Source organism: Ananas comosus, linkage group 14 (assembly GCF_001540865.1).
Source record: "Ananas comosus cultivar F153 linkage group 14, ASM154086v1, whole genome shotgun sequence".
Classification (NCBI taxonomy): domain Eukaryota; kingdom Viridiplantae; phylum Streptophyta; class Magnoliopsida; order Poales; family Bromeliaceae; genus Ananas; species Ananas comosus.
This window is the reverse complement of record NC_033634.1, coordinates 5,595,716-5,667,804: the sequence shown is the minus strand read 5'-3', so window position 1 is coordinate 5,667,804 and position 72,089 is coordinate 5,595,716. Positions and strand designations below refer to the sequence as shown.

The window sequence follows — 72,089 nt, the reverse complement described above, 5'->3', positions numbered from 1 at the left end:
AATTTGACCGGATATGAAAATTCAAAGATAAAAATATTAAGAATTTTTCTGAACTATAAATTATTTCAATACGATTCTTTAATCTTTTAAAATTTTATTTTTAATATTAATATTTTAATTTATTTGGTGTTAAGTAATTAATTTGATGCCTATTTGGATACAAAATTCAAGCTACTTGTTGTTCAATTATATATGTGAAACAATCGTTATCTTCTAAAAACTTAGTCAGAAGAAAATGATGTTTCTATATTTTACATTTAACAATCCATTTCAAGTCTGGACTTGAAACTTTTTTGTATACCCATGACGTGTCGAACTCAAGACCTCTTACTCCTATATCACGTTAAATTTTATATATATATATATATATATATATATATATATATATATATAAAAGTAGGGCTACAATACTTTTATAAGTATCCATCATCCATGAGTCTATTAGAAAATTTTAATGCCATCAAATTGATCTACTTTTGATTATCTTAATAGCCCTTGAATTAAACACTATTCCACCATACACCACCTACCACAACCTACTCCACCATCATCTCAATCTCACATTCTCCATCCAAGGGTTAAAAACACACAAATATCACCCCCATGATACTTTTACAAGTATTCTAGCCCTACTCTCTATATATATATATATATAGTAGCTGCTATACTTTATGAGTACGTATTAGGTCTTTCGTACCTAAAGTTGTTTTCGATGATGGAGCCTTTCGAATCGATGATCCACTCTGTTAAATATGATCTAGAGTATTGAAACTTCTAGAAAATAAATTTTGTAATTTTTCGAAAATCATAATAATGTTCATCAAGCGAGCATAAAATGACAGGTCAAATCGAACGACGCCTTAAAAAAGGATGATCGGATTTCTTCAATTTAAGATCGGAGTTATTGATCTTTATATAGGTAGTGAATAGAATTTTCTATCAAAAATTCAACCTATTTGGATTCTTTGCACCGTTAAACTAGCAAGTATTTCCATACAGCCGTTAAAATGTCAATTTTGTGAGCTTTTGATCGGTAAGAGTAAATGATGTCTAAAATTATGAATTTGATTCTAGAAGTTTTAAATGCTCTAGAAAATTTTACGGTGATGGATTATCGATTCGGAGCTCTATCATCGAAAACGACTAATGAGTACGAAGACGATCCGTGACTCATCAAGATATATATGTAGCGCGGACTCTATATATATATATATATATATTATATATATATTATATATATATATATATATATATATATTATTCTTCAAAAAATTTAATCTAATCGAGAAAGATGTTTTAATATTTGTATATATAATAATTACTTACTTTAATGAATTTATAATTATGTAAATTATATAAAATATAATAACTAAACCCCTAAATATAAATTACGTACTCAAGTTTTGAAGTTAAAGGATCACTAAGTGGCTTAAATCAAATAAATTAAAAAGTTAGATAGGAATATCAAAATTTTTAATGATTAGATTGGAAAATAATTTTTATTTTTTTGAGAGAAAAGTATATAGCATGTTACCCGCTTCATTTATTTCTTTTTAGAAATAAACTTAACTGGAAATGTGAAGCAACTAGGCTTCGAATTTAGGAACTCGGTACTAACCGTTAAGCCCTTTGCCAGTTGCCACTCTCTTAAAAAAAAAAAAAGGATGATAGTTAAGGTAAGTTTTATATATTTCTATCAAATTTAAATTCGAAACTGAATCCGACAAAAAATAATCAAAAATTCATTTCCTAAACCAAAAAGTAGAACCGGATTATCTTATGCACTAAATATTAAATTAAACTATTAATATGTATTAATTATTACAATAAATACTAAAAATTATATTTTACATATATAAAATAAACTTTTATATAGATTTGGTTTGAATTCGGATTCAGGTTCAGTTTCGAGTTTTGAGTCTTTGAAGTTCTTAAACTAAAAGTTTTAGGTCTTATTTGATGTGGTTATCTTTTTATTTATTCAAATAGAACTACTATATTAAAGAGTGAAGGGGTGAATGACAAATTGCTAGTAATTTTTGTCAGGTGTCTGTTTGGCAATGAAAAAACAACAATTTACGTTTTCATGTACATCAAAAGCTGTGTAAGAAAAAGCATAGAGAATTAAATTAAGGTTCCAGTACCTATAGTAATAGAGTAAAATCCCCCACATTTATAAAGGGTTAAAACATATTGACTCATGCGCGTACTAAATCCGATTAGTTAAGGGCTTGATGATAAGCCTAAGGTCGAAGGATTGAATCCCCAAAAGTGCTTTTCAAGAAAACATATATATAGGGGAGTTGAGTAGGTCTTGTGTGCTATTAGGAGTACAGAGGCCTCCGTGCTCTTAAGACGTTTTCGATGATAAAGCTTCCGAATCGACGATCGGCTTTTTTAGACTTGATTTAGCGTATTTGAAGTATTTAGAAAATAAATTTTGCAGTTTTTTGATATCGTTTACCTTGCGATCAAAATGGTTCAAGACCAACAGCTGAAAATAAAAATCTTACAAAAAGTGGTGATGATATGATACTAAAATTTTTTATCAGAGATATTGATTTTATAGTAAATAGTATAAAGAATTTTCTATCAAAATTTTATTTGATTTGAATACTTCTACACTGTCAAACTTACCAACGACAATCATTAAAATTGTTGATTTTGAACACTTTCAATCGCTAGATAAATGATATCGAAAAAACGTAAAATTTATTTTCTAGATATTTTAAATATGCTAGATCAAGGCTAACGGAGCTGATCGTCAATTCAAAAGTTCCAGCAACAAAAACGGCTTAGAAGTACAGAGACCTTTGTGCTCCTAATAGCACACAAGACCTACTCTAGGAGAGTTGTACCTGACTTTATCTGGTATTAGTTTTCATAGGTCATAACATAAAAGGGCCTACAGAAACTTTAAGAATATACTAGCTGTTCCTAGCGCAAGCCTTGAAGAATTTGATGATTAATATTTGAGGTTCCAAATGTGAAGCATAAATACTTTACGTTTCCAGCACAATTGATATTTTTTTTAAAAAAAAACTGCTAGCATACTACCTTTCTTTTGAAAAAATGATGACACTACGGAAAGTTTCAAAGCTTTCAAGCATAGTGCAAATTAAGAGAAATATCTTGCCTCTACAATAACTAAGTAATTATCGAAAGACATTGAAGGGGTGTTTACTTAGGTACATAGTGATGATAATGCTAATACCAAACACAATAGAGATTGATGATGTTCTTGTTGGAAAACACTCTATTCTTTTAGTAGAAATTGGCCATTTTAAAATATTTTGATTTGAAAATGTTAAAACATTATTTTTTGAAAAATCGTATGTAAGAATTAATGACAAAATATAATAGAGATAAAAAGTTCAGATGAGACTTGTGAGTCGAAAAAAAGTAGGTACTCTCCTAGAAGTAATGTTACCCCTGCACATGGGAGGCTCTGATGATCACTTATAGCGATATAATGACCACGAGTTACCCTGTCAGTATGTCTCTAAGGTAGCGCAAAGTTATTCCATCGGCACGTCTCCAAGATAGCGCAAAGTTATTCCGTCGGCACATCTCCAAGATAGCGCAAAGTGAACCAAGAAGGCTCTTAGAGATCCAACAACTAGAGTAAAGATTAGAAGAAAAGGGAAAGATCAAGGTGGCGCAAAGTTACCCCCGTTGGCACTTCGCCAAGATAACGGAAACTGAATAAGAAGGGCTCTCAGAGATCCAGCGAGTGGAGTAAAGATCAGAAGAAAAAATAAAGATCAGAGAGGTAGGTTAAAGCTCGGAGAAGCATATGTATCAGAAGAAGGTCGGGTATCCCCTCTGTACACTTCCCTACATAGATGTAGGTGCCGCCCCGAGCTGCAGCAGGTAGGGCTAATAGGAGGTTGGGACCCAACAACAATCTTGACCACTCTCAGGTTAGTTGTTTGGACCATACCCAGATAAGGTAGGTTAATGTTAAGTATAGGTTAACCGAAACAGGTACGTAGTCAAAACCCCGCGCGCGGCCTGGCCGGGCACAGCTCGTGCTCGTGCTCGTGCTCGTGCTCGTGCTCGCGTGTTTAGTCGGTTGTGCCATTCTCATTGTTATCTAAGCAAGCGACATAGAGATGATGAAATATACAAGGCATTATAAGATGTCATGAGTTTTCCATGTAGGAATAAATTCATTGTAGCAAGTGATGCACAAGCTCAGCTAACACTCATTTGATTTTGGGCCAATTGGGAGGCCCATAGGCCAAAATAAAGTTTCAAATCACAAATTTAAAATAAAGACCAACAGTTCTAGTACTCTAAATTGAGCAGAAACATATATCTCTTTTTGAGTATATCTCCACTGTTTTTACCAACACACAATAGAAAATGGTGATATTCTAGTCCAAAATTGAGCAGAAAAAAATATCTCTCGACTAAACCCTACCCTAACTTTTAAGTATTTCCTAGAGCAAGTGGCGAAGGACTTGATGGTTGGTACCTGAGACTCAAGTTCGAATCTTAGTTGATTCATATTTTCAGCTAAGTTTATTTCTAAATAAAATAAACGAACCGGATAGCGAGCTACCTATCTCTCTCTCAAAAAAAAAAAAAAAAACAATTCAATGTCACGTTTCTCAATCAGGTACACACTAAAGTAGCACTTAGAACTAAAGCACTTGATAATGAATATTTATTCCTATACATATCTAGAATTAAAAAAAAAAATTCCCAAGAAACACCACCAAGAGCTAAAGAACCAATAAGAATAAGCTGGAATGGACCCTTTTCTATTTATAGAAGCTAACAAAATCAGTACCGACGAGTACGATTAACCACTTCAGATTAAATTTAAGACCTTAGAGAGACCTAAAAGCTACACTAAACTTTTAATAAAGAAAAGAGGTCGATCGTATGCCATACCTTGGCCATTTTACTAGTGCCATAACACCACCAAGAACTAAAGAACCAATAAGAATAAGCTGATATGAGCCCTTTTCTATTCATAAGCTAACAAAATCAGTACCGACGAGTACTACTAACCACTTCAGATTATATTTAAGACTTTTTTTTTTTCTTTTTTTTTTTTTGAGAGATATGTAGTACGCTACCTGCTTCGTTTATTTCATTTAGAAATAAACTTAGCTGGAAATGTGAATCAACTAGGATTCGAACTTGGATCTCAGATACCAACTACTAAACCTTTGCCACTTGCTCTAGGGACAGTCGGTAGATTATATTTAAGACCTTAGAGAGACCTAAAAGCTACGCTAAACTTTTAATAAAGAAAGGGGTCGTGTACCAGCCATTTTTACTAGTGCCTATAAAATGCAAGTGGTGGCAAAAGGCCCTCACCCTACATAGAGAGTTCATTGCAGCTGATCAAGAGAGAGAGAGAGAGAGAGAGAGAGAGAGAGTCGATACGAGCGACGGTGATGGTAGCGGCAAGAGAAGGTAATACACGGAGGGGCCCGTGGAGTGAGCAGGAAGACCTCCAACTGGTACGATTTGTGCGCTTGTTCGGTGAACGTCGTTGGGATTACTTAGCAAAGGTTTCAGGTTTGCACGGCGGAGGGGGATCATCGAATAGCCCTTGTACTTAAAAGGGCTTAGTAACTAACTACGTGGGCTATGAGGACAAGGATTTGATCTGATTTTCGGGTTTAACCTCCTTTCATGGCTTGATGTTTGTAGGCCTCAGTAGATCAGGAAAGAGCTGTAGGCTCCGCTGGGTTAACTACCTCCACCCCAGCCTAAAGCGCGGTCCGATGACACCCCAGGAGGAAGAGCTCGTGATCGAACTCCACGACAAATGGGGAAATAGGTATGGTTTGAAGTGTTTTCTTAGCAGTATCTACAAAGCAGAAGTTGTTATTGATAGAGCAAATAATATCAGACCTACTTAACTAACTATAAGATGGCTGCCCTGCCAATATCACTAGCTAGCTTTGTCCCTACTTTTGGTTATGGTGGTTTAGATCGGGGTTTTTCTTTCTAGGTGGGCTCGAATTGCTCAAAGCCTTCCGGGGCGGACCGATAACGAGATCAAGAACTACTGGAGGACCCGGATGCGGAAGAAGGCGCAAGAGAGGAAGACGACGAGAACATCGGTGTCAAACTCGTCGCCTTCGTCGTCCTCGAGCAATGTTTCCTCCTCGAATAGCGAAGAGAATATGGACATCGGAGACAAGAAGAGTGAGACCGTCGAGCTCAAAAAGGATGAGGGCTTCACAATGGATCAGATTTGGAGCGAGATTGGCGCATTGGATCAGATGGACGATGGGGCGAGCTTCGAGGGATTGAAAGAAGGATGTTGTAGTGATTTGGGCCCATCTTCTTTGCCTTCTCCTGTATGTGAGTACTGGTCTGAAGCTCTGTGGAGGATAGATGATGAAGAGTATGAGATGCTTCTCTCTCTTCCTGTGCACAGTTGAGAGAGAGAGAGAGATCTTTAGAGAGAGAGAGGTGTGTTGTTCCTTATGTAGAATTAGTATTATGCATGCCTTGTAACAGTGCACTGTAGTTGTGTAACATGTCTAAGCAATGAAACTATTTTTCCTTGCTGACAGTAGAAGAGCTTCTTCTCCTCCTTTTCCTTCAATGCCACCCAATATTGTACTTTTAAGTTAATCACCAAATACAACCATTAAGAAATGAATAGAGGAAAAAAAGAAATGAAACAAGTAACATGCTACATTTTTCTCAAAAAAAAAAAAAAAATACAAATACAGAGGGGAAAAGGAAACTAATTTATCATAAGCAAATAATTTGATGCTAGTTATAAAATCTATTTTAGTAAACATTTAACCTAAATAAATTATGACTCCAAATATCAAACATTTTTTTTTAGATAGATCGAGGTGATTGTCAACTTAAAAACTTATTGGGTTAATAATTATGAATTATATATGTGGGAATAATAATACAATAAAAACCAGTAGCTGGTCAATAAAAATTCTAATTCCACCGAACAATTATTCTAAGAGAGAAACGATCCAACACAATATTGTCTTCTAAAGGGGGAATAGATACTTTCCTTATTACAGAAAATGAAGCTTTCTTGCTATTGAAATGATACAAAGAATTTATTTTCATCCTATATTTTTCACCTGTTAATTTGATCATTAAGGAGACAACATTTAGAAATCAGATGCTTTCTCTCTATTGTTCTAATGAAGGATGCATGATAACTAGGTCAATGGAGGAATAGTACTACACAAGGTTGCTAAAAGTAGTACAAGAAAAGGTGTTGATAAGAAAGTGATCTCCTCTCAGGGGTCTTATCCTAGCATTATTTTTGTCCAAGTTGTTCGAATTCTCATTCAGTTAATTAATAATATCTTTTAATTAAAAAAACAACTGGTGCTTCATGACTCACCAGCCTTTTGATTGTTAAATTCCCACAACTCCAAACACCCTCTCTTTCCAACCTCCCAAAGAAAAAGGAGCAAAATTAAGTAGATGATGGTACAAAAATCTGAGAACTAGTGTTACTGATGGAATTTTACTTTGATTAAAACTGCCCAATTGAAAAAAAAAAAAAAAAAACAAATATATATAACACCAACAAATTTCCACTATTATAATGGGAGCTCCATTCATATATAGAAGAGGGCCAACCAATGAGACCCACTATCGAAAAGCTTGCTTAAGAATCTTGACTACAATCATACTATTGCTAGAATGGTAAAAATTAAGAATATAATTATAATAAACATACCAAGAAGTTGTGATTCTTAAGTGCCGATTTTGGTGTTAGAGATAATGCTAATTAGATTAGGATTATATTATTTGATATTATTCATTATTATATTCGGTTATGGTTAAGATATATTCGGTTATTATTTAAATGATGGTTAAGATGAAATCTAATTAGAGTACGTAGGATTCTATATAATTAGTCATAAATAGATAGCTCGGGATTATTTGGTTAATGAAGCCGGGAGTCGCCATAATTAATTAGCGCTCGCCGAAGGTTGCATATGGTGATGAGTTATTTTCTTCAATAAAGTTATTTTGTTTTGCTTCCATGACAACGTATCGGATTCTTTGATTTGTCTTCTACCTCTCTTATTTTTTCTATTTTACTTTTTGTGGGGACCTGTATATACCATAATAAGTATATAGAACGTATTTGTTGGTGGCCCATCACCGTAACAAGTGGTATCAGAGCCTGAATTTCGAGAGGAGAAGGTGTTGATAGCGTTTAACAGCGCTAATGGAGTTGCACAAGGATTCCCGATATTCAAGGGGGACAATTATGATTTTTGGTGCGTGAAGATGCGGACGTTGCTGCGATTCTAAGATTTATGAGATTTTGTTGAAAAAGGATGCAAGGAAACAACCGGAGAGAATCTGAAAAAAGATGCAAAGGCGCTTTTTTTTATTCAGCAATCAGTTGACGATTCGATATTTTTCCACATTGCCGGCGCTACAAAATCGAAGGAAGCATGAGATATATTACAGAAGGAATACCAAGGTAACGAAAAGGTACTCAGAGTTAAGATTCAAACTTTAAAAAGAAGATTTGAAGCTTCATTTATGCAAGAAAATAAAAATATTCATACCTTTTATTCTAAAGTTATGGAATTAGTTATCTTGATGCATACATATGGTGAACAAATTACTGATCAAACAGTAGTCGAAAAAATTTTAAGAAGTCTAACGAAAAAATATGGTGATGTTGTTTCTGCTATAGAAGAGGCAAAAGATTTATTTAAATTATCTTATAGCAAACTTCTTAGTTCTCTTNGTTATGGAATTAGTTATCTTGATGCATACATATGGTGAACAAATTACTGATCAAACAGTAGTCGAAAAAATTTTAAGAAGTCTAACGAAAAAATATGGTGATGTTGTTTCTGCTATAGAAGAGGCAAAAGATTTATTTAAATTATCTTATAGCAAACTTCTTAGTTCTCTTTTAGCACATGAAGAACGAAAAGATAGAACAGAAAATTTGTCTGAGCATGCTTTTCAAAGTGAATCGAAAAGCAGTGAAAAAGATGGTGCCAATTCTTCTAATTATCAAGCTTCAGCATACGGTGGCTATGGTAGAGGTCGTGGTCGTGGCCAGGGCAGAGGCCGCGGAGGTAGATCAGGTGATTTCAACAACAGAAACGATGAAAGATCATGTAATCAAAATCAGAGAACCTACGGAGGTAACGATCAATCCCGTAATCGTAAAAATATTCAATGTTATTATTGTAAAAAATTTGGCCATATCGAGCGCTTTTGTCGATTGAAACAACAGAATGCGAATTTTGTTTGTGAAAAGAATGAAAACGATAATGTACTTTTTGCATGTCATTCATTAGAAAAAACTACTAATAATATTTGGTATGTCGATAGTGGTTGTAGCAGTCACATGACAGGAAAAGAAGAAAACTTTATTAATTTAGACAAATCGGTTAAAGGCCGCGTGACAATGGGTGACGGCTATGTCCATGACGTGCACGGAAGAGGTACAATTGCGGTAAATATTTCTGGAATGCAAAAAATAAATAATGTCTTATATGTTACAGGATTGAATTCCAATCTTTTTAGTGTGGGTCAATTTTTGAAAGAAGGCCATTCGCTTATTTTTGAAAATTCTAAGTGCACAATTTATGGAGATAAAGATAAAAAGAATTTACTTTTTGAAGTTCCGATGACAGAAAATAAAGTTTTTCCTATTCATGTTGCAATGAAAATAGTGCTAGATGATGATTGGTTATGGCACTATCGATATGGTCACTTGAGTTTTAAGAGACTTGATCTATTACATAAAAAGAATATGGTTGATGGTTTGCCTTTGGTGCATAATAATGGTTCTGTATGTGAAAGTTGTGTGCTAGGAAAGTATCACAGGGACTCTTTTTCGAGAAAGAGCAAAAGAAGAGCCAAAGAACCATTAGAATTGATACATGCAGATGTATGCGGACCGATGCAGACACCGTCGCTCAGCAACAATTACTACTTTGTAGTTTTCGTGGATGATTATAGCCGGATGACTTGGGTTTATTTTATCAAAAATAAATCCGATGCTTTTGATGTTTTTCAGAAATTTAAAAATTTGGTTGAGAACGAATCCGGTTATTATATTAGGACCTTCCGTACAGATCGAGGGGGAGAATTTATTTCTAACAAGTTTGAAAATTTTTGTAAGGCTAATGGTATCCACAGGCAGTTGACAACCAGTTACACACCTCAGCAGAATGGTGTTGCAAAGCGCAAAAATCGAAGTTTAGTCAAGATGGCAAAAAGCATGTTGAAAGCGAAAAATCTCCCGAACAAATTTTGGACAGAAGCGGTATCTACTGCAGCATACATTCTCAATAGAAGTCCAACTTTAGCGCTGGAGAATATTACACCTTATGAAGTATGGACGGGGTGGAAACCGAAGGTAAAACACTTTAAAATTTTTGGATTAGTTTCTTTTGTTCATACCCCATCACAAAATAGGCAAAAATTGGATGATAATAGTCAGAAGTGTATTTTTGTTGGATATAGCGAAAGAAGTAAAGCTTATCGATTTTATAATCCTGCTACTAACTCTTTAATTATAAATCGTGATGCCATATTTGATGAACAAAAAGCTTGGGATTGGAGCGCAAAAGTGCAGGATAATCCACTTCTGATATTCGAAAATGGAACTGCAACTGAAAATAGAAACAATGGTGAAAGTACGACAAGTACGGAAACAACACCATAAGCTTCACCGCGAATTTCACTATAAACTTCTCCAGAGACGATGCTAAGAAAAGTAAGATCACTTAGTGAAATATACGAACAATGCATGTATTCACAATGTGGAGAATCACAAAACTGCGAAAAGGTAGCAAAATCTAATGATTGGTATAAGGCGACGAACAAAGAAAATGCAGCGTTAAGGAAAAATAATATCTACGAGTTTGATGAATCGCCTATAGATAAAGAAGTTATTGGATTTAAGTGGATATATAAGGCGAAAAGGATATTGAGAGATTTGAAAGGAACAAGAGACCACCGGTTGTGGTATACTAATCCTAACGATTTTTATTTTGATTGTTTTAATAGTGGTTGGGCAGATTCAGTTGATGATCGAAAAAGTACGAGAAGGATTCGAGTTGATACAGTACGCAACCGAGGAGCAGATGACCGATATTTTCACAAAGCCACTACCATTGGAGAAATTCATATTTTGCCGAGAGAAGATCGGTGTGAAGGACATTAGCATTATTGGGAGAGTGTTAGAGATAATGATAATTAGATTAGGATTAGATTATTTGATATTATCCATTATTATATTCGGTTATGGTTAAGATATATTCGGTTATTATTTAAATGATGGTTAAGATGAAATCTAATTAGAGTAGGATTCTATATAATTAGTTATAAATTGATAGGTCGGGATTATTTGGTTAATGAAGCCGGGAGTCGCCATAATTAATTAGCGCTCGCCGAAGGTTGCATATGGTGATGAGTTATTTTCTTCAATAAAGTTATTTTGTTTTGCTTCCATTACAACGTACCAGATTCTTTGATTTGTCTTCTTCCTCTCTCGTTTTTTCTATTTTACTTTTTGTGGAAACCTCTATATACCATAATAAGTATATAGAATGTATTTGTTGGTGGCCCATCACCGTAACATTTGGCACCCTGAATTGAAACGGATAAGATCGATAAGTTGGAAGAAGATGTTAAGAGACAAGGAGTTGTTCAACTTGGAAATACGGCGGGTGAAAATAGATCGAATAATACCTTATCATATCCGTGCTTGTATTCCATTTTTATCCCTATCCGAATAGGAAATATCTTTATCTGGTCGGATACAGATGCAGGTCTCAAAAACTGCAAAAGATGCCCGAAAACATCTAATCTGGATATTGGAAAATTAATATATGTTAGTAATTATAGCCTGTAAAAGAATAAATGACAATGAGGTAATGTAGTAGAGGGCTTGCTTAATTAGCATGCAAAATGCAACTATGATGCTTTTAAAAGCATAAAGCACCTAGTGCTTGTAAATATAAATTTAAATATATCTATATATGGAATCTGGCTATGATGCTTTTAAAAGTGTAAAGCACTTAGTGCTTGTAAGTTTTCTACCGTTAGATCTACCTCTTTGACCATTTTCATCAATTAGATTTTACTATTTAACCAACCAACCATTAACCTTAAGATATTACTATTATCCTAACCGNTATATATATATATATATATATATTTAAATTTAGATTTAATTATAATGTCAAATTTGAATTTAAAGTATGAACTAAAATATAAATTTAAATTTTTAAATTTTTAAATTTTAATATAAGATTGATGTTTGAATTTTGACAAAGTTGTAATCTTGACTTTGAACTTGAATTTGAATCGTGAATTTTTATTTAAATTTATATTTTAGGTTCAAAGTATCAGTTCAAATTTGGATTCAAATTTTCATTATGAATTTAATTTTAACTAAAATTAAATTTTTTGAAATTCAAATATAAACATGATTTAATTGTGAATTCAATATATATATTATTTTGAAACCAAATTTAAACTAAAATTTCAAAAAATATATATAAATTGTGAATTGTAACTTACATAGGAGATATGAATAGAAACTATGAATTCAAATTCAAATTTTAAACTTTAGATTTGAATTTTATATTTTGTTTTGTTACTTCTATTTTTAACACTTTTTAGAGGCAATTAAATTTCACTTAACTAAACAATAAAAATGGGTTGATTTTGAGTCTGATTTCTATTATTATTATTATTATTTTTTTTGAAAAGAAACGCCATAAGGCATTTATTCAATAGGATAAATAATTACAGACTTCTCAAACTCTTAGAAGCTACCTGGGAACCAAGGCCCTATTTAGCTAGTTTATCAACACATTATGAAAATGAGCTATATCTAGAAGACCACCTATAAGAATATTATTATTGGAGTCCAAAAGGCGTTGAAGTGAAGCAATACGCTCTAATTCTTGTAGTGAAAACGGGAAATGCTGGTCCTTAAACAAACAGGAACGAACGATAGTGGTCCAATCTGTGTAAATTGAGCACTTGATATTAGGCCGATTATTTAGAAGCCACTTAACCGCCTCAGTACATGCTCGTATCTTTGCAGCAAGTGTTGGGAATTCGATACTCGCCCCGGTACCGGATCTCGTGAATCCACAACCCGCTCCGATACCGATTGCTGTGGATCCGGTATTGATTGTTGGGATTCCGCAACGGAAACGTCGAATCGGGTTTTTACCATAAACCCGTCTCCTCAGCAAAAGCTGATACAATCATAAAAGAGAGAAATACCAAAAAAAAGAAAATATACGAGTAAAATAAGATTCATTAAATAAGAGAAGATTACACCTGACTCCTCTTCTGCACAGAGTAGCTACAACTCGAGCCCTCTTTCTGAATCTTTTCTACCCTTCTCTCGTCTTCTATAAATCCATAAAGAAGACAATCCTTCACATGCACCCGTGCACTAGGTGCACTCAAAGCATAATTAAATAACTCTCTCTCTCTCTCTCTCTCTTTTTCTCTCTCTGGTACGGCAACCCAAGAGACTCTCTCTCTCTCTCCCGTACTTCACCTCAAAAGCAAACTCTCTCTCTCTTTTTCTCTCTCTGGTACGGCAACCCAAGAGACTCTCTCTCTCTCTCCCGTACTTCACCTCAAAAGCAAACTCACAAAGAGCTATTTATAAGGCTCCACTAAAATGTACCCCAATCCTAATATAGTTAGGATTTCTATTCCAATTAATATCTAAATCTATCTTAATTAATCTCTAATAGATTTAAATATTAATCCTAATCTAGTTAGGTTTATCCTCTAATTAATATTTAAATCTTAATTTATCTCAAACAGATTTAAATATTAATTCTTATCCAAATAGGATTTAACTACAAATCTAACCAAATTCTAACATTTTCCACCTTGGTTTGATTTGTAATTTTCAACCGCTACGTCGAGCTCACCATGCAAGCTCCACCTTGAGCTTGTCTCCTCCGCTCGATGTCGCCGCATCCGTCGCTCCGTCTCGAGCAACTGCACATCCGCGAACTTTTGGAACCCAAACCGTCTTCGCTCCCGTTCTGGCTGTGCTCCCGTTCAGAATGTATAAGTTCCCACGCTTGTTCGCCTCGCATACGATCCGATCTCGTTTTCGGACACTCATAGCTCCACCTGAAGCCGAAATATCACAACCTTTCGAGTCCAACGCGCCTAACGAGATCAAATTTCGTCTCAATCCAGGAATGTGTTGCACACCTGTCAGCGTCCTCACGACTCCATCGTGCATTCGGATCTTCACCGTGCCGACTCCCAAAACTTTGCACGTCGTCCCGTTCCCCATTAGAGCTTTTCCACCTTTGATCGTCTTATAGGTTGCAAAAGACTCCTTCTCCGGGCATACGTGAAAAGAACACGCCGAATCGAGCACCCACGCGTCATCCGAAATTTTCGCACCTCCGGTCGCTGCATATAGCACATCAGAATCGATCATCTCCGATTCTGCTGTCTGCGCCGTCGCTGATACCGTCTCATCCTGGTTCACGACAGTTTGCTCCGTCTGTCGCTTTAACTCCTTCAGATTATCCTGAAGTTTTCGACAATTGCGCTTGATATGCCCCTTCCTGTGACAGTAAAAGCATTCTACCTCAGATAGCGGTTTCTTCTGTCGATATCCGGTCGCTGATGTTGTCGCCTCCTTCTTCGCTCTCACCACCAAAGCTATATCCCTGCTCTGTGTGCCGGACTCCTGAGTCATCTTCCGCATCTCGTTCGAGAGAAGCGCCGCCGTGACCGCCTCCACGCTTATGGACTCCTCGCCATAAAGCAACGTGGTCACCAGATGCTCATATGTCGTCGGTAGCGAAGATAGTAGGATCAACGCCTTGTCTTCATCATCCAGATTGACTCCGATGCTGGTCAACTGGGCCACCACCTTGTTGAACTCGTTCAGATGATCATGTAGGCTTGCCGCTTCATGCATCCGCAGCGTAAACAATCGCTGCATCAGATATAACCTGTTCGTCAAGGATTTGGTCATATACAGATCTTCTAGTTTCTTCCACAACTTCGCTGGTGTCGTCTCACTGGCTACGTTGTAAAGAACCTCATCTGCTAATGAGAGATGAAGCGTACTCAGTGCCTTCCGCTCCATCTTCGTCCATGTCGCATCCGTGACCTCCGCCGGCTTCGCCTCCTTCCCGTTCAATGTCTCGTCCAATTCTTGCTGTACGAGGATTGCTCGTACTTTAATTTGCCATAATCCGAAATTGTTCTTGCCGTCGAACTTCTCGATTTCGAATTTCGTGGCCATCTTTGTCGATTTCTCCCGCAGATCGGTAACCTTCGGCTCTGATACCACTTGTTGGGAATCCGGTACTCGCCCCGGTACCGGATCTCGTGAATCCACAACCCGCTCCGATACCGATTGCTGTGGATTCGGTATTGATTGTTGGGATTCCGCAACGGAAATGTCGAATCGGATTTTTACCATAAACCCGTCTCCTCAGCAAAAGCTGATACAATCATAAAAGAGAGAAATACCAAAAAATAGAAAATATACGAGTAAAATAAGATTCATTAAATAAGAGAAGATTACACCTGACTCCTCTACTGCACAGAGTAGCTACAACCCGAGCCCTCTTTCTGAATCTTTTCTACCATTCTCTCGTCTTCTATAAATCCATAAAGAAGACAATCCTTCACATGCACCCGTGCACTAGGTGCACTCAAAGCATAATTAAATAACTCTCTTTCTCTCTCTCTTTTTCTCTCTCTGGTACGGCAACCCAAGAGACTCTCTCTCTCTCTCTCCCGTACTTCACCTCAAAAACAAACCAACAAAGAGCTATTTATAAAGCTCCACTAAAACGTACCCCAATCCTAATATATTTAGGATTTCTATTCCAATTAATATCTAAATCTATCTTAATTAATCTCTAATAGATTTAAATATTAATCCTAATCTAGTTAGATTTATCCTCTAATTAATATTTAAATCTTAATTTATCTCAAACAGATTTAAATATTAATTCTTATCCAAATAGGATTTAACTACAAATCTAACCAAATTCTAACAGCAAGGGCAGTTTCTGAATCGAAGGAAGGTGCTGCGCAACAATAAATGACGACATCCTCTTCTACGACTAAATATCCAATTCCACCCGAGCGATTTTCCTTCCAAGCACCATCCACCCAACAGATGGTATTTGGTCGTGAAAAAGAATTGATAGTCGACGGATCAGGAATATGGAGAGGCTGAAGGTGAGCTTTGCTATAGAGCTTCGTCCATATTCTCGCATTCCTCAAAACTTCCGAGCACAAAAATTTCTTGTGCTGAAAACTATAATCATTTCGTGCCTTCCAAATGGACCACAACACATGCATGCAGTATGCCCGAATCTCGTAAAATCGTTCATTGTTAATGAGTGCATCCAACCACTCTATGAAAGTTAGTGATGACTATGCAGTGCGCAAACCAACCTGCGAGGCAAACCACACTTGCTGACTTAATGGACAATGAAAGAACATATGATCCCTCATCTCAGACTGCTCCTAGCACAGTGGGCAAGAGTCTCCAAAATGAGGTATACGCTCCGCAAGCTTGATGCCCACTGGAAGAGCATCCACAAAAGCACGCCAGATGAATATATAGTTTAACACGTGGCATAACTTCCTTGAGCTTCCAAATTTTAAAATAGATACCTTGTGTTCTTGCACTAATCCCATGATTCAAACTTGAAGATTGCTATCGGTTCTATTATTAACCAAAAGAAATTAGGAGATTTCAGCCTTTCATTTTCCATTCTGATCTATTCAGATTTTCATTCTAATTTTGATTTTTATTTTGAACCAAACATGCCTTCAGATCTTACCCAACAAACCGTAGGAATACAAAGTTTGAACATGAGAATAAAACTTAAATTGCATTGTATCTTTTTCGTGCAAATTCTAGTTCATATACATATATGCATTTTAGTATATTTTATTATCTGAAAAATATCCGAATCAAATCTGATCCATCTCAGAACTCGATAAAAAATTCGATTGTGTCTGAATCCATTTTTAGCGAATATGGTACGAAAGTTTAGCATTTGACACATATCCAAATCCAAATTCATATCCAAATTAAAAAAAGAATATGAGTGCGGAGATAATTTCGTCAAATATCTAATCACTTCTTATCCATTTCCCCCTTTTAAAGACATTAGATTTCACAAGAGGTTGAGATTATCGAATCCAGTCAGCCAGATGGGACTACCCATTTCGACCGCAAAGGCTAGGATTAAACTAGATATTATTCAAAAAACCTTATTATTATCCTACAGGGCTGACCCCTACTGTTATGATCTCTGACATATACAAACCACTAAACCCTCTCTCGCCCCCAACTTCGCTTTGTCATCTTCTTCAATCCTATATATCCACTCCAATCCCAAGTGCCAAACGGGCCTCAAAGGATAATGCACTGAATTATATATTCTTAAGTACTTTGTTGTACTTCGTCTAATATGTCCTAACTATTGATTTGTATTCTTGAACCCGTTTTCTACTAAATCGATCTTTTAGATAACATGTTTCAGAGCCTATTTTAAAACCCCTTCATTCTGTGACGTTGTGGATTTAATCCTCATCTTTGACATTTAACAGTTTAAGTTCCCTCACTATATAATGGGTTAAGTCCCGATTTCCAACCTCGCCTATCAATCCTATCTGTCATTCATATTTATTATGCATGTGAGTGGGAATGTTAGTACATCCATTATGCACGGGCGTAAGAGTGTTAATATATATTCTTGGGGCCCCTTTCCTACTAAATTGATATTTTGGATAACACTAAAAAATATAATAAAATCTTATCATTAAGAGTTCCGTTAACAAGGACTAATTTTCTATCAACAAAATTTTAGTTGGCCGGGCACTATATGTTTAACATGTGTGTTACTCTCAGAACTAACAAAGGACAAATTAATTGGTGGCATTAGGAAAGAAGGGTATCAAGTTTACCTGCTTGACATATATAATTAAACCAGAAAGAACAAACAGATATAGCAAATTAAGAGATGTAATAAAATTAAACTATATCTACCGATAACTATCCTGTTGATTACTTGTAATCTCAAAGATGCGGATAATGTAAACGTAGTAAGATACAAAACCTTTTTATAAACCATTCAGAGATGAACATGGTGGTCCTTGTACTTACTTGTTCAGGCTATACAACACTCCAAGAGAAAGTGGGGGGTTCAAGGCTTATTGATGTACCTAATAGCTAATAGAGATATAATCACATTATTTAAGCTTAATTACTCAACACTATGTTCCAAATGCATCGATTAGCAAGCCAAGATCACTCTACGAATATAAAACCCTACGTTGATGCCACAGATTCAGTGAACTATAGGATTAGGTGAAGGGAAACCTAACTATATCCATGGTATCTTAATATTTTATCAAGTGAACAGTACAAGTTAGACTTTACTTTGACAGGTCAGAGATGAATATTGTGGTCCTGTTACTGCACCTTTTTTTTTCACACCCTAATAAGAAAATGGTGGTGGTCCAAATGAAACAGTTCATGCCATAAAATAAGAGAAAATGGAAAACAAGAAATAAAAAACCAACAGAAGTATAATCTAACAAATTAGCCAAAAAGCAAGGTAAGATGTTTATTCAACATAATCTGGGCCTAGCTAATCTTAAGTCTTAAATATAATCGCATAGATTTACCAACTGGTATTACCAAGCATTCATTATGGTATTAAGCTTGTACCTTAGGCACCAAATTGACCGTCCTGTATAGGTTGAATTTATCTTTTTGCTATGTGCAACAATCAATATAGAAAAAAAATCAAGCTAGTACTGTATAAAGCGTGTGAAATGAACTGCTTTAATTTGAAATTTTTTTTTTTTCCCCTTTTGTTTCCCCAAAATGTTGTATTTTGAAGCAACAGGTTCTCCTATCAACATTTGCAACAAAATCTTACTTGACAAAAAGAATTCTATATTGAAAGATTAGACAAAAAATATATATATCGTACTTGGTGTAAAACAATATCTAGGCCTCCCATACTTCTTCGGCAGTTCCTTCTTTCTTTGTTTCTTCCTTTTTTGGTGGGGAGGGGGGATCATAGATGTCCTGTTCTCAAGCTTAGAGTCATCAATTAAAAAGAATTGATCCCATATATTAATTATACGATGTTGTCAAGCCTTCATATATAGTGATTGTTATATGTCTTAGAAGTATAGGGTATACTTACCCTTCCACTATACACAAACATGCAGTGCAAAAGAATATTCATGCAGGTCCCACGTAGAAATATTTGCTTGATAAGTGCTTCCACCTATGCATGCACCAAAATGTCCACAGGTTCTAATCAATGGATGCGGCTTTATCCTAACTCATCGGTAACAGTGTGCATGACTACACATCCACTAAGGTTTCTCGCACAGTGTTGTTCTACAATCTTGAGAGCCTTTATCTGAATTTTTTTTTCTTTTTTTTTTTTTATATTTTGATACGTAATATAATATGCAAGAGAAGGCAATTGTTGAACTGTAATTGGTTGGTTGCAAGGTATAGTAACAGAGATGAACTCTTCGACAATCGCACTATCAATTTATAATGTAGCCCCAAATGCCTATCCAAGTATATATGCCTGAGTCAACTAGGATTGAGATTCAAACAGAAATAAAATTTAAATCAGTCGTAAACTGCATGTGTTGTGCTAGGAATGAAGCTAACTCAGTAATATCAAACCTTTTTTCTTGCACCATCTATCCCTATCTAGTTTAAATTTCCACCACTTTTAATAAGCTACTTTTAAATCCTCAAAGAGTTGTGGCTTGTTTGGGTGGTGGAAATTGAATAGAAGTACAAGAAAAGATATATGGCAGATTGGGTATACCCCTGTTTAATCAAAAAAAGATATATGGCAGATTCACTGGCTAGTGAGAAAACAAATGTAGAGTTATTTATGAAGGGTGCATGGGAAGAAATGGCAGATTCAGTGTAGTGAAATGGACTTTTTTACACAGTAACTCCGTTACGATTTCTAATTTGCCAAATAATCCTTTCAAAATTTCATTTGGGCAACTAATTAACTTGAGAAACATGCCGTCTTTAGAAAGCGGTGAATAATTCGCCGTTTTTATATTGTTATTATTATTTTTTTTATATATTCGGAGGATTTTTTTTGAGGTTGTTAAGATTGTATGTAGATCATTAAATTTTATTTATGGTTAAAATTATATAGATAGATTGTTAAAATATTTTAAGTTATAAGGATTATATGTGATTTGTTGAAATTTTTATGTGGTTGTTAAGATTATATATGGAAATAAAGAAAAGATAAATTATTCAACTTTTAAACTTTAGGGGCTGTTTGGTTCCCTGTAAAACCGGTCCGAAAATTTTTTTTCGATCGAAAATTTTTTTCCCGATGTTTGGTTGCACGTAAATTTTTTTTTTCGGAAAAGTTGTTTTACAAATTCTCGAAAAAAAACCTCATTTTCGTTTTCCGCCGGGTTTTCGCGGAAAACGAAAACTGGTCTCAAAAACGCGCGGCTCATAGGGCCTTGCGCGCATGCGGTCCACGAGATCATCTTCATCTCGTGGACCCGCGTGAGAGAGAGAGTCCACGGTGGACTCTCTCTTCCTCTTCCATTATATATATATATATATATATAATTACTTTTTTATATAAATATATTATTACGTAATATTTTATATATAAATATTATTTATCTCCTATGATTTAATATCCTAGGGTCTTCTAGGTCCAACTAAATCATTTCTATTATTGTTTTTGTGTTCTTTTTATGCTCTGATACCATCTTATCTGTCACGCCNAAGTTTAACGGAGCCGATCGACGATTCGAAAGTCGCAACATCGAAAACGAGCTAGAAGCACGGAAGGCTCCGTGCTTCCGATAGCATAGTAGCCTCACTCTATATATATATATATATATATATATATATATATATATATATAATTACTTTTTTATATAAATATACTATTACGTAATATTTTATATATAAATATTATTTATCTCCTATGATTTAATATCCTAGGGTCTTCTAGGTCCAACTATTATATATGATATTACATTTTTATATAAATATATTATTACGTAATATTTTATATATAAATATTATTTATCTCCTATGATTTAATATCCTAGGGTCTTCTAGGTCCAACTAAATCATTTCTATTATTGTTTTTGTGTTCTTTTTATGCTCTGATACCATCTTATCTGTCACGCCCCGAGCTCGCCTATTTGGTCGGTTTGGGCACACGTTTTTCCTGTATCGCGGACAGAGTCTCCCTTGTACATTTAAGGCGTCGCAATCAATACAAAGCAATACGCGAGGTTCCAACCAGGAGTAGTATTCAATCAAAGATTGCATAAGAAAGTATCACAAACATAAATACAACTAAGTTATTACAATCATTCAACTCACATATATTTTACATTCTGTTTAGCTTCAAAATACAATCTAGCTTTAACAATATTATTACAACTTGATTCTTTTCATTTCCTTGCATCCCTAAGTAAGGTCGACTCAGTGTACCGCTATCTCTGGTCTCGATGGTGGAGCGCTAACTACAGAGCTACGCCCTCGCCTCGCGCCGCCGCGCGCTTACGTGTGAACCTGAAACACCCCAAAACAACGTAGGGTGACAACGTGGGGTGAGAACCAACTCCATGGTTCCCAGTGGGTACGGCCACCTAAGGGAAAAGTTCAACCAATAGGTCTAATGAGGCACTGCAACAGGTTAGTCCAATAACATATAACAGATTTTTATACGTTTACTCAATATTGAACTACATGTCATGCCTCTCAATATGCAAAATGAAACTATGCAACCAACCAAGTAGATTACTTTAATTCTACTTTTTAATCTTAGTCCTTCTTTATCCTTGACTATTCTTTACTCATAGCCATTCTTTTCTAAGGTTGTTCTTACCTTGGTCACGCTATGCCACTCGACTTGGTCTTGAGTTAATCAATGGCGGATAATCCGCGCTCTGTCTAGCTCGAGGTGAAGGAACTCACACATGCACCTCAGCTTTCCACAACTCACCGCGCTATATGACCTAGCCACCCTGCAGCGAAATCGTCGCACACGCCACGTCAGTGATTCGAGTCAACCAGCGGTATAATCCACAACCCGGCTCAACCGGTATAAACCAAAATTCAGCTCACCCATCCAGCGGCGAAATCGTCGCACACGCCACGTCGTTGGTATAGCCCCGGACGGAAAAATCGTCGCACACGCCCAACACCACCTTGGGTGTTCCATAAGCTCTAGGATTCTGAAATCCATTTCACATAACTCAAGGGTTGGCTTTAACCCTATAATAATGACTTATCTAGGTCCAATGTCCTTTCCATCCTAGGTCCACTTGGCCTTAGGTTCACTATCTTTATCTCACAACCTAGGTTACTTTAACTCTAGGTTCAATCTTAACCTATGTTCTTTAACACTAGGTTCCATGCCACTTATCACCTCAACCCATGTTCTTTAACACTAGGTTAATTTCCACCCTTGCCCAACCTATGTTTATTAACACTAGGTTCAATGTGATCCTTCATGTCCGACCTAGGTTTACTAACACTAGGTTCATATCATTCATGTTCAACCTATGTTCACTCACACTAGGTTAAATGCCACTTGATCTAATATATAGATGTCCAATGTCGATGTCTCTACTCTAGAGTTATCGATCCAATTCGTGCATCCTCTTACAATGCTAATCATGCATCATGCAATTATCTAGCATTTACATAACATACTTGTCATACATTCTTTACAACTTATCATTATGCATTACAACTAGCATGTTCTCTACTTTACGTTAACATGCAAATGTCATTTACCTCATGCTTTTAACTAGTATCATTTATATTACATCATCATGCATTCTAGCATTTCTATATTACATCATTAACATGCATTCCCTTTAGCATTTACTACATGTATCCACTTAGTATTATTACATTAGCATTTCTATACATGCAACATGACTAACATATGTCATTTACTTATGCTTTCCACTTANCCTTTAGCATTTACTACATGTATCCACTTAGTATTATTACATTAGCATTTCTATACATGCAACATGACTAACATATGTCATTTACTTATGCTTTCCACTTAGCATTATTTACGCTATGTCATTATGCATTACTTAGCATTCTCACATTATGACCATATGCATTATTTGGTAGCCTAACATAGCATTCATTTCATGTATTTATACATTCTACCACTAGCTACCATAATATGCATCAAGGATAAACACTCATCTTAGACATACAGGCGACCTAGTCGCTTTGGTAAACACAACCCACCTCAAATCGCTTTCTGATTGCTTGTCGACACTTGCAATCGGCCTCCCACGGTACCCGTGTCCGGTTCGGCCCGATTTTGCTAATACTCACCAACCGTGCGTCGAATCGCGGCTCCGAAAATTATAGGTCTTCAGTTATGTGCCACGGTACTCGAAATCCGTTTTCATGATTTTACGATATCGCCTCGGCCTTCCAGGAAGAAATGAAGCCTAAACGTCCGTTTCTTTAATAACTTCGCGTAGGCTCGACGAATCGTCGAACCGACTTCGCCAACACGTTCGTTTACCTAGCAATTAGATTTACGGAGGGTCAAATGAGATCAAACCCTACTATTTTACAAAACGACATTCGGAGCCCTAATATGCAATTAACCTCCAAATAATCCAAATTAAGTAGAGCAACATGCTAACAATGCTCATTAGAGGCTATTAGAACACTTAAAGCTAAGGATTAAGTCAAATCCCAAAAGCTTACCACAATATGAACGCCGCGACGATAGCACGCCGCTCCAACGGCCGCACGAAAGCTCGAACCGCCGCCTCCAACGCGTTCGCAAGCATCTTCTCCACCAAATCCACCAATTTTGGAAGAGATTTAGAGAGAGAAAGGGAGGTTTCTCTTTCTCCCTCTCTATGCGTGTGTGGTGTGTGTGTGTGCCGCATACGGTTGAGGAGAAGAAGGAGACAAGTGGCCAAATTCACAAGAACCCCTTGCAACTATTAGAAATTACATCTCCAGCTCAGTTTAGCAGTTTGGACACGTCGGAGCCCTTCTGAATGTCCGTTTGTGCTCAAATTTGACAGTCAGGTTCGGTTTTCCTTACTAAGAAAGAATATATCTTAAGTTTTTTAGTTTCGATCACGTTTGGTCAGCGAAAGCTTTATCGAACTGAAATCTTTATTAGATAACTGTCGGATTTTATTTTCTACCTTCCGGGTGCCAGAATAATATGAAACTTTAAATCTAGCCTCATAAAAATAATTCTGGCTTATCCTCCGGTTTTTATAATTTTCTGAGACTGTGCATTTTCTGCATATCTGTTCCGTTTCCAACAGAAAATTCTAAATCTTCTGTTTTCATTCCGATTTCAGCATAAGTCACTTCTAACTTATGTTTTACTTCTCTAAATTCAATAAAAATAGTATCTCACACTATTTTTATTTATTTTTATTTTTATACCAAAATCTGGTATGTTACATATCATTAATTGAAGATTAGGCCGAAGGATGTGCACAAAACGGCGTACCGTACGCGGTATGACCATTATGAATTCACGGTAATGTCGTTTGGGCTTCCTGATGGCCCGGCAGTATTTATGAACTTGATGAATCGAGTCTTCAGGCCGTTGTTGGACCGGTGCGTCGTAGTGTTCATTGATGACGTATTGGTCTACTCGAAAAGCGAGGAGGAGCACGAGGAGCACTTGAGAGCTGTGCTGCAAATACTCCGACAAGAGAAGCTCTATGCTAAGTTGAAGAAATGTGACTTTTGCCTCTCAGAGGTCACATTCTTGGGTCACGTGATATCGGGCGACGGAGTTTCGGTAGATCCGAAGAAAGTCGAGGCAATAAAGGATTGGCCTCGCCCGATAAGTGTAGTGGAGGTCCGCAGTTTTCTTGGACTCGCGGGCTACTACCGGCAGTTTGTGGAGGGGTTTGCCAAAATAACTACTTCACTAACGCGCCTTACCCACAAGGGAGTAAAGTATATCTGGAGCAACAATTGCGATCGGAGCTTCGAAGAATTGAAGAACAGGTTGACGTCGACCCCAGTGCTGGCCTTGCCAACTTCGGGCGAGACTTTTGTAGTGTACAGCGATGTCTCGTATGTTGATCTCGGGTGAGTTTTGATGCAAAATGGTCGAGTGATAGCTTATGCTTCTCAACAATTGAAGATTTACGAGAAGAACTACCCGATACATGACCTTGAGCTAGCTGCGGTGATTTTCGCGCTAAAACTATGGAGGCATTACTTGTATGGTGAACATTGTGAGATCTACACCGATCACAAGAGTCTCAAATACTTGTTCACCCAGAAGGAATTGAATATGCGGCAGCGGCGGTGGTTAGAGTTGTTGAAGGACTATGACGTTACTATACTATACCACCGGAGAAAAGCCAATGTTGTAGCCGATGCGCTAAGTAGAAAATCAGTGGAAAACTTGGCGATGGCAATCACGTCACAACTGTTATTTCAAAAGGAGATGCAACGGTTGGGTCTTGAGATAGTAGCGCCGGGAGTGCCGGCAACACTTGCCGCGTTAGTTGTACAACCGACCTTGTTAGAGAAGATCAAGGAACTACAAGCTTCGGATCTTTATCTCCAAAAGGTGCAAACTGAAGTTGAAAACGGTAGTGTTGAGGATTTTGGCATTGGAGCCGATAGCGCACTTCGATTTCAGAATCGATGGTGCATGCCTAGGAATGAAGATGTTCGAAGGGAGATCATGCAAGAGGCGCATCAGTCTCTCTATAGCATACACCCGGGCGGCACTAAAATATACAAGGACTTAAAAGTGCATTATTGGTGGCCGGGCATGAAAAGAGATATTGGGGAGTTCGTGGCGCAGTGTCTCACGTGCCAACAAGTGAAAGCGGAGCGTCGGTTTTCGGCGGGAAAGCTTCAAAGTCTATAAATACACGTTTGAAAATGGAAAGATATAGCGATGGACTTCGTTACCGGTTTGCCTCGATCTCAAGATGGACACGACGCGATATGGGTGATAGTGGATCAACTGACGAAGTCAGCTCATTTCTTGCCGATTCACACTACATGGTCGGGAGATAAGCTAGCTCAAGTCTATCTCGACGAGGTTGTGAGACTTTATGGGGTTCCGGTGTCTATTGTATGGGATCGAAACCCTAGGTTCACATCTCATTTTTGGAAGAGCTTGTAGGACGCATTGGGCACACGGCTTGATTTCAGTATGGCATTTCATCCTCAAAGTGACGGTCAGTCGGAGCGAACAATACAAATCCTTGAGGATATGCTTCGAGCGTGTGTACTTGATTACAAGGGCGGTTGGCATGATTTCTTGCCAATGGTGGAGTTCGCGTATAATAACTGTTATCAAGAAAGTGTCGTGATGGCGCCATTTAAAGCATTGTATGGAAGAAAGTGTCGCTCTCCTATTCATTGGAGCGACGTGGGCGAGAGAGTTGCTCTTGGCCCGGATGTAGTGCGGGAAGCGTAGGAAAAAGTTCGCCTTGCCCGTCAACAGTTAGCGACGGCGCAATTAAGGCAGAAAAGTTATGCCGACAAGCGTAGAAAAGACTTAGAGTTCGCGGTAGGAAACCGCGTGTTTTTAAAAGTCTCGCCTATACGAGGAGTGAGATGATTTGGGGTCCGCGGGAAGCTGAGCCCCCGTTATGTCGGACCATTCGAGATACTAGAGCGTGTGGGTGCGGTGGCATACAAGCTCGCACTACCACCGAGACTCGCGGGAGTTCACAATGTGTTCCATGTGTCAAGTCTCCGAAAGTACATTCGCAACTCGACACATGTATTAGAGTATGAGCCCGTGGAGTTATGTGAGGATATGACGTATGAGGAGTACCCGGTGTGCATCCTCGATAGAGAAGAAAGAAAATTGCGGAGTCGCAAAATTCCTTATGTGAAAGTCCAGTGGAGCAATCATGCGGTGCGTAAAGCTACTTGGGAGCTTGAGGAGACTATGCGGAAGAAGTATCCACACTTATTTGAGTCGACGAGTTGAGGTATGGTTAATTTCGTGGACGAAATTATTTTAAGGGGTGGAGAATATAATATACCGAAACCTCGGTAAACAAATATTAAACTTTAGTCAAATTGACCAAAGTGCAAGGTTGGTAGCTTCGAAAAGGCCGAAGGCGTCAAAAAGGGCAAAAATGTATTGTTGGGGATCTTCGAGAGCTAGTGAATAAAAAATATGCAAACTGGAGCTTTTGAGCTCTCGGGGACCGGTCGTTGCTGGGAGAGACCGGTCCCCGTACGCGTATTGGGTTGAACAGAAAGCTCTGCGCGCAGCCTAGCTCTCGGGGACCGGTGCCTGGTGGGACAGACTAGTCCCCGTAGGTGAGAAGGTTGTGAAAATGGCTAAGTATTGAAAAACTAGCTCTCGAGGACCGGTCCCTCCGGAGAGAGACCGGTCCCCGTACGCATGAAATCTCAGAAGTGGAAAAATCGACTAAGTCCTGAGAGCTGTGCTCTTGGGGACCGGTCCCTGCGGGGAGAGACCGGTCCCCGTGAGACCGGTCCCTCAATGTGAAATCGGACCCCGGCTACGTAAACTGCGAGGAGTGCTCTCGGAAACCGATCCCTGCTGGAGAGACCGGTCTCTGTGCCCGAAAACTGCCCAGGATGAGAAGTGCATATGATGCAAAGTTTAGGGGCCCAAATGCAATTATGCATCAAGTTGGGTTATGTAGAGGGGAAAGAGAGCTCTTTCTCTCATTTCTCTCCCACACACTCTCTCATATATCTCTCTCTCTCTCTCTAGAAGAAGGAGAAGAAGGTGGAGAAGAAGGCGAAGGAGTGAAGGAACTCCCTCTCCTTTACCATTAGCTTGAGGAAAGGAAAGTTTAGAGGTAAGCTTCTTCCCCCTCTCATGGTAGAACCCTAAGGTGGGTTTGAATGGACCTAGAAATGGTTTTGATGGTTTGAATGGACCTAGAAATGGTTTTGATGAAATCCCTAGGTGTTATTAAGCTTTCTTTTGCTTACGATAGAGATCAAACCAAGGGTTTGATGGTTTATGAAAGCTAGGGCATCCAAATTTGGAGCTTTTGCATTGAAGAGGTTTAGTTCAAAATTGATCGTATAGAAACCTAATTGGGGGTATTTCCGACGCATTGGTGCGCTCGGTTCGGTGATCCGACATGTGTGTGCGGAGATATTGACAAAAAGGTCGATTTTGGTACAGATTGCCGCATCTCGCGGAATAGGAGTCCGAAAATTTCGAGAAATTAACCGTAACACCCTAGCAAGCCTACGAGGTGGGTGATGCTTTTCAAACTCCTTGAAATTCTTTTTATGTCTAATGTGTCACTCATTGAGCATACATATATATATATATATATATTGTTGCATGCATTGTAGGGTGATTGAAATCATAATTATGTGAATGTTTGCATGTTGTAAGTACAAATGCATTATCAGATGGTTGAGAACCTAAGAGTCCTATGTATGCATGAGATGTGACATGAAAACCTAGTTGAGGTAAGAGAATAAATGTGACACGATGACATGTAGATCGAGTGGCATTAGTAAATGCAAAGATGACACTAGAGTTAGTTTGTGTGTGGCATTAAAGAGGATATGAATGCTAGAGCATTGGAACACTAGCGTTAGTTGTGGCATCAAAGAGAATAAGTGTGGCACCAAGAACAATAAATGCTAGAGTTAGCCTCAAGTGTGGCATAAAGAATACTAGAGTTAGTATAATGACATGATCGAAAACAAAGAATGCAAAGAACATGAGATTGAGACACAATGACATACAACCTTAGAGCTAAGGGTCATTTATGCATAATTTCCTTACAGTTAAGGAACGGATTGAACTTGACATCCTTAGAGTTAAGGATTGGATCATACTCGCTTTATGTCCTTGCTCGGTGGCGGTAGCTCCCCCTCGAACGATGCGCTCCGGAGTTGTGTCACCTCTCTCCCCCTTTGATATTTATGCATGGGCTGAGCTCGGGAGAGAGATTTTACTGATCCACTTCTTCCTTCTCTTTCTCTAGCTTGGTCCGATTGCGGGGGAGCTCGGGTGGTGTGGATCGTCGTCGACGTCGCGCCGCGGAGTCGTTCGAGCGTACGTTCGTCGTCGTAGCGTCGCGGGGACGCCGGGCGAGGGTGCGATTCCGCCGTTCTCGACGTCGCGTCAGATTAGGATTAGCGTTTGAGGTGGGTTAATCGTCGGTTTATTCTCTAAGTAGCTATATAGTCAACATGTGTGCATCGTGTTGTTTAGAACATTGAATTGGCTCGATTCGCGGATTTGGTAGATTTATCTTCAAAGCATGAATTGGAGCTTATATTATGACTAGATATTTACACATGTTGGACTTGGATATGACTTAGGAGAAAACCTGCGATTATGATTCGTCATATGCTTAAACTACCTGATTTAGCTCTAGAAGCCGTTGTTATTTTTGTATCGCCGCAATATCGGCGTTGTGGATACCCCAAATAGTTTAGATTTCAGTTATGCTCGTGCTGGGATGCCGAGTGTATTTTTACAGTAGTGTTTAAACTGTTCCAGACTGTTGGGTGCCGTCGGGGTTGACGGTGGACCCATGTCGCCGTTTTGGCATCGGATTGTGCTGAGCGCACGTGACCTGTTCGTTGTTAGACCAGTTAGATTGGGTTACTTGACATAGGCTTGTGAGAGCCAGATTGAGCTCAACAGAGATACGCTACATACTCAGTTCGGTTTCTCCCACGAGTGCCACTCCAGAGACGGGCGCTGTGCTTTCGCGTTGATGTCGTTCGTGCAGGTTGGACTTGCTCTCCACGGACTGCTTAGTGTGGAGGTAGCTATATAGTCACAACCGGGCGGAACGGGTGTATTCACAGTCCCAGGGACAGGTAGGCTTACAGTCCCACTTAGATTGGGTCAGGATTGACATTTTCTACAGTGGTTAATGTAGAGTAGGATAGTGTAGTGGTTTTTAGCTGCAGATTTCTTTCAACTCTTTCTATTATCCTTACTTCCTCCTGTAGACTTAGTGGGTGGACCAATGATGTGAGGGCGGCACCCACTGAGGACTACTTATTTTTATAGTATTTCTAACGCCCAGTTGTTACCCTTCTTTTGCAGAGCCTTCGGTTCCGGCTGCTGCATCCTCCGAGATAGATCGTGGTAAGGGCGTTGCGAGTTAGAGCCCTTCCCAATTGCTGCTGTTCGAGAGTTTCCAGTCGCAGGTAGTGTTAGTTTTTGAGTTTCTTATACATACTTGTTGTATCTCGCCAGAGCTGAGTATTTGTACACCTGGATGTATGTATGTATATGGAAATTGGTTTTAGATCTGGTTATGTTTTATTTCCTAGCAGCTCTATACTACTGGTTGTAGTATTGTATATGTTACAGATACAGCTATCGCTTCGTATATAGGGAAAATTCCTTTGTATACGGCGGATTTGTCGGCGTGCCCGGAGAATGTGTAATCCGGGGCGTGACATTTGAATTTAAATTTTAGATTTTAAATTTCAAATTCTATATTTTAAATTTAAATTTTAAATTTTAAATTTCAAATTTCAAATTTCAAATTTTAAATTTTAAATTTCAAATTTTAAATTTTAAATTTTAAATTTGTATTTTAATTTCTAAAGTTTAAATTTAGATTTTTAATTTTTAATTTTATATTTATATTTATATTTATATTTTGGGTTTTAAATTTATAAATTTCATATTTCTATTTTAAATTAAAATATTAATTTATATTTTTGTTCAATTTTAAATTTTAAATTTTAAATTTTAAAAAATTAAATTATTTAAAATAAAATTTAGTAAAAAAATATTATTTGTGAACAGTAGAAAAAAAGTTTACAAAATATGGTTAAGGACAATTTTGGAATAAACTATACTTTATTGTCTACATTATTGAATTTTATAGACAGAAACAAACATATTAATGCTATAACCACTGCAATACAGCATTACATTACTTTATTAAACCAAACATGCTAATGCAACATAAGTAGTAATCTCTTTTAGAAATCCAAGATACCTGGATATTTCGAAATACTCTGTAATATTATATAACTTGAACCAAATGGGCCCTTAAAGCGTATCAGTATCATTACTCAGTAGGAAAATAAGAGTTTTGATTTTTACTAAAACCAAACTTAGACCCAACCCAAACATTCAAAGTCCATAGCCCAAGTGTGGGAACCTAATAATAGAAAGGGGAGAATGGACCTTTGAATGGATTTTCTTGAGTAAGTGAGAGAACCCTAAATTGAGAACCCCACACGTTACTTGAGAACCCCACACGTTACAATTACGATTTGAATCAAACTACGTAGATGCAACTACACGTAAAGTTAAAGAAAAATGGCAATAGACTATTTGGTATGTTGTAGTTGCAATCAATTTTTTTTTTTTTTTTTTTTGTTTTTCAAAGAAAGATAGCATACTACCTATTTCGTTTTATTTTTTTAAAAAATAAACTTAGCTGAAAATATGAATCAATTAGAATTCAATCTTTGGATCTCGAATACCAACCACTAAGTTCTTTACCACTTGCGCTAGGGACGGTCGGTCTTGCAGTCAAATGTTATCAAAATTTGAGACAAGGGACAAGGAGCCCAAATTGAACATAAACAACAAGAGGTTTGCTTATATACCTCTCATTACCATTCAAAATTTTTAAATTTACCCTTCTATTTTCAAAATACCACTCTAAATCCTAAATCTCCAATTAGAAAGCTCTGAAATTTAGAGAATATTTGAAAAAAAAATTAAAAATTAATAAAGACAATTTCGCCGATATTAGATAATATCTTAATTTTTTTTTAAAAAAAAAAAAGAGCACTCCCTCTGCTAAATAACTATTGCATTTTTCATTACACGCATCTCTAATTATATTGCATTCACTTCTAAATCTAATCTAATGGCTTCCGAGACAATTCAAATCACAAATTGAGAACAAATATTATTAATAAGATCCAAGATAACAAAAAGCTAATACCTTACCTAAATACAGCCTAAATCAAAAATTATTTGAACTTGCGGTGACATGAAACGAAAAAAAGCGAGTACACACTTCTACGAACATAGCGATGAACAAAGGATTCTGAAACCCCTAGGCTCCATTTGGATCGGAAATTAGTAGGAACTAGTTATACCGGGGATAGGTACAAGTATGAATTTTTGTAAGAACAAAGGTATTTTTTTATTTGGATGAATGTTTGGATGGTTATTGGGAATAAAAGAAATAGTTGATGGTTATAAATAGAAAATAATAATATTACCCCTATAATTGAATTTAAATTTTTTAAATTTTAAACTTATAATTTTAATGTAGTGTTACGGAAGTTTGGATAGGATTAGCTACAGTATTAGTGACTGGTCGACACATCTAGAGAGTGTCAGACTGAGTCGAAGTCGTTTCAGCACGAAATGAATGCAGAAATGGACTTGGCGCACTCAAAGGAGCAAAACTGGAGTTTTGCCAGTTTCGGGCTCCCAGAACAGGGTCTGGGTCGCCCAAAACTCGAGTGTTGAATTGAGAATAACTAGGAGCCAATTCGGATCCTGGTTTCGGGCGCCCAAAAGTGGGTCCGAAAGTTCACCTTGTGAAAATCACGTGCTGACACGTGTATGTGGTAGGTGAGTTCCGCAAGACAAGGATAAGGGTAAAACACACCACGCGCGGAAGAACCGAATAGGAAGCTTTGTGTAGCTTGGAGGTTTCGGATGCCCAGAACATGGTTTCAGGCGCTCGAAAGTGCCCATTTCTGCAGGAACAACAGGTTTGTGTTTTTTGTTCTTAGGGCTTATCTGACCCCTCTACCTCACTATAAATAGGTGGTCTATGACCCTTGTGAACCTTTTTCACCTCTTCTTCATAGTGAAGGCCTATTTTGCTTTCCAACCCCTCCAATCTCCCAATTTGCACACTTTCCACCTTGAGGACTGCAGTTTCAGCAGAATTTCAGTGGCGACCTTTGGCGTTTTGGCTCGTGTGCGAAGTAGGAAGCTCCGTTTGCCACGAAATTTAGTTTGTTGGTTAGAAGACTTCCTGAAGATTTCGTGGAGCCCATTTTGACATTATTTGATTGAGGTTACCTTGGTCAATTTGGCATTTTGTTGTGCTGCTGGTGTTTTTGGACTGAAATTGTGAGTTTGTGGGTTTTCTTGATACAATCTTTGGAGGAAGCTCGATTATGGACCAGAGGATGATATTCCATCATAATTCACTGGATTTGAGACCTTTTCTCACCTGATTTGAAGATTGGAAGGTGAAGTTGACATTGAGATTGAGGCTAATTTAAACTTAAGTGCTGAATTTTGAATTATTTATAGAGTTTTGGTGATTTTTGTGTGTAGATCCTTAGAGATCTTGTGTGCTGGTTTGTAGCTGAGCTTGGCAGGGTTTTCCAGCGACCTTGCGCTGCCGTGGATTAGCGCTAGAGGTGGGTTAATGAAGCTTACCGGAATTTGCGGAATTACCTCCTAAGCTTATATGTTGTTAGCATGTGTTTTATTTTTGTTCTTCATATTAATAGCTCAATTCTATGATTTGCATGATTCTAAATTCTGAATTGGAGCCTAGAATAGTAGTTTAAATACACATGTTAGACTTAGAATTGACTTGGGAGAAAACTAGTGATTCTACACCGTCATATGCTGAAACTATCAGATTTAGCTCTAGGAGCCGTAGTTTTTTTGCATCGCCGCAGTTTGTGGGCGGTGGATACCCAAGATAGTGTAGAATGCATTTATGCTCGTGCTGAGATGCCGAGCATATTTTTACAGCAGTGTTTAGGCTGTTCCGGAATGTCGAGTGCCGTTGAGGTTGACGGTGGACCCAGATTGCTGTATTTGCATCAGATTGTACCGAGGGCACGTGCGTTTGGTTCTTAGACCCTGTTTACTTTGACTTCAGCCTGTGAGAGCCTGATTGAGCTCGACAGAGATACGCTTGTATACTCGGTTGGGTAGCGCCCACAAGTTGCACTCCGGAGTCGTGCTTAGTGCGTTTGCATTGGTATCGTTGTGTCCTTATTGGACTTGCTTTCCGCGGATGGCTTAGCGTGGAGGTAGTTGTATAGCTTCTACAGGTGGGACGGATGTATTCACAGTCCCTAGTGAGATTGGGTCAGAGCTTGCATTACTCTACAGATTGTTAGTGTTGGATCATAATAGTATAATGGCATATAGTTATAAATTATTTTCAGTTCCTTTGCTATCATTGAGCATACATTCTGTAGACTTAGTGGGTAAGCCGTTGAGGTCGGTAGCGGTATCGACTGAGGACTACTTTTTGCAGTAGTTCTCATGCCGAGTTGTGGATCTTTTGCAGAGCCCTCTTCTTCGGCTGCTGCTGTCGCGGAGACTGATCGTGGGAATGGAGTCGCGAGCTAGATCCCTTCCCAATTGCTGCTGATCTAGAGATATACACTAGCTATAGGTAGTTGTAGTTTTTTGTTCTTATACATACTGATGTTTATGCCTCGCGGGGCGAGTGTTTTGTATCAGAATCCTACGTATGTATATTGGACCGATGTGTTTATATATGTTTTTCTATTTAGCAGCTCTGTACTAGTGGTTGTAGTATTGTATGATTATAGGTACAGGTACAGCTATCGCTTCGTATACAGAAAAAATTTCTTTGTATACGGCGGATTTATCGGCGTGCCCGGAGAAACGAGTAATCCGGGGCGTGACATTTAAATTAAAAATTTTAATTTCTAAAATTTAAATTTTAAAATTAAAATTTAAAATTTAAATATTCAAATTTATAAATTTTAAATTTTAAATTTTAAATTTTAAATTTAATACCAAATTTAAATTTAAAATGTACAAAAATCAAATTTAAAATTTAAAAATTTATAATAATAAATTTAAATTTTAAACTTCAAACTTTTCAATTTACAATTACAAAATTTAAATTCTAAATTTTAAAACAAAAGACTCTCTCTCTCTCTCTCTCTCTCTCTCCAACCCTTGTTCCAACCCTTCCCACCCAAAGTAAAAGGTGTTTGGGTACAGGTTCAAAGATAAGAGCTCTATCCCTACTCTTGTACCTAATCCAAACACTCACTTAAAGATTACACAAAAAAAAAAAGAAAAAAACTCACTGATTCGGAAATCAAAATGATCCAAAATAGGAAATCAATTCGAACACAAAATAAGTCAGATCAGTCGGATCAGAGATATTTCCATGCCTAAGACTGCTTAATTAATGTGGTAATAGAGAACTAGGATTTAACTCCCAGGTAATCAAAGATACCTCAGTGCCCTAGAATTTCAGTGGTTATGGCTTATCATTTACAGCTATAGAAAGTGACTACGATTAGTTTTAAACCCTGGTATTATAGGAAAACTACAACAGTAAGAAAGGAAAAAGAAATTATACTTAATGGATGCAGAAAAAAAATATTTAAAGGCTAGCTAGAAATAGATAAGAGAAGAGATAAAGCTAAAATATCACAGCTGGACATAACACACTGGAACTCGGCTCTTTACTCAAGAGTTCCACCAGGAGCTTCCTAGCAAAGCTTCAAATGAGAATTTCTGCTTGTAAGCCTAGAAGTTGTTGCTCCAACTAGCGACTGTAAGATTGTTATTTACCAAATGTATGACATCCGCTTAAAGCACTAATCCCGCCAACCCCATCATATAGGATCAGATATTAATGCACAATGATTTAAAAAACCCAGCTTTATTAACGGCAAAACACTAGATTTACAGAGGAATCCTCAGACAAACAAGCAACCAAATCAGCTCTGTAATAAATATACATCATAAAAGAAGCGCATTCTACAAGTTTCACTGTTTGAAGCACTCTAATAGATAGAGAGCACAAAAGTAAACCTTAATTTATTGTCAGGAACCGTTTGAACAAAGCTCTACAAATTAAAAGAAAACAATTTTTAGAAAGAAAAAAGGTGCCAGCGAGATTTATAGTGGGGAGGAGCTTCTCGTTTTGTGCATGCTGCTATCATCGTGTTGAGGTGGGCGAGCCAAGGAGGGTGAAGATGAGATTGCCGCGTGATATGAGGAAGAGACCAGCTGCGCAAGAGCCGGCACAGCACCTCCTGTGGTAATATAAATGTGTAAAAAGTAAGTACTATACATACGTGAATAATTTTTAACAATAAGAAAAAAAAAAAAAAAAAAAAAAAGGAGAGCAAGTAACCTGTAGGTCTAGCAACTAACTATTCTACTACTTGAGATTGAAAAAACCAAGTCGATACGATGTACTACTGCGACGTATCTTATTGTAACTATGAGGCCTCTTACTGTAACAGATTACTGAAGAAAGGAATAAACCTAAAGCTAAAACCAACCAAGAAACACTATGGCATTGGATTAAAGAATCAATATATGTAAAGATTGACGTTATAATCTTAGAGAAAAACTTCAGTTATCTCGACATAAGATAAGAGTATTTTGCACAAATGGTTCTGAAATGTATATATGACAATTTAGATTTTCAGGAATACATTTATATAGATTAATGACTTTTTCAAGGATAAATATGCAAAAGCCCAAAAAACGTATATGAAACCAAACTAAAATCTCAAAAGAAAAGAGTGTCACCTGCCAATCCAGCACAAGCTGAAGAGAAGACAACCACAGGTGGTGTCTGCATAGAAAAGAAGGAAAGAGACCAATTTAAGAAATTTTCCATTGGTTAAACAGCCACTTTGCATACCAATAATGCATCATAATATACCCTACAGAAGCTTATAGGAGAATTATTAATGAAAATTTTCAAGTATAATACTCACAATATCTGTTGTAGATCAAATAACTTACGCATTTCTTATGTTTCAAAAGGTATCTAAATATCTTCGAGTACCTCATTGGTTTTGTTAATTAAACACATCTCATTACCATGCTCTCTTCATTGCAATAGGATCACATATTCTAATTAGTGCTTAATAGAATGAGAGTCAGAAAACACATTGTTCTGTGGTGTCATGTAACAAGTTTTACAAATGAGCACTAGTTTTGACAGATGGAGCTTCTATGGAAGCAGCATAACAACTATTTCATCAAAATCTCCTTAACAGCTTCTTGTTACAGCAAGTCAGAAGCTTCAAAGTGGAACCTCTGATTTTATAGCCAAAAATATTATCTTATCTTGCTACCATAACAAAAGCCCCAGATCTTTTGTTAGGCAACCATTTGATTTCTGGAATCTTTTGCTTTCAGAAGCAGAGAAGCCATTCCAGATGCAAGGCCCACTAAGCAGTAAACAAAGAAATAAGTGAAAACCAACATGTTTTCCTTTAAAATTTAGCCGAAAGGACTTTGCAAGCTGCAAACAAATAGAAGAAATGTTGCTTATGAAAAACAGAGAAAATCTATAACAGAGTTATTTAACTAAAATTTTATGAAAATATCAATGGAAGTTACATCGAGGTAAGATACGTACGCCAACAAGGAAATGAACCCACATTGGCCCTTTCACCCACTTCCTGACAACAGGCATAACTGCAATAGTGTTTCACAAGTTATGAATGCAAAATAATAATTACTCTTGGCATTCAGCATAGAAATACATCATCAACCATTAATAGAAAGCGTATGATAAAATGAAAAATATATTCAGATTATAACTCATCAGATTATGACTAAATAACTCGAAAAAGAGATCAAAGAATGAAGTACAGAGAGGGAATGCACAAAGACGTCAGAAAGACAAATGCAGTGATCTAAAAAGAAAAACTAACATAAAATACCAATTAAAAAGCATTTACCAGCACCAGCAACAGACAAATTGAATGCGGAGAGATAGAGAGAAAAATTAAGGAAAGAGAGAGATCCAATGTTCTATCAAGTACAAGGACAACTCAGCCCTAGGATGCAAGCAATCAACTTCAGGAATACTTCTATTTAAAAATTCAGCTCTTTTCACTTTGTGAACTCAGGATATCTCTGTTCTCCCATATCTTCATCAAAAAGAAAGGTTGATGAAGCTTTGTTCTAGAACGGCACGTTTACGTCAAAATTCAAAAGCCTATAATCAGAATTTCACATAAACTCAACTGAATTGATGAAACTTATATTCAATAATCTCAACGGCATTGATGAAAAGGAAAATATACTAACTTCCAAGACAATAAACAATTTGGATAACATAGTAACTGATAGCTTTCATCCAAATATTCACTTCTACAGTTGAATTGTTGCGAGAGAGAGACCAAAAAAAAGTTTTTGAGACCAAAAGAAAGGAAGTTCTCCTTGTTAGATACATGAGAGACTCATTGATGAATTTCATCTGCCATAGATAACCCATTTTAGCTAATAGGAATATGATCTATTGACAGTTGTAAAGAACCCTGGGGTAATGCGACCAACATCACCAAGTCTTAGAGATATTGTGACAAAGAGGAGATGTGACCAAGAATATGTCACCAACATGTCAAACTAATCTCCTTAAAATCCGCAATTACTGAAAGTAACAACTTCTAATTCATTACTAAGAAATCTTTTACAACCCCCTCCCCCAGATAATTTATAACTTCTCTTATTTCATTCTGAGAAGTTATTAAAAAGAAATTATGAGAGTTACGAAACAGATAATAACTAAATACTCAAAACTAAGATTTTTATACTATGCATTGAGGTATAGGACTTCCTGTTTGAAAGCCAGCTAAGTATAGGTTGTGCACATCCACAGGCAATTGATGAACTATGCAATGCATCAATCTGAAGAACAGATTTCAATAAACCACAAATAATACAATGGGTTTGTTCATAACAGCCGTGAGCTTATAATGGTCTTGTGCGCGAGTATCATTTTACATGCTCTAGGAATTGCCTTATTTTCATGGACGAGGACTAAAATATCTGAACATACAGTGGTCCTGTTATACATGTAGTTAAAGCACCAGCATATATAAGGGGTCTCGAAACCATTTGGAGCATAACTCTTCCTAATGCCCCACATTTAACAATATGAGCACCATAGAGAAGGGAAAACAAGATGGACGCTCCTCACACGAGTCATCTGTTCAGCTTGTTTCTACTCACTCAAGCTTTCTAAGGCTGCATTCCCACCAGCAATGGCATCTACGGTGGGATTAACCAAACTCCATGACAAACCTAGGACCACTGTCCTACAAAGATCTCTAGTTCACTAATCGTGTTCTAAACAAAGAAGATATGCCTACTTCAATAACTAGCACATTTTGATTAGTTTAGCTGAAAGAACAACTATATCCTGGCAAAAGAACAAAAGGAGCACACAATGAAATATTTATGTTAGCAAAATAGTGAAATAGCCAAATAAACAAATCATAAGATCGCCCACCAATTTATTCCGAGAGAGAGAGAGAGAGAGAGAGAGAGAGAGAGAGTGTGTGTGCATGAGCATAATATCATACCATGGTTAAAACCATAAAATGCGCTTGCCGTTCCGCCAACAGCAGTGCCGATCTGTCAACATAAGAATAAAACCAAAAAGAATCAGAACAGACCAAAGAAAACCAACAAAACAGCTCCAAATTACTGCATTCAATAGATTGAAATAAATTTACACAACTTTTTTCAAATAAAACCAGGGGGCTCCAAGATTCAAACAATAAGAAACCCAACAAATTTATTTTCCGATTCAAGTTGACCGCATAAAATTAATAGTTACTAAGTTCTTTCTTACCAAATCAAGCTCCACGAAGGAAATTTAAATGAAAATTTGAAGTTACTAGGTTTTCTTTAATTAAATTACTAATTTTTTCACTATAATCTCAAATTAAATTTAGTAGATCAGAAAAACAAATGCAAATTTATGACTTCAAAGAAAGGGAAGGTGGAGACTCACCATGGAGAAGCTGTCTCGGATCAATGGCGCCACGGTCCAAGAGCTCGTTTCCTTCCAACATATCAAAGGATTATTGACAAAAAAGAAAAAGAAAAAAACACCGCAAAATTATATCAAATTAACAATAAAAACCTAATTTCTCATCGATCGAAAGCAAGTAAGAACGATCAATCAGCGAGATCATAGAGATCGATAGCGCGCGTTTCCATCAAACTTGCCAAATGGATGTCACAAAACCCACACAATCAAATCAAGGTCAACAGTATAAATCTAATTCCGCATAGATCCACGGCGAGTTCGAACGATCATGAAACCAGATCACAGATGAAGAAGAGAGAGAATTCAATACCGTGTCCTTAGAGAGAGGCCCCGCGCAGTGAGGGCACCGTTGCGGAGCGCGATCGGAGCCCTCCATGGACGAGGATCTCTCTCTCTCTCTCTCTCTCTCTCCCTTCGTCTTCTTCGCGCTTTCTCTCGAAGCGCCTCTCCGGGGCTGAGAGAGAAAACCCTCCATTAAACGCTCAAATTAAGAACAGTCTGCCAAAAGATTTAATTACAACTGGTAAGTTTAAAGTTGAAACTATTGGTTTGTGACAGAAAAGAAACTGAGAAAAGTTTGGTAATTCAAATAAATAAAAAGAATTATAGTTCAAACATTTTAGCAGGTATTAAAGTTCACAAGTAAACAGGATTCCGTCCAGGAAGATAAATAACTCATGCACCCCATCCCCTCTCTCACATTTATCTATCTATTTCTTTTGAGCAGCACCCAAATGCACTAGCACTAGCAGAGAATAATATCTATGAGAGTTATTCCAAAGTATAAATTAACACAACAAAGAATCCATAACATAAATCAACCTTTAAAAAAGGAAACAAAGAAGCCCACAAGGGAGAAATAAATGGCCCCTCTTTCCCTCTTTGTATTTGATTTCATAATCATTAGCTTTTATAGATCAACCATATACCAATCACAATCAGCTTGGTTTATACATTTTGCCACAATTATTATAGGATTTCACCCAATAATATACTGCCCTAATGATTCACACACTAGTTGCATTTGAATCTATTTATAACTGAACCTTCTCATATTTACATACATAAATAATCCACAGATATTAAACTTACAATACCCAAGCATCAACAGCATCAGAATATACAAGAACATGGGGGATAAAAAAAAAACAGCATAGAGTAGCAGTTTCATAACCAACCAAGCATGTAATAACCAACACTCACAACCCTCCCCGGCTCACTTGTAGTTTTTCGTCAACATCATCAGTGTAAGAAGTAAAGACCTTATCGGCCAAATGCTTGATAAAGGTATGAATAATTTTATCTTGTTCATCCATTTTAGAACCTCCTTTTATACTAAACCCACTATACTACCCTCTCTCTCTGTTAAGAAAACTTTTTTTTTCGTTTAGAGAATGGGAGCATGATACCGCTTTCCCCATTTTAAAAAAAATAAACTTAGCAAGCAATATAAAACTACTCGACTTCAAATGTGGGTCTTTGGGTACTGATCATTAAGTCTTTTGTCACTTTCATTAAAAATGGTCAGTCTCTCTCTCTCTCTATATATTTGTGCTTGCACCTTGGTCCCAAGACTAGATTAAGCAATGTTATCTAAAATGTGATGTCCACATATCTAATTGGATTTTAAACTATGATGTATTATTATATCCCTTATTAGTTGAGAGAGGGTAATGGATACTAAATATTCATATTTATCTGTGATCATTTGGTACTTAGTAAAATAGTCAATATAAGAATTTGCTTTGTTCCTATCAAAACTGAAGCTGTTAATATCAATTATCGGGAGAAAGTATTATGTTGTGTTTAGTCAGTTTTATAATAGAAATTCTGAAACTTAATTTTTCTCTCAATAATTGTGGACTAATAAAACGCTAAATCATAGAGCATTTCTCTCAAAATATATAATCTCTCTCCTAAGGCATATACATAGTTAGTTAATTCGGATTCGGCAAAAATTAGGTACGGGTATAATTCGGATAAAATTCGTCTTCTAATTTTTAAATTCGTTGAAAAAATCGGCTAAAAAACAGATTAGTCAATTATTCGGATATGTGATTTATACGGATATTATACGTTCACCAATTAAAAATTCGGGATCAAAAATTCGGCTATTAAATTAAATTTTTTTCCTCTCAAGATTTATGCTATTAGCATAAATATTCATATTTTTTAAGAATATAAGAATAAAGAGCTACAAAATTAAATAAAAAAATAATAAACTATATTATGCCTAAAAAAAATAAATAATTAAGCAAATAAGAGATCAAGATAGTCCATATTTAAATGTAAAATATAAAAGATTCACATACAAGCATAGTTAGAAATTAAATCCAAGATGAAACAGGGACTTTGCATAGTGCATAACAGCATACTAGCATATCTAAATTCTAAAGTCTAAACAGTAAACAAATAAAAGATACATAAAGTTCATAATTCCACATATAAACATACATAAAAGCTTGAATAAATATAGAGCATACAAACACAGAAAGTTTTAGTAATTATAATCAGCGAACTCCGACTCTTGATTTAACCACAACAAAATTTTCCATGAAAGACCACAACAAAATTTTCCTTTTGCAAGTGTCGACAAGATCATGAAATTGATTAGGTATAATACAAGAGTTCCTGGTCCCTAGGTTAATTAACATTATTTAGCTCTATGTTTGGGTCTTAAGTTCTTAACAATTTAAGGTGCATAACAGAGAATGGACACATTCAATTTAAGCACTCGAGCCATTTGTGTATAAAAAAGTATCCATCAGATGGACTAAAAGCTTCCAACTTTTGCTTTAAAGAATGAAAACTCAAATCGTACTTGGTTTGTAAAGAACCACCTTATTACTGATCTATATATCGTTGGATAGCGGAAGCGGAAGAGGAAGAGGCGACGAGGAGGGTTTCGATTTCTGAAGAGTGAAGAACTCGATCTTCGATTTCTGGAGAGGAGGGCTTCCGATTGCGTTCGGCGAGCAGCCGGAAGGGAAGAGGGGGAGGGGAAGGGACCGCGACCGCCGCACGGGTCGGTGGCAGGGCCGCACCGCCGCAGGGGTGATAAGCTTATCAGGGCAAACCCTTTTTTGGGAGGGGTGGGGGTGGGGGTGGGGCTGGGAGTCTGGGAGACTGGGAGGGGGCGATTTCAGAGAAGGGTGTTTTTTTGTTTTTTGTTTTTTTTTTTTTTGGAGAGTTGCGAACTCTTTTCTGTTTTGGGCCACGCGCGAGGCCCGCGACCGCATCGCAGTCGCAGCAACGGCGACGTTTTTTTTGAGCCGAATCATTCGCGAACTGCGTTTAATTCGCGAATAATTACTTTTATCCAATAAAACGTGATTTTTTTCAAATTTTTTTTAAAAATTTAAAAACGGACGTTTTATTCGGGATTTCAAAAATTCACGAATAATTCGCGAATAATTTACGAATTAACTAACTATGGGCATATATTCCTTGTATAGTATTTTATCTTGATATTTTTCAACTTATTTATTTTTTATTTGATCTCTGTATTGCTCTATTCTTATATTCACATATAGATGTTAGATCATTATACTACGTCACCACGCCGCCACGCAATGTAGAACTAGACCAGAATTGAGTAACAATTCTTTTTTCCTATATGACAGTTGAAGGTGCCAGAGAACTATTTTTTGATCACTCTGCAAGTAAAAAATTTGTGTGGTTACATATGCTGTTTAGCTGATAATACTAGCTGAATCGCGTGGAATTTGTGTTAGAAAAATAAGTTAACAAAAGAAAAACAGCTACCACAACCTTTTGATCTCACTATAGCTTATAATTAGACTTTCGAGCAGAGAAGGCTTAAAAAAGAGATTTGAGAAAGAAGGCTTAAAAAAGAGATTAAACCTTTGTGACGAAGCTAGAGTATTTCAAATAATCTCCTCCACGTCGCCACGCCGCTGCACCAACTCACCATGCCGCCCCATCTCGCTATCGTTCTGCCGAGTCTCGCCGCCACGCCGCCCTACGTCGCCGCCGTGCTGCGTTTGCGGCGCCACCGTGTGCGTTCGCGGCGCCGCTAGGGTTAGGGATAGGGTTTTGAGAGAGGGGTGAGAGGGGTGAGGGATAGGGTTTTTATTTTTTATTTTCATGAGAAGGGTGAGAGAGTCTCATGGTCTTCGGGGCTTGGTGGGCTTCTGGAATGAAATCTCAATTCGGGCGTAGAGTCAGGAATCAAGTTGAAGGTTGATAGGCCATTCCCATTCCAGTCCGGAATAGAAATTCCAAACCTATTCCTGCGAACCAACAAAATTAATCGAATTTGATCAAACCGATTTTCATTCCATATCTAAATTTGATGAACCAAACAAGCCTTAAGATTTTTCTTACCTTGATGCCTATAAGATCGAGAGGGAGGAGAGATGAGATCGAGAGGGTGGAGAGATGCTGGAGAGAGAAAGAGGACGAGGATCTCTCTCCCTTCGTCTTCTTCGCGCTTTCTCTCAAAGCGTCTCTCTGGGGGTGAGAGAGAGAACCTTCCAATAAACCCTCGTTTTCGCGCTTTCTCAGTTTCTTTTCTGTCACAAACCAATAGTTTCAACTTTAAACTTACGAGTTGTAATTAAATCTTTTGGCAGGATGTTCTTAATTTGAGTGTTGGAGAGTCTAAAGCAGGATCTACTTTGAAAGAACTTTAGAAAAGTTAAGCTATATGATGTTTTCATTTGTGTTTGTTAAGCTTTAGGTGGTTGTCATTTATTTTGTCATATTGAGTACCGTACTTCAGTTGATGTAATTCTTCTAATGATACTGTTGCTATATTTTTTTTCCTTTTTTCATTAGGCGAAGATAAATGCACTTTTGTAGTTTTGGTATTTGATATTTTACAAATACATTTATGTTTTATTTCGCTTTTGTTATACTTTGTACGGTGTTTGACAACCTATTGATGTAATTTTTCTGATGATACTATCATTGTATTTTGTCTTCTTACCAAGTGAAGATAAGTGCATTTTTATAGTTTTGATATTTGATGTTCTAAAAATGGATTAGTCTATCTTATTTCGCTTTTGTTATATTTTAGATAGTGTTTGATATTTTTTATAATTTTTTTCTTGCATAAAAGTTTTTAAAAATAAACTTGATATTTTTTTTGGAAAACTCATTAGAGAATAGTATTTTATTTTTCATAAATTTTAAATAATATAAAATCATATTTGAGTGTTAAATTAATATTATGAGATCCTATAATTTTTTAGTTTATATGAACCAAACAATGGAATGGGAATAACAATTTCCAATCCACAAATGGACCAAACGTCATGGGGGAGTGGGCCATTTCAATTACCATTCCAATTCATTCCCATTCCATTATCTATTCCAATTCCATCCTTGAACCAAACATACCCTTATTGTTTCTCTCTATTTCTCTCCAATTCCAGGTTTTGCCCCAATTAATTCCTAATTTCCTCGTAATTTTTCGATTTTTAGCGACTAATTTTGACCTAGGATGGGGGCGAAGGCGAAGAAGGCTTTGAAGAAAAATCTGAAGAAAGTTTCTGCTCAGCTCACGCTTTCTCATCGCAAGAACGAATCTTCCACCGATTTCTTGGTATTTTTCAAATTTTCTTCATTTTTTCCCTCATTTTTTAGAATTTATCGCACTTATGCATGTTATTTGGTAAATATGTACATGGGATTTATCAACTCTAGGACACTCTGGATCGAGCCCTCAGCTATGGCTTTTTGATTTGAGACTTGTCTTTCGATTTATGGTGTTTTTATCAATTAAATTAGGGATTTTGCTAAATTTAGAAGTGTTTATGTTAAATATAACTGTTTGTAACATTTTTCCACCTAAACTTTTTTTTTTGTTACTGTGGATGGCTGAGAGCCAAGAGAGTTGTTAATTTAAATGAATCCCCAGTTCAATGTTGAGAAAAAAACACTTTTAAAGCAATTCAATCAAATGAAACAGTAGTTTAGCGGTTGATTTTAGGTGGCTTGTTGTTGAGGAGGTCTTCATCAGGGATTTAAGTGCCGTGGCACAGGGTAGTGCCGGAAACTTGCCGGCACGGTACGGCACGGTGCGTGCCGAGCCTTGCCGATGCGTGCCGGTCAAAAAAATTCTTGTGTGCCGACACATAATAGTATGAAATATTTAATTTCTTTAGCAACAAAATATTCTAACTATTTATTATGTCTTTTTATCACATCTTTTGATCTTTATTGAGGAAATTATTTACTAATTTAAAAAATAGAGGGTTTTGAGCTGTGCCATCGGCACGGGATCTATATCGTGCCGGTATCTTGTTGGCACGGGATCTATATCGTGCCCGTATCTTGTTGGTACGATACGGCTCGTGCCGACAGGCACTTAAAACCTTGGTCTCCATGCACTTTCACCTTATTATTGTTTTTATCTTTTTTGGATTAAAAATCGTTCTTTTTGGTACAATTGTGGCCTTTAGAAGGGGATCTGGGGAGGGAAAGTGGAAAAGGAGGAGCCAAAGAAAGATACTGCGACGGTTTTGTACATCGGGCACATTCCTCATGGGTTTTATGAGGAACAGATGGAAGGTGACTTGCTTTTTTGTGTTGTTATTGGAGAGATCAAACTTTCTTGTGATTGTTGTAGATTGAGTACTTTAGAAGTTCATTTTGCTTTAATACAGGATTCTTTAAGCAGTTTGGGAAAATTAAGAGATTGAGACTTGCTCGAAACAGGAAGGTATGCATCTTTTTTGAAGTGCTTTGTTATTTTTTTTTGTTTATTTTATTGTTACTGATGATAGAAAATCTTTTTATTTGGGAATGCATACAAAAATTTATTTTTTCGCAAGAACTATGTATTGTAAATCACATATAGTAGCTATGCTTTGTTTCATAATTTTGTGTTTAAAACTAGGTCTAGCTCTTTGGTATGTTCCTTTTGCATATTTTGAATGTTCAAACTTCAAACTATTTCTCTATATGTCCTATTTTTTCCCCATGGTAAAGAACGGGGTAGTTATCATTGAAGATGTAGTTGTTCCTTTCTGTCCAAACCACCCACCAGATGGATGACACGAGGGTTGAGCTTTTAGTGCTCTTCCCTGAATCGTCTAGGCTATAAGCCCTTCTCCATAGGCTACGAACGTCCTCCATGGATTCTGCGAGGATCAGTCCATCTGCGTAGAGTAGGTATCTAGCGAAAACACAGTGACTAAAAATGTGATCACGGTTTTCCATATCAAAAGCACACAAGACACTTTTGGTCCACCAGCAGGCCACGTTTATGTAGTCGATCGACAGTTAGTTGTCTCTTTCGTAGGAGCAACCAAAGGAAGACTTTGATTTTAACAAGGATATGCAGACACCAAATAAGGTAAAAGGTTGGATCTCTCGTTCCAATGTCGGAAAGAAACGTGTAGAGGGATTTGACAGAAAAGCGTTGGTTGGAAGTCCAACATCAGTGCACCGAGTCCAGCCTGGAGGTAGGGCAAAAGGTCTCAAGCAAATCCTTAAGCTATAGTTGTTGAATACGACTCAAGCAAATCCTTAAGCTGTAGGAGCTGAATACAACTCTGTGAGTCGGAGGTCGCAGCCGATCCGCAACAGATAAAACGCTATCGCCAACCGTTTGAATTCCAGTACTGTGATACTCTAACATCTGTATTCTGTAGCCTATCAATGAACTCTGGAAATTGGGTACTCAAAGGGGTTTCTCCAGTCCAGATGTCATACCACAACCGGATATCTTTGCCGTCACCAAGCTTGTATAATGCACCGCATTTGAAGACATCTCAACAGCGCAACACACTTCGCCACCAGTGGGCACAAAAGCTCTTCCCTCGTGCAGAGGTCTTCTTCTGTTGTAGTAGATTGCTCTCACCAGCTTGTTCCAATGCAAATTAGGGTCGTTGAAGAATCGCCACCACTATTTGGTTAATAGCACCGTATTCATCCATTCCATGTCCTTGATCCCTAACCCTCTGTCTTTCTTGCCTTTGCAATCGGTCTTCCAGCTTACCAAGCAAGATCCACCAGTAATTTTGGCACAGCCTTTCCAAAAGAAGACCCTTCTTAAAGCTTCAATGCAATGCAAAACCCACTTAGGGGCCTTAAAAATGGAGAAGAAGAAAAGCGGTAGGTTAGAGAGGATTGTTGACGAGGATGAGTCTTCCCCCTTGAGAGAGGAGCTTTGCTTTCCATCCTTCAATTCTCGAATTGATACAGTTGATGACCAAAGATCAATCTTCCTTTCTAAGTTGCTTATTGTGGAGTGGTAGTCCCAGGTAACGAAAGGGAAGCTTGCCTACTTTACAACCCAATATACCGGCGAGTCTGGAAGCTTTGTGTGGGTTGTTTCCATACAAACTGGCGATTTCGTAGTGTGTGTTATATGGGCTCACAGAAGAAGATTGTGTTGTCGGCATATTGGATAAGGACGGTTTCACAGTCGTCAGAAGGCCCGATTTCGCAAAGGAACGTGTTCTTATCACGCCCCGGGGTCCCTTTTTGTAAACCGTTTTGAAAGTCTTGTTGTTCTTAAAAAATATTTGTAAATGGACCCCGGGGCGTGACAGTTCTTCCTGGCAGCTTCAGAATAGTCTAGCAAGGCAATTAGCTACCAAGAAAAAAAGATAGGGGGATAGTGGGTCCCCTTGTCTAAGGCCCTTTTTCAATTTAATCCATTTTGTCAAGACCTCGTTCACTAAAATTGCCACTTTGGAAAAATAGATACACTTTTCGATCTAGGACCACCATTTGTCGCTAAACCCAATCTACGTTATTATATTTTTCAAAAAAGACCACCTAACATTGTCGAAGGTTTTTTCAAATCTACCTTGATACTTACACACTCTTTTCCAGTTTTAGAGCACCAAGCAACTAGCTCACTGGCTGTGACGAACGAGTCGGCCAATTGACGGTTTTTTAGGAAGGCTGATTATGTGGGCAAGATAATAGATGGGATCACTTGGGCGAGCCTGTTGGCAAGGACTTTGGAGATAATTTTTTGAATTTCAATTATGAGACTAATAAGTCAGAAGTCATTGTGCCTACGTGCCCTTTCTTTTTTGTGAGATTTTTATTTTCGACCGTTGATATTGAGTCATTTTGAAGTAAATTATATCGAAAAATTACAAAATTTATTTTCTAGATAATTTCAATATTCTAGATCAAGTTTTACAGAGCCAATCGTCGATTCATATATCCAACATCAGAAAAGACTTGATAATATGGAGGCCACCGTACTTCTAAAAGCACACAAGTTGGACTCTCTCTCTCTCTCTCTCTCTCTCTCTCTCTCTCTCTCTCTATATATATATATATATATATATATATATATATATATATAACATTATATTGTGCATAAAAAATTAGAAAAGGCAACCCTCAGCTCCTCACACTGATCGCATAGATGCAAAACTTCATAGAAAGAAATAACTAATACATACTGTAGAGAGTGCTTACACCGGAAGAAAGATCACCAGGAAAAAGGGCTTGCTCCCAGGAAGAATATCTCATTTTCCAAATCTCTCACCCATTGACATACCTTGTTGCATATATCTACTGCTAGAACCTGCAAATTTACAATGCAAAGCACATCTAATAAGCTCAAGTAAGAAAGCATTCAAATTTATACTTGATTCCCTACAATCCTTGAGTTCTAGCAGCAATCCGAGGCAAACAGCTAGCTATTCTTATTCCTAAAAAAGAAACCAGAGAAATTACATCATCCAGTCATTATACTTATTGCAACATTTTGCTCAGGTCGACGAACTTCTATTTGTTACAATTGATGTATTGAAACTTATATCTATTCTAGTGGAAGTCTCTGTCGAATTCCATTTCAATTTCCTAATGGTGGTATAACGTTGTAGCCGATTTAGTTGTCATATCATCTCAGACCCTTATTTCACAAAAATCTTGAGAGAATGTGACGGTTGAATTAACTATCATATCATCCCGAGGCATGTATTAGTATCCGAGTCACCTACTATGTCATCCCTCTATAATCCTTCCATTAATGAAATTGAAAAGAGTTTAGCAGAAGGATGTTATTGAAATAGACATCAACGTTTGATGCTTCAGTTGCAACAATCTTGAAATTTAGTGACTGAAGTGAAAGTTCAGTGAATCGCATTGTAACTTACTGAAGAAAATCTATTAGACTATAATAACTAAAAAGACAGAGTAATGAATACAATAAAATATCCAGTTATGGATGCCAAAATCTACTGCAGTCAGAGCATCACAGATATTGGTTAAGACATTCAGCAGATGGCATAGCTACCTTTGTTTAGATCCTAAAGTATTTTATATATGGTTGATATGGAGTTGGTTCATCACAATTTTAGGGTCTGTTTTTACTTGGATGCAGGATTCCAGCATCACCCCTCTGTCCCTTCTTCTTCATGGTGTCAGATAATAAAGTTCATAAAGGAAAAAACAAAAGGTAAAGGAGAATATAGAGTTAAACCTTGTCAGCTAGTGGATCAAACGCTGCATAAAGCTCAAAGTCTGGAGTAATCCAACATAGTAGAACTGGTAAAATAGCAAAACAAAGTTAGAATCTCAGTATAAGTTGTTCGCTAATCCAGCACACTGGAATTGCGGTTTTACCTTGCTACTTCGATGAATATATAACAAAGACTTGACCAGGAAGGAGATTTGAGAAACCCACATCCTTCGATCATTTCCATTACAAAAATTAGAATCTTTTTACATGACTTACCATAATCATTATCTCTTCTGAATTGTGTTTTGTGTGAACTGTTTCCTATATCATGCATGGAAGCATATAACCTCTGATAAGCTCTTAACAATCTGCAGATGAATAATTAACTTAAAAAAAATTATAAAGAAAGAATATATATATATATATATATATATATATATATATATATATATATATATATATATATATATATAAATTATACTTCACAGCCAATTGCAGTACCTTTTCTGTTGATTAGAATTGCTTACAGGTGGGGAAAACTCTGATGAAACATACTGGTCAAGGTAAATACTCTTATATATGAAATGCCAAAGCCCCCCTGGCACGCCGAGGCCCATGAAAGAGGATAAAGATTCAGACATCTTTGCGTCCACACCTCCAGATTGAAGAGAGACACCAAAAGGGAGATCTTCAACAAACAAACCACCTTCTAAAATGGATCTCTGAATTTCAATGAGAACTTTTGATTTTGAAAGCACGTTTTCAATGCGAATCCTAGGCATTGTTAACAAAAGTGAAATTACAGTTTTCGGCTCATCACTAATGTGCACTTGAGCTATTTAAGTCCCATAGTACTTTGAGGAGTAGCTAATAACCTGCAGTCTTTGAGATGGTAGAAGGCTTCTGAACTGGTAGTAAGCAGTGTCAGGTATGTATCTACCTACAAAAGAATGGCAAAATACAGAAAAATTTTAGCATTTGAAAGTGTTTTAATGAAACATGATGCAAGTTATGCTGAACCATCTAGTATCAATTGAATCAGTGATTCAATTCTATGCATACGAGTATTAGGGATAAATATTACACTCACATCAAAGAAATGTATATAAGCATAAAGAAATGCCATTGGATTATATCTTGGTAAGCATATCGGCGAGAAGGTTTCAGTTGTCCTGCACAGAGCAAACACAGAATGTGAGGCCATTGCCTCTTTAATGAGCTTGTGATTCTTTAGAAAGTCATCTTTTGGTTTTACACCCCACAAGTGCAATGGAATGATAACCTGTTTAAGGCACTTAAGTTTGACTCATTACGCATAAAAAGAAAAAGTAGAATTCTAAGTTCTATTTGTCTTAGAAATTACCTAAAAGATTCAGAAGACAATATAAAATTGGCAAGTAAGAGCATGTCATCAGGATGAAGAGATGCGTCTTGGGCTCCCACAAGACTGATAACCTGGCGGACAGAAATTTTTAACGGCAAATTGATCAACCCAATCTAAAAGTGGCCGGAGATTGAAGCACTCAATACAAATTTATGAACAACTATTCCTATGAAGAAACCAAGAGTGCAAAAAATGTACAGGAGATTTTTCAATCACAGTATCAATGTCTAGAAAGAAATTACATAAATATCTAGGGACAAGGATCGCATAATAATCCTTCATCTTGAGTTTGGATATGAACACACCAACTTTGCTCACACTGTTGTTCAGAAATGAAACAGATATCATCTCTTCAGCATTTCCAGTGCAACCTCTAGCATTTTAACAGAATGTGTTTCAAGTGCTTGTTGAAAGAAGTAATCATCATTGAGGTATATTAGTATTGACAAATGGTTCAAGAAAGTTGGGGAAATGTAACACCTTCCTTACAAATTTTGTACACTGTAGCTACAAAAGTTATTTGAAATAATTGTTGTTTTACATTACTATTTTGAACAGATTGCTGTTTTACTTACTAAAGTTTTTAAACTTAAGTCTGTGACAGAAAATAGTCTGTCTCATTGTTCACATGTGAAACCATTTTGGGTGTTAATGAACTGGATCTAGGCTTACAATAAGCCTAACCATAGCTTGGGCCTAGCCTGACTTATGCCGAGATGAGCCCTAATTTACAGGCCACACTTGAGGCCATAAAGTAAAGAGAACAACAAATGTCAAGGACAAAGAATATTCAAGAACTACCTCATCCATCTATTTCATCTCAACTACTAATCATTATTCTGATGGCAAATAAATCAAGACATCGTAATCAGTTGATACAATAAATGAATTGATAACTATCAGTATCACATAGAAAAAAAAAAAAAAAGAAGAAGCTTATGCAGCAACTTCTAATGTGTTAATAATAGTAGAACACATGATGAAATAGAAAAGCTTAATGATAAAGTGCACTAAAGTTGAAGCAATGCAAATTTAATCTGGCATGAACAAATTTGCGTTGAATGCTTCAAATCTATGAAAATAAAGGTTACCATTTTAATATCAGTTGATACAATAAATGAATTGATAACTATCAGTATCACATAGACAAAAAAAAAAAAAACAATGCTCATGCAGCAACTTCTCATGTGTTAATAATAGTAGAACACATGATGAAATAGGAAAGCTTAATGATAAAGTGCACTAAAGTTGAAGCAATGCAAATTTAATCTGGCTTGAACAAATTTGTGTTGAATGCTTCAAATCTATGAAAATAAAGGTGACCATTTTAATTCTCATTACTCTGTCCTCAAGCTAAAATTTTAGCCAAACCTTGTGCTTACACATCAATACTGCAAAAAGAATTCCTGAATCGGCAACATCTTGCAAAATTGCACTTGCTGCTTGCCTTGTTGCATAAGGAAGTGGGAGGCATGTATATGCATGAAGAAATATCGATGGATTCCTTGAAGAAAGGTAAACAAATGTCAACAAACATCATTCAAGACCATGTTATACTTTTTCATTTTATCCTATTTTTGCATCATACTCTAACATGTAGTAGGCATGTGAAATACCAACTTTAATTTACTGAAATAAAGTAGCCAGCCCACCAATCTAATTCGGACAGTTATCATCTTAATTGATTTGTACCACAAGGCATATTTTTGTATATATGTATTTCTCTAGGAAAGAAGTTTAGTTGTGATCCTTGGTGAGTATTGTTTTAAGAAGCACCTGATCAAATTCTGGAGAAGCACTTTGATTCCAAATAACAGTACGTTCTTAAGACATGGCCGTTAACCGGCAACAATAACCAGTTTAATTGAAAAGAGAAAGGGAAAAGTTTGATGGTGGTATTGCCTTTTTGTCATCTTCTTTATCAACCCGGAAGACAATGTATAAAAAATACTGCATTACTGCAATTCTGTTGCTTACCATATGTTTAAATAAACACAATACTACTTGTCTATAGTATTTAATTGAAGTAGATGAACTGAGCTGTAAAATATATTCAAACCCCAAACTAAGTATTTACAGGCAATGCATAAAGGGCAAACCAGCTGAAGGCATGCACAAGAGAGGAGAAAACAAGATCAGTTCCTGCTAGCAATGGAGTCATATCATAATTTGGATTCTTTTCAAAGCACCTATCAATTGACTTTGTCAAGATGAGTAACATCTGGCAGCATACCGACACAAAAGGACGATAATGTTAGTGCCAAAAAAAAAAGAAAACTGCAGAAGATGCAATGGAAAGTACAGTAGGTATAACAAAAGATAAAAATTAATGTCTCACCTGACCATAGATGAGCTCTAGTTGTCCCATTAATTCTTCACATGGCTCTTTGGTACAGCTTATGCAAACCAAGTATATTGGACCTTTCACAAGAAAAACTACCTACACAAAATTACTAATTCAGCTCGACAAACCCTACATTTGGAATTCACAATAAGATCAAAAAGAACAAATTTGGAGAAATCACAAAAGTTATATAACCTGATGGTTTCCTGCTCTGATCAACTTGACATGATCCCCACTGAATAAAGACAAAATGTAATGGCATCATATTTGCTATTTGTTAATAGGTTAGATTCCCAAGTCCATGATAATATTAACATAATAAAAAGGCGGATTTAAGCATACCTGATCTCTACAACGGAAATAATAGCTTGCAAGGTTGCCGAAAATCCTGCAAGTTTGTGTTCATCTCCGTACCTAAAAAGTGTCAAAAAGATTCCATATACGGTAATTATCTGATTCAATATTTAGGATGTATAAACCTTTTTGTACTTGGAACAACAATTAATTGTCAACGTTAAGTTGTTGTTGGATCTGGCTTCTGAAATATCTTCTCTAATACGAAAAGCAAAAGCTGAACATTCGACAAATAAATTTCTTCAACATGAAACTAAAATAAGATTCTGCATTCCAAAAGAATAAGTTCCAGTATACAGCTTCCACTTTTGTTGCAGCAGGAAGCCACTGGTGGTTATCAATGAAAAATTTATTATGATATCTCGACAAGCCTCACACAAAAGCCCTCTGTAGAACTTCACAGGGTTTGGTCATGCCAAACATGTCCTAAACTGACAAGATAAGCAACTAATCTCAGCATACCTAGAATATATTGGTTTGCCTGAGTGGCTCAAAATGAAGAAGTGCTTCTTCCGCTTTCTCCATGAGGCTGAAGCATCATCCTATTCTTCAGTTAAAAATCAAGTATTACATGACCAAAAAATTAACAATGCATAATAAGAAACAACACCCTGAAATACACCATAATTTTGCATAAAAAGCTTAAAGCTTTTGAAAGTTGAGCATCACACAGAAAAAGCATAGAAAGGATTGAGATATAAACGAACATGATTTTGCTTAGATATTGATGAATCCTGGAGAATGATATAGTATTTCACCTAATATATTAGCAAGCAACATATTTAGCATATTACAATTTATGAAATAGCTCCGATATTAATGGATAGAAGAAGATTGCAACAATATGAGAATTGAACATACTATCAAACAACATCAGAAAAAAAAAGAAAAAAAAAAAATTGCACCTGCATTGATTATCTGACAATTTAATTCACCAAGTATACCTGGCAACAACCCAAGTTAAAAATACCTATCACTAAATGTAATAATCACGAGACTCACCTCATTACTATGATGTTTCCAACGAGCCCAAATCTCCGCCGAGTTCCGACCATCATCAACCTCTTCGATCCGAGCCAATGCCGAGCTAATTTCCCCCTCTCCATAGTAGCCACTATTTCCAGGGCTGCGAAACCCCTCTTCCTCCTCTTCCTCCTCCTCGGTTTCGATCTCCCCTCCACTGCACAGATCCGAGGGTGCACGTCCGTTTCTCCCACGCTGATGATTTGCTTCGGCATTGCTCGAACCCTCTATTTCGGCAGCGACGGGTCCATGATCGAAGCTAGGGTTTGGATCGTTGGAGTCGCCATGATCGCGAGGAGGAAGGCCGGGATCGTAGTCCATGGCGGAAAGAGGATTAGGGTTTTGGGGGAAGGGGGGTAGTGTTTTGAGAGAGCGATGGTTCCGTCGGAGGAGGAGAGAAATGAGGGGAAGTGCTGCTGCTTCTGTTTATTACATTCTACCGGTTGGTCGTTACCGAGAAGGGGTTGGCCGTTGGAGAAATGACGCCCACTTGGTCGGTTTTTCAACTTTTAGTCCCTGAACTTCTAAATAATTGCAATATCATGCCAAATACTTTTTTATTTTTATTTTTTTTTGGAAATAAATTTTCATGTACCCCCGCACGATTTATCCCTAAATAAGTGCCACATAAATATCTTTCTAGAGCTCAAAAATATATAAATTTGGTTCAATTCTTTAGACTCTTTTCATCTTCACTTTTTCTTTTTCTAATTCTTGTACATTCTTGGTCGTTCGTCACCTTCTTCAGTCTTTTGATTGTCCGGCCAAAATTTGGGCAGTAAACTTGAATTATTTTTTACTTTCTATATAAAATTTATTTTTAAAAAGATTTCTAATTTTATTCTCCAAATTGTCTACTATAACAATCTATTTTTTAGTCTCCTTCTTGCACGTCTCTTTCTCCACTGAGGACTTTTTTTCTCTTTTTTTTTGCTTTGTTCGATACCATTTATTCAAAAATAGGAATGTTCTAATGTGGTTTCCATAATTAAGAACCAGAATAAGACTGAAATTAAGGCAATTGTATTTGTCTACAATCTTTTCAATATATATAGAAAGAGAGAGAGAGCCCAACTAGAATGCTTTTAATAGCACCAAGTACGTAATGCTACTAACTTTTTTACCATTAGATTTATCTTTTTGACTATTCCTACTTCTTGGCTTATTTATACTTCACCAACCACCACTAGAGACAATTATAATCCTAAGTCTACAATCGTTCATCGAAGGGCCGAAAACCCACAAGCACCAATAATCTAGTGCTATTGAAGCATTCCAACCCATATATATAGAGTCCGGCTACAATGCTATCTATAGCACCAAACACTCGGTGCTACTAAGTTTTCCGCTGTTAGATCTACCTTCTTGACCATTTTCGCCCAATAGATCATGCTATTCAACCAACCACCCACTCAACCCTAGGGGATCACTATCATCCTAACCGCACATCCCTTAATTCAAGAGCCGAAAACTTCTAAGCAGCAATAACTTGGTGCTTTTAAAAGTATAGGAGCTTAATTATATATATAGAGAGAGTCCAGCTGTTGTGAGTACGATCGCCTTCGTACTCATAAGTCATTTTTGATGATAGAGCTTCCGAATCGACGATTCATACCATTAAATATGATTTAAAATATTTAAAACGTTTAGAAATTAAGTTTTATAATTTTTCAAAAACATTTACTTTATGATCAAAAAATCTTAAAATTGATAATTTTTAACGGCTGGTATGGAAACTTGCTAATTTAATGGTGTAAAAGAATCGAAATTGGTTAAATTATTTATAGAAAGTTTTATTCACCATCAAAATAACGATCAATAACTTCGAGTTTGAATTGAAGAATCCAATCATCTATTTTTAAGAGATTATTCTATTTTGACCATTCATTTTATGCCTGTTTGATGGACTTTAATATTTGAAAAATTTACGAGATTTATTTTCTAAAAGTTTTAAATATTCTCGATAATATTTAATGATATGAGCCGTCGATTCGAAAACTCTATCATCAAAAATAACTTATGAGTACAAATAAATCTATACTCATAAGAGTATAGTAGTCCTACTGTTTCCGAGTCTAACTATTATACTTTTATGAATATGATAGCCTTCGTATTTATAAATCCTTTTCGATGATATGATTCATACCATTAAATATGATTTAGAGCATTTAAAACTTCTAAAAATCAAATTTTATAATTTTTTGACATCATTTACTTTATGATCAAAAGATCTCGAAATTGATAATTTGTAATGACCAGTATGAAATACTTGTTAGTTTTACGATGTAAAAGAATCAAAATTGATTAAATTTTTAATAAAAAATTCTATTCACTATTTAGATAAAGATCAATAACTACTATCTTAAAATTGAAGGACTTGATCATCTATTTTTAGGAAGTCGTTCAATTTGACTGTTCATTTTATATTCACTTAATGGACTTTATTATAATTTTGGAAAATTACGAAATTTATTTTCTAGAAATTTCAAATGCCCTAAATCATATTTAACAATGTGGATCATCGATTCAGAAGCTCAATTATTGAAAAAAACTTATGAGTACAAAAAACTTTATACTCATAAAAATATAGTAGCCCTGCAATATATATATATATATATATATATATATATATATATATATATATATATATATATATAAGCTACTATGCTACCAATTACACCAAGCACTTGGTGCTATCAAATTTTCCGCCGTTAAATCTACCCCGTTGACTATTTCAACCCATAATATTATACTATTCAATCAACCACTCACTCAAGCTTAGGGAGCTACTATCATCTTAACCGCACATCCCTTCGTTCAAGTGCTGAAAATCTAATAGCACAAATAACTTAGTGCTATTAATAGTATAGTAACCTAGTTCTACATATTTGTATTGGAAAAAAATTTAATACCCCCCTAAATATATATATCTTCACTAATACCCTTATAAATATTTAATATTTGACATGCCCTTCAATAACTTCAAAAATGACCTTTCAAATAACTTTCACTCTAATTAACACTATGTTAGTTAATTCGCAAATTATTTACATATTTTTGAAGAAACGAATTAAACGACCGAATTCGTATTTTTCCCAAAAATTCCGAAAAAAACATGATTTTTTGATAAAAAATACTTATTCGCGTATTATACGCACGCGCCGAATTATTCGGCCAAAAAAAGGCTGCCCGTGCCACCCGCACCCGCGCGCGCTCGCGGCTCACATGCCGGCTATAGCCCAAAACAGAAAAAATACAAAAAACCCTTTCTAAACACCTCACCCAAAACAAAAAAAAAAAAAAACTCTTTTCGAATTTTTTACTTAATTAGCTTAATTCTGTAGCTATTTATTCTTATATTCTTAAGAAATATGAGTATTTATGCTAATAGCATAAATTTTGAGAGAAAAAGAACTTAATTTAATAGCCGAATTTTTTATCCCGAATTTTTAATTGGTGAACGTATAATATCCGTATAATATCCGTAAAAACTTAATTTTTCTCCCCACACCTGTCTTTGACGACGAGGGAGAAGAGCGCGGGCACGGCGCGGTGCTCAACCAGCGCAAGGCGGTTGAGCAGGTAGAGCGCGACGCCATAGAGCACCTTGAGCGTGTCCTTGATCGAGCAGGTGGGGACCCCGAGGGCGTGGAGAAGCACGAGGAAAGCGAGAAGGAAGGTGAGGAGGGGCGGCTTCGAGACAATAATAGGGTTGTAGGCCTCTACGGCGAGGAGACTGTAGAGTGCAATTTTTGTTCAAATAGTATAACTTTCACTTAAACAGTACAACTTTCATTTCAAAGAATATAATTTTCATCTCAAAGAGTACAACGTTCGTTTCAAACAGTGTAACGTTCGTCTCTAACAAGGTAATTTTCTTGTAAAACAATACAACTTTATCTTGACTGTGCAACTTCATCTCCTTCTTCATTCTTCTCTAATTTCTGACATTTTTTATAATAATGATGATATATAATGATCTTTCAAGGGGGGACAAAAATATTTTTTTATTTATTTAGTTTCATTTTTTTTTTCTACACTCTGTATCTTTTTTCACTCCTTGGAGAAGCGCGGGAGCGTTTTCGTCCTCACCCTCACCGGTGACAGCGAGGACCGCCTCGGCCACGACCTCATCGTCTTCGTCCGCTTTGCCCTCACCTGCGCCCACTCTGAGTCCTTCTCCTTTGGCTTCGCCGTCGGTGTCGAGAGAAAAAAAAAAAAAAAGGAGAGAGAAAAATTAATAAAAATATTTTGGTCGGTTTTCTAAATATTCCTGCTTAATCTACAAAATTCAAAATAATTGCTAACTTTTGCAAAATTTCAAAACTAGCGGATTTTTTTATGCAAAAAGGCCTTTTGAAATTGATATTGAAAATTATATAATTTCAAAATCTGATATAGCTAACATTCAAAATAAATTTAATTGAAAATTTATAATATTTGATCACCCCTCTAGTTATGTTGGATTGCTAATTCATATGCCCGTTATGAAGAATGATGTGATAGTGTTAAGAAATTGGTATTTTTAGAAATATCCTAAAGCAACTCTTTGTAAATAAATGTCTAAAAAATTGCTAAGTAATTTTAAAAACTTGATTAAATTTGTCAATGATGAGACTTTCGATTCGAGATTTGGCTTAAAATATCTAAACTATTTAAAAAATAAATTTTTTGATATTATTTATCTTATGATTAGCTCATAATTTTAATAATCGATATGAACCGTTTGCAAGTTTAACTACGTAAAATTATCCAATCATCACTTTTTACGAAATTTTTATTTTCATCCCCTAATTTTAAATTATTTTAATTATTAGATAAATAATATTAAAATAGTATCAAATTTAATTTTTAGATAGAACAAATGCTCTAAATCAAGTCTAAAATTAAAGCCGACCGTCTAATCAGAAAGTATAATCATCTAAAACAACTTACAAGCACAGAAACAATTATGCTTGGAAAAACAATGTAGTTGGACTCATTTCATCAATAGAAAAAATTTTGTGGAGTTTCAAAGTTTGTAGGGAAAATTTTGCAAGCTTTTTACAGTTTGTAGGGGTGTATAATTTTTATATGGGTTATTTGGGTTAGTTTATAGTAGTATAACAACAATTATCCCCATAAAATAATAGAAAAAACTTCTATTTAGCACCTCATGGTTTAGCACGTATTTACATTGCCACCCTATGGTTTAAAAACTTTCATTTTACTACCCATTTCACTGTAATGATCAGCCGGTAAGTAAGATATCAAACTTATAGTTACATAAATCACATGGCAGCAAAGTAATACATTTTACATGCTACAAGATGAGCGTTTTATATATTTGCAATTTGCGCTTGGCCACCCTGCAGTGTTTCTAAAATGAATCACAGACTCTATTTAACGATTGATTTTTACTGAGAAACACAAGCAAAACTACGAAGTAGCGAAATGAAAGTTTCTAAATCACATGCGACAAAATAAAAATATGCTCAACTGCATATGGGCTAGTTCAAGTTTGTAAGGTGATCTTTAATGCACCCCTTACCGATTACAAGCAATCAAACACAACATTTGTAGTTGCAGCACTCCCGACTAAAGTACCACTAAACGAGTGAACTGCAAATGTACGTGTTGTATTTCCAATTATATACATCCAAAATTGCATTATATTTATAACCACCACAAGTGGAGTAAAATTAATCACATAAAAGATACATACAGGAAGCATGTTGATCCACACAAAAGAAGCTAGAGCAAAACCTTGCATTATTAACCACCAAAGAACCTAGCAAGTCACCTGTGCATAGTTTACTTGAGGTTGGTAAGGATTTGGCATTAAATAGGATACCGAATTGCTAAAATTTACAAACCACAAGGTAAAAAAATAATTTATTTTTACAAACCACAAGTTTGACGCCATACAAGTTTATACATAGCCACCCTGTGGTTTGTGTTAAATATAAAATTATATAAATACCGTACTCTAACAGTTTAAGCTTTTAGAGTACAACAGTTGTTTCACATGGTATCAGAGCAGGAAATCCTAAGTTCAAGTCAAGCCAGGCCGCTAGCGTAATTAATTTCCTTCCTTTTAATTCAAATCCACGTCATAGGCCTTGCAAAAAGTCTCGAGCCCAGACGTGAGGGAGTGTTAAATATAAAATTATATAAACACCGTTCTCTAACAGCTTAACAAATCACTTTACTGTCCTGTTTAACAATAGGCTCTTACAGTGAAACATAGACAAAATCACAAAATAGCAAAGTGAAAACTTTTCAAAGGACACATGGCAAAATAAAAATATGCTAAACCACATAGGGGCTAATTGAAGTTTACCCAAGATAATATGATCTTTAAATGCACCTTAAACTGCAGGCAATTTAACAAAATTATTGTAGTTGCAGCACCCCTGCAAACATACCGCCAAATGCGTAAAATGCAAACGTACCTACTGTATTTCTAAATGCATACATCTCTAATTACATTATTAACTACCCTAAGTAGAGTTGAAGTGATCATAAAACACTACATATCAGAAGTAGGTCGATCGACACAAAAGAAACTAGAACAAAAACCTGCATTACTAGCCACCAAAAACTACCTAGCATTCACCTGGAGCATTCTGTGTCAGGTCGAGCTTCTTTTTCGCATTCTCTTCGTGAGAAATAGGTCGGTAAGAACAGTCTTAGACTGCAGAGATGCCTTCAGCAGCTGCAACCCCTGTCCATGCACCGACAGCATCAAATAAACACATAAATACATGGTTTATTCAAATAGGTCTGGAAAATTGATAATTTCAAGTGTTTTCCTGTGAGGATATGTATGCAATCTTTTTTTTACCCTCATAGAAATCACTGATATAGCACAAATGCAATCAAGTAAACAAAGTGATTCAAGAGTTTGCATGGAAATACCAGCTTAATTAGCTGGGGTACTTGCACAAGCTCATAAATTTATAGAGGGAACTAGTCCCTAAACTGTTAGTGAAGTTTCAATGTAGTCCTCCAATTTCTAAGTTCTTCATTTAACACTTCGAACTCACTCTTGAAGGTCTAACACCATGGTCCATATCCTAAATTACTATTCAAAAAAAAAAAAACTGAAACAATAATAAAGGATAATATGGATGTCGCAAATATTGTTCAATACTAATGTGACAATTTTGGTTAAAGTTAGCTAGTTTTTCATGACTATAACTTAATAGAAACAAATAAAAAAGGTTAAAAATCTAATTGCAACAATTAATAGGTTGGGGACTATGTTAAAAATTGGGTAAATATTGGGGACCGATGTTGCAATCAACCCAAAAATTATGCCTAAACCCGGTGCATGTCTATGTTCATGCATAGCGTATGTATATATCGACTCTTAATCTCCTATCTCATAGTTTAGTTATACCAACCGTTACAGTTTTCTTTATATTTAGAAATTGAACAGTTAAATTAGAAGTATAAAAGGAATGAAGGGCTAATAGATGTTAAGAAGATTGAACCAACCCAAAAGCTTAAGCTAATAGATGGAGATATCCATACACATTATACACTACAAGAAAATTTCAATATACGGACACTTTTTAGACGACGTTTGGGAGAAGCATCCCCAAGCGCCCCTACAATATAGCAAATACCGGTGCTTAAAAAAGTGTCGTCATATGAACCCTCAATTGTATCAAACCAATTTATTAAATGATAAATTTTACTATTACTTTAATTTTTCGACGCTTTAATTTAGGACTTGAAAAAATTTTGACGCTTTATAATTTACTGATGCTTGCCATAAGCGTCGGTATATATATGGCGACTCTGTGTTTCCTGAAGGTTTAGCTGACGCTTTCAACTATGATGCCAGATTATACTGGGAACGCTTTTAAGCATCGTTAAATATAAAAGAAAAAGTCCTTAAATTCTAATTTTCTTGTAGTGATATATAGTTCAAAATAATTGTTCTATTTAATACGGGGCTATTAGATCCTATTTGGGTTCTTCGTGAGTTATTCTTGTAACATGGAAAAACTAGTATATAGGTCTTGTTAAAAACTGAGTTACAATACCCAAAATTGTCTAATTCTATTTCATCCAAATGCTTGCCCAGGTTTGTGGTGTCATATGTTACAGACATAAGTATTGGAACCACATGTCATTCTCAGAAGCTGTGGTTTACAACTTCTTCTCTTGATTAATTCTACAGAGCTTTAAGCTGTTTTATACATTCCAACACTTGGAGCATATAATGGAGTAAATAATAAATCCAAAAGGACATTACTCTTAACACTTGCTTGATACGTGCTTGCGCTACTAACATGTGGTACGAAGCTAATGCAATCACACGAAATCTATACTAGAAACTGCTATTAGTATGTGGCACAAACTCAATCCACATTCCAGGCACATATAACACGTGGCAACTTGGGTGACCAAAAATAAGAGAGTCGCGGATATGCTGTGATATCATTTTAAATGGCTTAAGCTAACTTGAAAGCTTAAACTGATGGCTGGAAATACTCTTACACATTGATGTGGATCAGATTCATATTTCAATCCAATATATACTATTTTTGTTCACAATGGGGATTCGTGGTGCGTGTGCGATTTTTCCTCTAAGATGATGACTAAAATGAAACAAATTTGAAAAGGAAATACAAGAATAATTCAGGTTTGAGTCCTGTAAATTATCATTCTCAAAAACAAAAAGAGGAAAAAAAATAAAAGAAAGAAAAGAAGGAATCAACCTCTTCCATGCCGAGCTTCACGTTCTTCTCCTGGAGCACGCTCAAATCCTTTACATTACAGGTGTTAAGCAGTGTGATACTTGATATAGTTGACATGGGCGTGATAGTGAGATCATCCATTATGGTATATGTAACCACACCCTTCACAACTCCTAAGCCATTTTCCCCATTATTATTCTCAACCTTTACTGCTCCTCTCGAGTTGGGCTCAACATATTGCACCTCTTTTGTCATGCTTTGCTTGCACAAAGGACATGTAGTCCCACTAACATCCGTAACATAGTTTTTGCCGCAGTTCGAGTAATAGCTATTTGAACACCGATAGTACCTTTTATTCGTATGCATCGACGACGACGATGCAGAAGTGGACAAGAGGAATACGCCATTTGCTGAGAAAGATGGGACCAATACCTTTGGGTTGAGGAGGTCGACCTTGGTTTGGTTGGAGAGGAGGTAGGTGCACTCGAGTCTCTCTAAGCTTTGATGTATGTTCCCGACACTTCCGAACATGGATTCCTTTGTCATAAGCTTTATGATGGTCCCGACCGGAAGCGCAAGAAGGCTGAATAAGAAGTCAACTACGTCTTTTCCAGCTTCGGCAAAAAGAACTTTGTTGGCTTTGGTGTCGACCAGGAGCTTCATATTGAGCTTTGTGGTGCTGGTCATGTTAGCTAGTTTGCAAAAGGTTTACCTGTAAAAAGGAATGATCAATGATGATGTAATCTATCAGTGATATAAAAAGGAGGGTATTCAATATGGATTTTAGATTTGTAAAGGTCATTTATGATCAGTTGAGAATCTTGAGAGAAAAGCATATTAGTGATTTGTTTCTTCGTTGATACAGTTAATTAGTAGTCGTTGGAACTTATTCAGTTCTAGTTAATCATTTGATTAAATTGTGCTAATCTGTTTTGTAGTTGTAGTTGAGATAGAAATTAAATTAGTTTATGTTTTGAGTTGAGCTAGACTCCAAATAAAATATAATACATAGCCAGAGAGATGATAAGAAAAGCTTAGGGCTTGTTGTTTCATAACAATACCAAAAAAGTGAATGTAAAGGAAAGAGATTATCTAATTTGTTGGAATGTTACAATTAAGAGTTTTCTTAAAATTGACTACAGTAAGTTTAGAGACAGATGATGAGCAAACATTAGCTTTCTCCTACATTTTTCTCCATGCTTTAAGGTTGTTGCATAGAAATGGATGATGGACTCTGAAACCGGTACAGAGTCGGCACAATGCAATACATCCTAATTGTTAGATTTTACAAGCAACTAGCACAAATCAAATCCAACATATTTGTATCATTAGAAGCATCAAGAACAAAGCCCAAAAGCTATATATATGAGCTATATTACTAAAGCAAACACTTAAGTACTAATATTATAGAAATAGCACTTTACTGAAGAACTTATTGGTCATATTAGGACAAATAATAAGCACACAAAAACACAGACAATGAACTACACACCATATATATAGCAGGCATCTTACTCAAGTGTTTAAACAAATGAAACAAATAAACAGTCACTGCACCATATATCACTACCAGTGGCAACAAATTTCCCTAAAATTTTTTACTCGGCTCCTAGACGGGAGGCGCAGGCCTCAGCACAGCTGAGCAGAAGAAAAGCTTTACATAGTGCCAACTTTTGTTGCCTAGCTCTGGAAAAATAGGTGGTAGAGAAAGTCGCCAACATATATAGCTTAAGGTGGCTACTAATATTGCTGCTTGTTTCCAAGGCAAAAATTACTACCATTGAATGTTTTGTAATTTAAAACATTGCCAGCAAACATTTAGTGACCACCATAATTGCCACTATTTCTATTTTTAATATATGTAATCTCTTTGCAATAAATGATAGTTCTATTATTTTTCTAGATACTCTGAATGCATTGACACAATTATAGTGATATATCTACATAGAATTGTAAGATGTATGAGATTAAAATGATTTACATATAGTAACTTTAATATGAGACCACTATTGAATATTAAACTTTATAATAGGATATCTTGATGCCAATAAAGAGCATGAACTTGTGAAAGAAAGATGAATGATACATATGCATTGTGAATCAACTTTGATTGCCTGATATATATTAGAAGTTGAAATAGCAAAGGAGAAGAAAGAAAAAGAAGAGAATAGATTTTTCTTATTTCATTCAAGTATGATAAGCTAACCAAGTGCCATTCACAAGGAAATAACTGTACGAAATCAATCCATAGTTTCAAGGACTCTTAAGTCTTAAGGGCCAATAAAAAAGAAAAAAAAAATGAACAAACTCAAAAGTGAAAACTGCGTATATAATATGAAGAAATTCTCAGATGAATTCCTAAGATTTTTCTACTCGACCCCAACTGAAAAGCTAAAAACAATTTTTCTATAACAGAAAAAAAAAATGTAGCAAGCAAACAAATATTACGCCCACTCACCTTCTTAAACAAGATAACGCTAGTGGGTCGCTCATTTCACGGTTTGTAATATTTCAGGAATCCTCCACAATTTCTGTTTAAAATATTTATATCCTCGTCATACAACTCAAGTTGGGAAATCATAAAAGGTGTTGATGAAATTTTGGAACCACCATAGACTCTCAACTAGTAGAAACATACCAATACCATGGGTTAGGAGGTTTTGTCGTTCCCATACTTGATGGGAATCATGAATAGTCCAATAATGATAATATATACAAGTCCCTAACAATCTCCCAATCCAAGTGGCACAGTTAGGAGCAAACTTACCATTCCAAATACAAAATTCATTTTGCTATGCCCACAGTGCCACACACATTTACATGTACGTAAAATTATAGCATCTACGATCATTTTAGCCAATAATAAACTTCCCAATTCAATGTATACATATGATTTGAAAGCACAGCATTTTTCATATAAAATATATGACATTCCTAGAACACTATATACCGGCGAACAAACAGCCCCTAGGATTTAAAAAAATGCCCTAGTCATTGTTTTATTGATTCCCATCTGAGCTATAGGCTCGCATCGCAACAAAAAGCATCAGGATTTGCATGATTCTAATTAGCAATCAGAGAACCAACATAAGCAAAAGAAAATGACCAGAGGAAAGCAGAAAGCCACAAGGAAATTTTGATTTGAATACATGTATAAAACAATTGAGAAATAGTGCAGACTGCAGAGGCCAATCTTCACCTAAGGAGGCGTTTGGATTCACGTAATTGTAGTTCGGTTGAAAATCAAGATGCGGAGATAGCAAGCATATCGCTGGGGAGGTTCACCGTCTAGTCATAAGCTAAATTTTGGATCTTTCTATAAACGATGACATTGAACCATTTCAAAAAAAAAGGATTGAAAATTTAAGTTGATAACTAACAACTGGATCTTATCGGTGTCTTCACGAGGGACAACGAGACTAATATTTCAACTCTTAAAAAACTTGACTTACAGACAAATCACAACTTCACCAATCCAAATGCCCCCTAAAATGAAAGATGTAGGCCTAACCACTTATACTATAAAAGGCTTAAAAATGTCTAAAAGTACTTACTATCACAATGGTCACCAGAGAAGCATGTGACACCATTTTTATACTATAAAAGGCCCAACAATTTTAGAAGTGCTTAATTTTTTTTTTTGTTATATAAAATTACAGTTACAACTGTCACCGAAAATGCGTGACCGTAATTTTATACTGTATAAAAAGAAAGAAGATTGTAAGCACTTTTAGATTTTTTGAATATTTTATAGAATGAAAATAGTGCTTCTACTTCTAGCACTAAGTTACCAAACTAGGCTTTAGATTCATTGCTAGGGTTTAACTGATGTGGACTGAGGAATCCAATGTTGCATCAAAACTCAATCACCTTAACTTTGTGGCAACGGAATGAGCTATAAAAGTAGGGTTTACGGAGGTGAATGGATCTAACCTTGAGAATCCAAAGAGGATGGTGGAGGAGGTGGGCAGAGACCGAAGCGGCGAAAGGTCAAGAGGGAATTACGTGTGAAATAGGGTTTAAGTGGGATTTTGGGTAAATTGCGTCTCCACTCCCTAAAATTTCGGCCCACGTTTATTTTGTTGGCCCTCAAAAGTTGGACATTATTAATGTACAATATATCTTAACAAACTATGTATGTGTAGGCTTGTCAGCGAGCCGAATGCGAGCAAGCTAGAGTCAGCTCGAGTTCGATTTATTTAATAAATAAGTCGAATGCGAGTTAGATTGTTAAAATATTAAGTTGAAAAATTCAGTTCGTATTTAGCTTGTTTATTCACGAGACGAACGCAAGCTGGCTTGTAAACAATAAGTTAAATTATCAGCTCTATTACTAGCTGAAAAGTTGAAAAAAAATTAGAATCTTAATTTAATTATTGAAATTCACAAAATATAGTTCTCTTTACATATGGGTTGACCTAAAATCCAAATAGCAGAAATTTGTAATATCTAGAGAGAGAGGGAGAGAACTGTGGTGGAATGTATGGTACACTGGATTTTTAATATATATGCAAGTGTAAATAAAAATAGTGTGAGACACTATTTTTATTGGACTTAAAAAAGTAAAAGATAATTCGGAAATGACTTGTGCTAAAATTAAAATTAAAATATGTGATTTGAAATTTTCTGTAAGAAACATGACTTATATTTCAGTTGAAAATTTATAGAATCAGAAAATTATGAAAATTTGAGAATTTGTCGACATTATTTTTCTGAGATTAGATTTAAAGGTTTGTGTCATTCGGATACCCGAGAAGGAAAAATGGAGTCTAACAGCAATCTGTTAAAAATTCTAGTCGATAGAGCATTCGGTAACCGAAAATGATCCAAAACTAAAAAGTTCACTTCTGATTAACTTTAATTTAGGGCATGTTTGGTAACTCGAAAGTCGGCAAAGTGGAAAAAGTCACTTTTATAAAAGTTCGATTGTTTGGTTGCTATAAAGTAAAAAATTAAAACTATAATTTTATATTTTTTTGATTATTAAATTATATATAAAGAGGTAAAAATATAAACAAACGACTTATATTTGCAATTTAAATTTAAATTAATATTTAGAATTCAAAGTTATATTTTAAAATTTAAATTTAAACTTAAATCTGAGTTGAATTTCTAATTAAAATTTAAGACATAAATTTAATTTAGAATTTGAATTTAAAATTTAAGTTATAACTTATAAGTGAAATTAAATTTTAAAATAAAAGTTCAACACAAAAATTAGGACATTTATTCAAATTTGAATTTTTAATTTGAATCATATATTAATTCACTCTTTGATCTTAAATTCTGAATTCAAATATGAATTCACAATTTAAATTAATATTTAAATTTAAATTATAATATGAGTTTAAATCACAATTCGAATCAAACATTTGAATTCATAATTTGAATTCAAATTTAGACTGAAACTTATTACTGAAGTTAAATGTAAATAACAAATTTAAATTTGAATTTGAATTTTAACTTAAAAATTTAAATTTTAAATTTAAATTTCAGTCAATAACTTGAATTTATACTTGGAACAATTTGAATTCAAATTTCAAATTGAAGTTCTTAACTGAAAATAATTTGATTAAAATTTAAAATTTAAAATTTAAATTTAAATTCTAGAATTCAATTTTAAATAAAAATAAAATTTTAAAATTTAAATTTAAATATAAAGTCATAAATTTGAATTTAAAATTTTATGTTGAATTTTAATTCACAAAATAAAATTCAAAATGTGATCATAATTTTAATTCAAATTTAAAGTGAAATTAAACTTTAAAAATAAATTTAAATATTAAAGTTAAGACCAAATATAACCTCTTAGCTAAACTCTTCACTTTCGGTGACTTCCGAATTTCTTGAGTCGAAGTCAAAAAAGTGAGATTTAGTTATAACTTTCTATATCAGCCCACTTTCGTAAAGTGACTTTTATATTTACTTTCGTAAACCAAACAACCGATGAGACGTCACTTTCTAAAAATATCACTTTCGATACTACACTTTCGGCGAAGGGCGAACCAAACATGCCCTTAGTAAATATGTCAAATTTGAGAGCAAACAGATATTCAAAAGGACTCCAATTAGACGTATCGGATCTGAACTAGACTAAACTGTAAATTATAGTAAGTGCTAGGGGCTATATGTATACCCATGTCACCTCTCTCTCCCGAGTTCTCTCCTAAAGCGAGAGAAGAGAGGAAGGGCTTCTCTTCCTCTCTAACACCTCCCTTTCTCTTGTATCATCTCCATCAAAGAGGAGAAATTAGAGATTTTAGAAACTTCAAGTTAGAGAAGAATCCTGGAAGAACTCTCTAATGGTGGATCAAACTTCTTGACCACGATGGCCGAGATGAGATTTATGAATTTGAATTAGGATTTTAGTTAAATCCTTTAAAAATGAGATTTATAGAGGTTTTAGATGATTCTAAACTAGATTGGTTAAAGATTCACCGTGGATTTTGGGGTGTTCTTGATAAAATAGAAATCCTAGTTTGAGAATTAGCAATTTTGTGGTTTTGGAATTTTGAGTTACATTGACCTCTTGAATCTCTAATTGAAGGATATTTCGACGGAGGGGACAACTCCGATTTGGATTACGACGAGATTATGGCATCCAATGATGTCAGGATTTAAATTGCCCGAAAATCTTAGCCATTAGTAATTAACTGAGATAGGTAGTGCTCTCCAAACAGTTGGATTTCTTTCTATTTCTATCTCTATTTATTGAGCACATTGTATTTGTATATATATAAAAATGCATGTTAGGGTTCTAGAATGTGCCATTCTTATGTAAATTGCATGCCATTTAATCTATGCAATAGATAATCATTGATACAAGTTGCTAACCTAGCATATTAGTATAGGGCCATTAGAACTTTGAAAACCCTAAAACTGCAAGAAAACTTGTAACGACCCAGCCCACTAGCAACAATAACTCGTTGGGCCTAACCACCGGCTCAAAATGTTTAAGCTCAGTTATTATTACTAGTGTCTAAGTCTTTTATATACCTAATCACCTCCCCATTTCTATCCAATGTGGGATTATTGGGGTGTGACAGACTTCCCCCGTTAAGGCCCTGACGTCCTTGTCAGTCCAATCACACACACAGCCCAAGATCACCAGGCGATGTGAGACTCGTCTCGCTAGCCTTATTATCCAGACCTTGGCATAGTCGGTCATCTTGTTATTCAGACTACGGCATAGCCTATCACATTGTCTTTCAGACTCTAGCTCAGCCGAGACTCGCCACACATTTCCAGCTGGTGAACTGGCTTGATACCAAATGTAACTGTTCGGATTAAAAAAAAAAAAGAACAAAATTACATTCGACTTTTCTTCCTTTCTTCAAAAAAAAAAGAAAAAAAAATAAATTACAAAAAAAATCCCACTTGTTTCCAAAAAAAAAAAAAGAAAAAAGAATTACCAAAAAAAAAAGGGAAGAAAAAAAGGAAAGAGAAAAAAAAAAGAAAGAATAAAAAAAAAAAAAAAAAGGAGAAAGAAAAAGAGAGGAGAAGGAAAGAAAGCTAAAAATAAAGAAGGAAGAAAAAAAAAAAATCTTTGTTATTTCAAAATAAATAAAAAAAAGGAAGATATCTGAAAGTAGTATTAAATACTTAAATTCCTTATAAGATGTAAGGGATAATAAAGTTCCCGCTTTAGAGATTTATTTTGATTTTTTTTTAAAAATAATAATGATTCTTGAATCTCTATAAATTGGATCCAAGATGTAATAACAAAAAATTTAGTTTTGGCTAAAAAAAAGGAAAAAAAAGGGAGTGAGAGAAACAAAAAAAAAAAAAAAAAAAAAAAAAAAAGGAGAGAAGAAGATCGAAAAAGAAAAGGTCAAAAAAAAAAGAAATTCTTTTTTTTTTTTTGTTCATCCACTCCACCACGTAATTTTTTTTTGTTCATCCACTCGACACGGTTGAATCCCAATTCGGACCAAAATGATAACAACAGTAATAAATAATAAAAAATGATGATAAATATTTTCCTTGAGTTGTCGTCTTCGTGATAGGCTTGACCCGAGTTCGGCTAATTAAACCGGGTCGCCGTCTTCGTGATAG

The 72,089-nt window shown here is 35.9% G+C and overlaps 4 protein-coding genes and 1 long non-coding RNA gene across 12 annotated transcripts; 2 read left to right on the top strand and 3 right to left on the bottom strand.

Moving 5' to 3' along the window:
* Positions 5,309 to 6,550, top strand: LOC109720080 (myb-related protein MYBAS1-like). Its single transcript, XM_020246961.1, has 3 exons — positions 5,309 to 5,538; positions 5,674 to 5,803; positions 5,978 to 6,550. The coding sequence occupies exons 1-3, from the start codon at positions 5,415 to 5,417 to the stop codon at positions 6,411 to 6,413; spliced, it is 690 nt and encodes a 229-aa protein (XP_020102550.1). The 5' UTR covers positions 5,309 to 5,414; the 3' UTR covers positions 6,414 to 6,550.
* Positions 35,670 to 42,951, bottom strand: LOC109720584. Of its 2 annotated transcripts, none has more exons than XM_020247811.1 (7): positions 42,675 to 42,951; positions 40,145 to 40,332; positions 39,796 to 39,846; positions 39,362 to 39,413; positions 37,408 to 37,466; positions 36,567 to 36,612; positions 35,670 to 36,061 (listed from the first exon to the last, which is right to left on the bottom strand). In XM_020247811.1, the coding sequence occupies exons 2-7, from the start codon at positions 40,307 to 40,309 to the stop codon at positions 35,925 to 35,927; spliced, it is 510 nt and encodes a 169-aa protein (XP_020103400.1). In that variant the 5' UTR covers positions 40,310 to 40,332; positions 42,675 to 42,951; the 3' UTR covers positions 35,670 to 35,924. The 2 variants fall into 2 exon arrangements, with proteins under 2 accessions (XP_020103400.1, XP_020103401.1); XM_020247812.1 differs by having other exon boundaries at positions 40,145 to 40,288.
* Positions 46,283 to 46,515, top strand: LOC109719943. Its single transcript, XR_002218833.1, has 2 exons — positions 46,283 to 46,371; positions 46,467 to 46,515. It is a non-coding gene; the product is annotated as an uncharacterized LOC109719943 (long non-coding RNA).
* LOC109720609 (vacuolar fusion protein MON1 homolog) lies at positions 49,174 to 55,712 on the bottom strand. 2 transcript variants are annotated; one of them, XM_020247841.1, is made up of 14 exons: positions 55,321 to 55,712; positions 54,781 to 54,860; positions 54,307 to 54,378; positions 54,160 to 54,199; positions 53,959 to 54,060; positions 53,720 to 53,841; positions 52,992 to 53,124; positions 51,600 to 51,691; positions 51,327 to 51,408; positions 51,112 to 51,176; positions 50,738 to 51,010; positions 50,513 to 50,604; positions 50,258 to 50,322; positions 49,174 to 49,357 (listed from the first exon to the last, which is right to left on the bottom strand). In XM_020247841.1, the coding sequence occupies exons 1-14, from the start codon at positions 55,660 to 55,662 to the stop codon at positions 49,262 to 49,264; spliced, it is 1,656 nt and encodes a 551-aa protein (XP_020103430.1). In that variant the 5' UTR covers positions 55,663 to 55,712; the 3' UTR covers positions 49,174 to 49,261. The 2 variants fall into 2 exon arrangements, with proteins under 2 accessions (XP_020103430.1, XP_020103431.1); XM_020247842.1 differs by lacking the exons at positions 52,992 to 53,124; positions 53,720 to 53,841.
* On the bottom strand, positions 59,317 to 68,046 carry LOC109720136. 6 transcript variants are annotated; one of them, XM_020247027.1, is made up of 4 exons: positions 67,968 to 68,046; positions 64,056 to 64,746; positions 61,940 to 62,047; positions 59,317 to 59,529 (listed from the first exon to the last, which is right to left on the bottom strand). In XM_020247027.1, the coding sequence occupies exons 2-3, from the start codon at positions 64,719 to 64,721 to the stop codon at positions 61,955 to 61,957; spliced, it is 759 nt and encodes a 252-aa protein (XP_020102616.1). In that variant the 5' UTR covers positions 64,722 to 64,746; positions 67,968 to 68,046; the 3' UTR covers positions 59,317 to 59,529; positions 61,940 to 61,954. The 6 variants fall into 6 exon arrangements, with proteins under 6 accessions (XP_020102616.1, XP_020102615.1, XP_020102617.1 ...); XM_020247026.1 differs by lacking the exon at positions 59,317 to 59,529 and adding an exon at positions 60,795 to 61,123; XM_020247028.1 differs by lacking the exon at positions 59,317 to 59,529 and adding an exon at positions 61,556 to 61,736.

Excerpts from the sequence above, each read along its gene's own strand:
- LOC109720080 (XM_020246961.1), top strand. The coding sequence starts at position 5,415 with ATGGTAGCGGCAAGAGAAGGTAATACACGGAGGGGCCCGTGGAGTGAG. Across the intron at positions 5,539-5,673 it reads TTACTTAGCAAAGGTTTCAG|GCCTCAGTAGATCAGGAAAG; the intron begins GTTTGCACGGCG and ends TGATGTTTGTAG. Across the intron at positions 5,804-5,977 it reads CACGACAAATGGGGAAATAG|GTGGGCTCGAATTGCTCAAA; the intron begins GTATGGTTTGAA and ends TTTTCTTTCTAG.
- LOC109720584 (XM_020247811.1), bottom strand. The coding sequence starts at position 40,309 with ATGGAGGGTTTTCTCTCTCAGCCCCGGAGAGGCGCTTCGAGAGAAAGC. Across the intron at positions 39,847-40,144 it reads GGCCTCTCTCTAAGGACACG|GAAACGAGCTCTTGGACCGT; the intron begins GTATTGAATTCT and ends ATATGTTGGAAG. Across the intron at positions 39,414-39,795 it reads TCCGAGACAGCTTCTCCATG|ATCGGCACTGCTGTTGGCGG; the intron begins GTGAGTCTCCAC and ends TTATGTTGACAG.
- LOC109720609 (XM_020247841.1), bottom strand. The coding sequence starts at position 55,662 with ATGGACTACGATCCCGGCCTTCCTCCTCGCGATCATGGCGACTCCAAC. Across the intron at positions 54,061-54,159 it reads TCAGAGCAGGAAACCATCAG|GTAGTTTTTCTTGTGAAAGG; the intron begins GTTATATAACTT and ends AATTTTGTGTAG. Across the intron at positions 51,692-52,991 it reads TATTGATGTGTAAGCACAAG|GTTATCAGTCTTGTGGGAGC; the intron begins GTTTGGCTAAAA and ends TCTGTCCGCCAG.
- LOC109720136 (XM_020247027.1), bottom strand. The coding sequence starts at position 64,721 with ATGACCAGCACCACAAAGCTCAATATGAAGCTCCTGGTCGACACCAAA. Across the intron at positions 62,048-64,055 it reads TGAAGCTCGGCATGGAAGAG|GGGTTGCAGCTGCTGAAGGC; the intron begins GTTGATTCCTTC and ends GTGCATGGACAG.